We start from the raw sequence: 72,089 nt of genomic DNA, 5'->3' as shown, positions 1-72,089 counted from the left end.
CATCCGATCGTCTGCCTCTTCCAGTTGTTCCCTTCCTTCCCCGAGCCCACGGGGGCAAAGTTCCTGCCTTAGTTCTAAACTCGCATCTTTCTCTAGTTTCTCTCTGATCTCCCCTCTTGACCTCTCCACGCTCATCTTGTCCATGAGACCCACTTCCTGCTCCCTTGACCCCATTCCCAATAAACTGCTGCCCACACAACTTCCTTTTCTAGCTCCCATGTTATCTGACATTGTTAACGGTTCTCTCACCTCAGGTACTGTCCCCTTCATGGTCGACAGAGCAGTAGTGAAAGCCATCCTCCTATATGCTTTAGAGACAGACAGCAGCACCTCAAGGCACTGGAGAAATACCAACGTTGCCTGCGCAAGATCCTGCAAATCCATTGGCAGGAAAGACGCACTAACGTCAGTGTTCTCACTCAGGCCAACATCCCCAGCATCGAGGCATTGACCACACTCAATCAGCTCCGATGGATGAGCCACATTGTCCGCATGGCCGATACTGGACTCCGAAACAAGCGCTCTACTCAGAGCTTCGACACGGCAAGCGAGCCCCAGGTGGGCAGAGGAAACACTGCAAGGGCACCCTCAAAACTTCCTTGAAAAAGTGCAACATCCCCACTGACAACTGGGAATCCCTAGCCGAAGACCGCTCAAAGTGGAGGAGAAGCATCCGGGAAGGCGCCGAACACAGAGTCTCTTCTCCCAGAGCACACAGAAGACAAGCGCAAACAGCAGAAGGAGCGCACGGCAACCCAAGCAATCCACCCACCCGTCCCTTTAGCCAACGTCCATTCAACCACCATCTGTCCCACCTGTGACAGAGACTGTAGGTCCCGCATTGGACTATCAGTCACCCGAGAACTCATTAATGTGGAAGCAAGTCATCCTCGACTCCGAGGGACTGCCAAAGAACTGTCCACCTCTCCTTCAAATCTGCAGTCATCACCCCTCTCTTCAAAAACAACCTGACTCCACTGTGCTGGTTAGCTACCGCCCCATCTCTAACTCCCTTTCTTCAAAGTCGTTGAATGTGTTGTCTCCTCCCAAATTCATGCCCATCTTTCCCAGAACTCCTCGTTTGAATCCCTTCAATCTGATTTCCGCCCTTGCCACAGTACTGAAACTGCTCTAATCAAAGTCACAAATGACAGTCTTTGTGACTGTGACAAAGGTAAATTATCCCTCCTCATCCTGTCTGCAGCCTTTGACACAGTTGACCACTCCATCCTCCTCCAACATCGTCCAGCTGGGTGTGACTGCACTCGACTGGTTCTATTCCTATCTATCTAATCATAACCAGAAAATCTCCTGCAATGGCTTCTCTTCCCGCCCCCGCATCAGTACCTCTGGTGTCCCCCAAGGATCTATCCTTGGTCCCTCCTATTTCTCATCTATATGCTGCCCCTTGGTGATGTCATCCGAAAACAGAGTCAGGTTCCACGTGTACGCTGATGACACCCAGCTCTACCTCTCCACCACTTCTCTCGACCCCTCCATGGTCTCTAAATTGTCAGACTGCTTGTCCAACATCCAGTACTGGATGAGCAGAAATGTTCTTCAATTAAATATTGTGAAGACCGAAGCCATTGTCTATGGTCCACACCATAAACTGCGTTCCCCAGCCACCGACACCATCCCTCTCCCTAGCATCTGCCTGAGGCTAAACCAGACTGTTCGCATCCTAGGCATCATATTTGACCTTGAAATTAGCTTCTGGCAACATATCTGCAGCATATTTAAATCCATCTATTTCCACCTCTAATATTGCCTGCATCTGCCCCGGTCTCAGCTCATCTGCTGCTGAAACCCTCATCCATGCCTTCGTTACCTCTAGACTGGACTACTCCAACGCACTCCTGAATGGTCTCCCACATTCTACCCTACGTAATCTTGAGGTAATCCACAACTCGACTGCCCGTGTTTTAATTTGTATCAAGTCTCCGATCACTCATCACCTCTTTGCTCATGACCGACATTGGTTAAGCAATGTCTCGATTTCAAAATTCTCATCCTTGTTTAAAAATCCCTCCATGGCCTCATCCTTCCCTATCTCTAATCTCTTTCAGCCTCACAACACCATTCCTCAAAATCTGCCCTCTTGAGCATTCCTGATTAGAACTGTTCAACCATCGGCGGACATGCCTTCAGCTGCCTGGGCCCTAAGTTCTGGAACTCCCTCCCTAAACCTCTCCATCTCTGGACATTGCTTATCTCCTTTAAGACTCTCCATAAAACCTCCCTCTTTGACCAAGCTTTTAGTCATCTGCTGTAATTTGTTGTTATGTGGCTCAGTGCCAAATTAATTTTTGTCTTATATCACAATTGTGAAGCACCTTGGGACATTTTACTACATTAAAAGCACTATATAAATAAAAGTTGTTGTTGTTGATAGCAATGGGAGCTCGTACAACCGGAGCTCCAATTATTATCAATGCGAATACTAGATGTTCATTGATGGTCCAGGCCCACATGATCCCAGGATACGAATACATACCTGGAAGAAATGTTCCTGTACGCTGCACTGCGAAACTAGGACTCCGACCACAATCCTATGTTCCTCCAGGACCACCAGGTAATTTTGTTAAAAAAATTCCTGTCGGGGGCGTTCACCCGAAGGAAGCCTCCAACCACAATTTACGCCCCAAAGAATGTGTTTAATTTCTCTGCCATTTCTTTATTCCCCAATATAATTTCTTCTGCCTCAGCCTGTAGGGGACCCACATTTACTTTTGTTAATCTTTTCCTTTTAAACATACGTATAGAAGCTTTTACAGTCTGTTTTTATGTCTGTCGCTAGTTTACTCTTATATTCTATTTTCCCTTTATCAGTTTCTTGGTCCTCCTTTGCTGAATTCTAAAATGCTCCCAATCCCCAGGCTTACTACTCTTTTGGCAACATTATAACCCTGTTCCTTTGATCTAAAACTATCTTTAACTTCTCTCGTTAGCCACGATTGACCACCTTTCCTGTGGGGTTTGTGTGCCTCAAAGAAATGAATGTTTGTTGTAAATTATGTATTAATTCTTTAATGCGCACCATTGCTTATCTACCTTCATGCCTTTTAATGTAGTTTCCCAATCTACCTTAACCAACTCGCCACTCATACCTAAAAAGATTGTTTGCTTAAATTTAAGATCCCAGTTTTGGATTTAACGAAATCACTTTCAAACTTAATGTAACATTCCATCATATTATGGTCATTCTTCCGTTACCAGCACGTCCCATGTACAAATAAACAAAATAAACAAGACTCACTGTTAAAAGTTGTTGCTGTTAATAATCACAAATCACTTTTTACAAATCACTCCAGGGCCTCGCCCCTCCCGATCTCTGGAATCTGTTGCAGCCCACAAGATGTCTGCACTCCTCAAATTCTGCCCTTCTGACCATCCCTGATTATAATCGCTCCACCATCGGTGTCCGGCCCTTCAGCTGCCTGGGCCCCGAGCTCTGGAACTCCCTCCCTAAACCTCTCCGCCTCTTTCCTACTTTCAGACCCTCCTTAAAACCTACCTCTTTGACGCAGCTTTTGGTCATCTGCCGCAATTTCTGCTTCTGTGGCTCGGTGACAAATGTATGTGTTGTGTCCTGTAACACTGCTGTGAAGCGCCTTGGGACGTTTAAGACGCTCTATAAAGAAAAATTATTAATAATACTGTCGGAGTGAGGGATTGACTGAGCTGCGAGTCCGGCACAGGCGCACTGCGAGCAGTCCCGCCCCTCAGCACCGACGCAATTTGTGACGTCACAGGCGATGTGGGCGGGGCTATGACGTTTCCTGGTAACGGTTGAACGGCCGGAATTTTTGAAATCAGGAGCCACGTGACCCACGAGCTGCCCAGCGCTCCTTCATCACAGTGGGCGGGGCTCTGCGGTGCTGCCGGCTCCTATTAGTGAGAGTGGTTGGCAATCCGTTTCGTGCAGCCAATAGACGGCCGGGAATTCGCTGAAGGTCATTAATTTATGCAGGAAGTCGCCCTGTCGCCGCAGTGCGCATGCTCGGTGCAGTCCTCCCCACCCCCAATCTCCGGATGCCGCGCAGTTTGCTGGAACCAGCAGTTGGACAATGTAAGGAACCGGGGGCAGAAGGGAACCGGACTGATGGTGGGCGGCTGGGGCTGGGGAGCGTGCGGTGAATCTATGAGGGAAAACACCGAACTGAACACACAGCCCCGGAGCTCAGGGTTTGGGGACATGCGGGAGATAGACTGAAACTTCCAGTGAGCTCAGACAGTGTGTAACCCGGGGGCCCAGTGAGATCAGACACTGTGTAACCCGGGGGCCCGGTGAGATCAGACAGTGTGTAACCCGGGGGCCCAGTGAGCTCAGACAGTGTGTAACCCGGGGGCCCAGTGAGCTCAGACAGTGTGTAACCCGGGGCGTGGGCCCAGTGAGATCAGACAGTGTGTAACCCGGGGGCCCAGTGAGATCAGACAGTGTGTAACCCGGTGGCCCAGTGAGATCAGACAGTGTGTAACCCGGGGGCCCAGTGAGATCAGACAGTGTGTAACCCGGGGGCCCAGTGAGATCAGACAGTGTGTAACCCGGGGGGCCAGTGAGATCAGACACTGTGTAACCCGGGGGCCCAGTGAGATCAGACAGTGTGTAACCCGGGGGGCCAGTGAGATCAGACAGTGTGTAACCCGGGGGCCCAGTGAGATCAGACAGTGTGTAACCCGGGGGCCCAGTGAGATCAGACAGTGTGTAACCCGGGGGCCCAGTGAGATCAGACAGTGTGTAACGTGGGGGCCCAGTGAGATCAGACAGCGTATAACCCGGGGGCCCAGTGAGATCAGACAGTGTGTAACCCGGGGAAAATTCTGTAAGTACAGATGGGCGGGACAGGAATCTTGAGGAATAGGATAAAATCAAACAGAAATACTGGACATATACTTTTCTGAAACATTGGAAAAACACTTTACATTCCACTTCACAACATTAATATTCTTCTAATTTTCTGCCCTGCCATAATTAGATCTCCCGGTGAATGGCGGAGTGATTGAGAAAGTTCCACAGCTGGAAGGAAACAGGGATTGTGGACTGAGGAACAACAGCAGGTGAACCAGCACAGGATTGTGAGATCACCAACCAGTGAGCCCCTTCCGATTGAAAGTGCTTCAATAGATCGACTGGGGAGAAAGGTAAGAGAAATGCCATTTACTCAGATACACACCGGTCCTGTAGACAGTACACACAGGTTATAAGGTTGTGAATGTTTAAAAATGTATAGAGACATTGAAGTTGAGAACGTGGGAATTGTATAGGGACAGTATAAGCTAACAAACAATTCATGGAGGAATAGCCATGACATCTCACACTCGAGACTGCGAAATGTTACAACACTAACACATATTGAAACAAAACCCACAGCTTGCAGAAAAACCTCAAAGTCTTATTAAATCATGTTATTAACCCCTGAAACATTGACAGAAGGTCTTTGTTTAAAATCGGACCATGCTTGGGTCGGCTTATGAGTGGACAAAGGGAAGGAGGGATCAAAAGAGATGGGCTGAGCTGGGATGTCACTCTAGCCCTATCTTGTTATCTTTTGCCGAAAATGTATAACCATCGTGCCTTGACAATGTAACGTCACTTATCCGTAGGGAGTGTGTACGCTCGATCGAGAATGTATATCCTCTGTCTGATAAGTCTTGCCGGCCGGTAAAATAAAGACTGCTTTGTTCAAAGCACAAGAGGTATTCGACTCAGTAATTTTACTGAACCAGATTGAGAGAAAAGAATCTACATTTACATTTGGTGTCAGAAGTGGGATCTCAACGGATGACTGCCGAAAACTTGCGAATTAAGAGCCAGACTAGCCTTGGACGAGACGAGGGGAAAGTGGCCACTGGAGTGAGTATGATTTCAATACTGCTCCAGTTTCCCCCGGTTTCAAAAGTCTGAGGAAAGTTTAGCCACTCGCTGGTTCTCAGGTAGTGTCTGAACGAGATCCAGGACAATCTGGTGAATACCTTTCAAACTTAGAATAGGGATAGAGATAGGGAAATTGCGCGATGACGCAAACCAAGCGGCAATTTGGAAAGATAGGTTATAGTTAGAGCTAGATAGGGATAGATGATCAATCATGGATCCAAAAATTAATAGGAAAGAAAAGAGACTCTTGTGAACGTCTGTTTAAATGAGAAATGCTTCTGTGATTTTTACTGTGTAAAAAAAAAGCCGGGGAGTTGCGGTTTGTTTTATCTCAAACAGAATGAAAGTTTTGTTAACCCTTCGTAGTGTTGTCCTGTATGTGGGAAGTTTAAGAGTGTGAACCTTATTGCATTACGTATATTCGGATGATAAGTTACGGAGCCAGGAAATGCACAAAGGATAGCTTTGTTAAAAAAAAAGAAAAAATTACATGGTCCCGGTGGTTTAAAAAAAAAAGGATTTAACATGCTCACTTACTTGTCGAAAGAAAACATTCAGAGAAGGCACAGCAAAACAACTGAGATGGATTCAAAAGGATTAAAAAATATATATTATATTAAATAACACGACCTTGAGGCTGGAACAATTGAGATAACGAAAAGCAGTTCACAGCCTACGTGCCAGACTTCTCTCTAGTTATGGAAAAGAAAAAAAAGTAACGTACTAAATAGGTGCTAAAAAAAAAATGTTCTGAGATTTTAAATTATGAGAAAAATTCCACTGCAGTCTAAAAGAAAATAAATCACTCCTGTCCAGTTGGCAGAAAAACTCCATTAAATTAGGGCTTTCATTGACTGATTGGATTTAAACTGCGCAGTGACGCGAAAGGATAGGGAAATTTGGAGATTAAAAGAAATTAAATAAGGCTCATAAGAAATCAAATTTAGAAAATTAGGCTCACAGGGAATTAAATAGAGGATAGGTGTTCAATTCAGGTATGACGTCGACCTTGTATATCACTTGGCCGTCTAGGCACTGATTGAATTTAATCACGCAGCAACTCGGAAGGTAGGGCCGACGCGCAGCGACGCGAGACGTGCAGCGGCGCGAGCGTGCGGCCGAGTGGAGGGCTGACGCTAACGCGTGGTGACGCAGACGCGCAGCGGCGCTAACGCGTGGTGACGCGAGACGTGCAGCGGCGCGAGCGTGCGTCCGAGTGGAGGGCTGACGCAGACGCGCAGCGGCGTTAACGCGTGGTGACGCGAGACGTGGACCGACGCGAACGCGCAGCAACGCGAACCACGAAATATCAAGTCAGTGCTGATTTTCTAAGTCCATTTATTGTAAGTTTGTTAAGTCTGTTTACTTTAAGTTGGAATCGCGCGGCGACGCGGCTTTGTGTTAGTTTAGTAAGTTTGTTAAGTCTGTTTCAAGTTGGAATTGCGGGGCGACGCGGCTTTGTGTTAGTTTAGTAAGTTTATTAAGTCTGTTTCAAGTTGGAATCGCGCGGCGACGCGAGCCGTGGGGCGACGCGGCTTTGTGTTAGTTTAGTAAGTTTGTTAAGTCTGTTTCAAGTTGGAATCGCGCGGCAACGCGAGCCGTGGGGCGACACGGCTTTGTGTTAGTTTAGTAAGTTTGTTAAGTCTGTTTACTTCAAGTTTGAATCGCGTGACGACGCGAGCCGCGGGGCGACATGGCTTTGCGTTAGTTTTGGTAAAGTCTGTTTGTTTTAAGTTTGTTTAAATCGCACGACTACGTGAACGCGTAACGACACGGTAATACGAGGGACAGCGTGAAAATGGGTGATCAGCTGGATAAAACAACGGATGTGGGTAGTCTGCTACAAAAGTTATGTGAGGAATTCCCTGAAAGAGCTGAAGACTTTAGAAAATTATCAGGAGCCCTGAACAAATTATTAGGAGATGACCAGTGGTCTCTAGGTGGCACTAGAAGCGTAGAGGTAGTAAAAAAAAAGCACAGGGATTGTAAAAAAAAATTTAAAAGATGCATCACTTCTGTCAAGTTGGCAAATAAATGCTATTAAATTAGGACTTTCATTGACAGAGGGAACACATGTTAAAACTGTAGACGTCTTAAAAAAGAATGTGCACACGAGAAATTACTAAGTGATCCTCTGGGACCTCTGAGAAAGGTATTGACCGACTACGTAGTAAAATGGCTGGCTTTGTGTTAACCGAGGCTGATGATGAAATTGATGAGTGGTCACTGACTCAGCGCCCAACGGCGCCTCCCGCACCCCCTGGCCCCTTGCTCCAGTCCTCTTCCCAATACCCTCCACCTTACACTCCGGCGAGAGGAGTTAAAAATAACCCCATACCACCAAAGCAACAAACCCAAACTGACTCCTCATCCTCTGATAGCGATTCGGATCCCCAGTTCACAAGCAATATAGCCGAAAGGACCAGATCTCACACTCGAAAGGGCAGAACTATATCTCACTCACAGACAGTCCCGTAAATCTTCTAGTCACTCTACCAGTCCAAGTTGTGAAAGACATAGCAAACACCCCCGCCGATCGAGACGCAGAACTGTCAAGCAGTCAGACAGCTCCGAAACATCCTCCGACCTAGGAATGATTTCCAAGATCCCAAAGTCCCAACACCAATTCCCTGTCAGACCAATGCCAAACCCTGATGCACAACAAGCTGCAGACCACCCACTATAGACAAATGGAAAGGGCAGTTAGATATTATTGGCAGGAAAAGAAAAGGAGGGGGGAGGTGCGCCCCCAACCCGGGTCAAGACTGAATATGTGACTAGAAAGGAAGAGCCATCTCGGGAGGAAGGATCAATAGAACCGCAGTGTTGCATACAGGATTGGATGGATAAGCAAGGATACGGTTATACTAAACAACCAAACGGCCCGAGCCCTGCTAATAAACTTCCCTATTGTCCCCGGCATGGTATGGGAAGAGGCCGGGACTGGGTAAGAGGAATTGACTGTTTTAATTGTGGGCAGGAAGGACATTGGAATAAAAATTGCCCCTACCGTCAGCATGGAAAAGGAAGAGGAGGAAGAGGAGGGGGGCGAGGAGGATCTTACACTAACTTCTCCCAGAACAACCCCTTTGGTCAATTGTCCCCCGATTGACTACGCAGCTTGATTGTGCAGGGATCCTCCCCGGACGACAAACCAATGATATTGTTAAAAATTCTGAATGAGTGGCAACCCTTTTTGATAGATACGGGAGCCTTCATGTCTTCTGTACAATCAAAGCTTAAACACCCTGCCTCTACTGAAACACAGGAACTTTCAGGATTCCTGGGACAAATCTCGACATTCCCAGTGTCAGAACCGGTTAAAATGGGTTACCAGGAAGAATCGGTGGAACATCGAGTTGTTATCACAACCAATCTGGACTGTAACTTGATGGCTAGAGACCTCCTCTGCAAATTCCAGTTGCATTTGGGGTGTGGAGATGATGGGATTATTGTAAAACAGGGAACCCTTAAGCGGCAGTATTATACCACTAGAACCCCTCAGTGGTGGTCTCAGGGTGACTGCGGCAGGTCCAATCACGTGACCCTAGCATACGATCCCAATGGAAAGAATCAGGACCTGCAGAACTTTTATCAGGATCACGAAGGGGAAGTGAAGGAAATTCTATTAAGGGCTAGAGTGACTGGACCGGAAGGGAAGGCAGATTTTGTGGAAATGGACAGCCCCCAACGGTGGCACCACATATTACTCGTGAAGTCTTACCTCCCCAACACGCTAAAGATTTGGGAGTTATGGTGCGCCAGGCTATAGACGAGGCTGACCCTACCAGCCGGGATGTGCAAATTCCACGGGGACCTCGAGAAGGTCTTAACGACTCTGCAGCATCATACTGGCTCTGACATACCTGACTATGTGGATCCTCATGTGTGGACAGAGGACCCCTCCCAAGTGGGTTATCACAGGCAATACCGAGTATCCACCGAACTTTGGAGGCTAGCCGAGTCGAACCAATTTGCCAGTTTCCAGTCCCTAGCACGGCTAAACAAATGCAACAGTGTTTGCAGATGATCAAATACTGCAGATCCTGGATCCCTAATGTTGCCCTGATGACTAAGCACCTCACCCCGTATACAAATAAGTAAGGCAGCTTTGAAATAGAAACCGTAGACGTCCAAGCCTTTAAGGAACTAAAGACAGCCTTGCTGCAAGCTCCGGCTTTGGGCCGGCCCCTCTATGACCGGCCCTTTCAACTGTATTGTACAATTCTGAAAGACTGTGCTATCGTTGTCTTAACACATCTCACTCCGTAGCTGCCCTCCTGGGCCAACTGCAGACTCAACACCTTACCATGGCCAGGCAAAGCAGATATGAGATCTACTTACTAAACAATCCTAAGCTGACCTTTCGGCACTGTACTGCAATTAATCCGGCCTGTTTTCTTACTGAGCCACCCCAAGATGAGGAAGAACCCAGTCATGATTGTTTATCTTTAATTTAAGAGGCCACATCAGTCAGGGAAGATTTTGTTGATGTACCAATTGAAGATCCAGACTGTATTATGTATGTTGACGGAATTAATCCAGAAGGTACACGAATCTCAGGATACGCCATAGTAAACCAGGAGAATCAGGTCTTGGAATCTGCCGCTTTTGAAACTGCCTATACCGACTCTAGGTATGCCTTTGGGGTGGCCCATGATCTCGGACAATTATAGAAAAATAGGGGATTCCTAACCTCACAGGGGAATGAGATATCTCATAAACAGCTAGTATCTGATTTGTTGCAAGCCCTCATGTTCCCCAAACGCACTGCCATTGTCAAATGTACCGCCCACACTACCGGAAATTCTCTGGTTGATATAGGGAATCGTTGTGCTGACCAAGAGGCCAAACAGGCCTCTCGTGACCAACAGATGGTAGTGCCCAAAATTATGAGTCAGACTAAAAATCCTGCGAAGGATAAGTTAGCCTCGGAAAAAACCAATGCCAACCATCCAAGATGTTATAAAAGCACAGGAGGACGCTCCTGAAAAAGATAAACTGTTGTGGAAATATTATGCATGTACTTATGACAATGTTTCGAAACTCTGGACCACTCCCGCGGAACAGACTTGCATGTCTGACAAGTTGGCTCTATGGGTTATTGAATGTATGCATTTTGCTACTCATTGTGGAGCAAGGACCACGAGTGACACACTTTTGGCTACTTGGTGGCACCCTAGACTCCAGGCGCTCACCCAGAACATCAGTAGTCGTCGCCTGGTTTGCCAGCAACATAATCCAGGGAAGGGAGTCCCCTGTGATTGGGGTAAAACGCCCCTACCCGAAGGTCCCTTTGAGACATTTCAGTTGGACTACATTGAGTTGCAAAAAGTTCAGTGTTACAAATATGTGTTAGCAATAGTAGATGTGTTTAGCAGATGAATTGAAGCCTACCCTACCCTGGACAATAAGGCTCAAACTGTTGTTAAGGTGTTAATGAGGGAAATTGTTCCTAGATAAGGTATCTCAGCTCGACTGATGACCACCTATGTTCTTTCTCTGACTCAGGCTCTGCGACTAGTTCACAACCAGGTTCAAGATGCTCACCTCGACCTCCCAGTTTTACCCGAATTGTCCCTCATGGCACCAGGGAAGTATGGATTCGGAAGGGATTAGAGCCACAATGGGAGAGGCCTTTTCAGGTGTTACTCACTACCCCCACTGCAGCCAAGGTTGAGGGGAAAAGTGCCTGGGTTCACCTGCACCACTACAAGCTCACCACCCCCTAACGAACCTATTTTGCTGGTTATTCTAATTCCTGTTCTATTTTGCTGGTTATTCTAATTCCTGTTTCTGTTCCAGACTTCCTCTTCTCCATAGCTGAACAAGGCCGTTGGCATCCTAATTGGAACGTGGACCAGTTTGAACTTTTACCCGTAGTGATAGACAGCCAGCTACACCGACGGTGACCTGAGAAGAGAGACGGGAAAACTGAACTCTTTTAATCAGCAAAATAATTGGACTATTTATCTGAATCCTGAGCCATAAGATGAAACTGTCTGTATGCCACAGTCTGTATAATAGTGTTGATATATGACAGTTTCGGCGCATGGGAGGGGAGACAGAGACGAGAGCTACATGTCTTATGTTTATGCGCAAAATGGGAACTTTTCTGGATGTTGGGTGTGTTCACATTCCCTATACATTTTACTCCTAGAATGATCCTAAGTGTTATCATGGAATGATAAAAGGGGGGAATGTGAATGTTTAAAAATGTATAGAGACATTGAAGTTGAGAACGTGGGAATTGTATAGGGACAGTATAAGCTAACAAACAATTCATGGAGGAATAGCCATGACATCTCAGATTCGAGACTGCGAAATGTTACAACACTAACACATATTGAAACAAAACCCACAGCTTGCAGAAAAACCTCAAGGTCTTATTAAATCATGTTATTAACCTGAAACATTGACAGAAGGTCTTTGTTTAAAATCGGAACATGCTTGGGTCGGCTTATGAGTGGACAAAGGGAAGGAGGGATCAAAAGAGATGGGCTGAGCTGGGATGTCACTCTAGCCCTATCTTGTTATCTTTTGCCGAAAATGTATAACCATCGTGCCTTGACAATGTAACGTCACTTATCCGTAGGGAGTGTGTACGCTCGATCGAGAATGTATATCCTCTGTCTGATAAGTCTTGCCGGCCGGTAAAATAAAGACTGCTTTGTTCAAAGCACAAGAGGTATTTGACTCAGTAATTTTTCTGAACCAGATTGAGAGAAAAGAATCTACATTTACAGGAAATGAGACTGGGAGAGTCTGATCACCGAGCACAATTATCCAGCATGAGGCCGTGCAATGGGATGTGAAGTGAGATCACTTTCTGTCTCTAAACACAGTCACAGTGAATCTTGTGTGTGTTTTAGAGTAAAGGGCTTTGATCTAAGAGGTGACTCCAGTTTGAGGCAGAGCCCAGCAAATGGACCTGTCTCTGTACATTCGGTGGGGCTGAACTCACACCGACACCATCAGATCTCAATGTTCAAATATTTCCCATCTGGTGAGAAAGCCAATGGAAAGATTGAACCGGAAGCATCATAGTCAATTCATTGATCACGATGCACAAACCAATCTGAAATACCAGCACGGCTTAATATCGACAGAATCAATTATTCAATCATGAATATTTGGAATTAACAGAAAATATATTGATAAGTACTACTCTTGAAGCATTGATCACTCGAGATATGTAGTATTCGAATAAACAAACACAGATATGGAGAGTTGCAATTTATTGATTGGCATCGTACTTGACCCTGAGATGAGCTTCCGAACCCATATTCCCTCAATCACCAAGTACGTTTACTTCCAGCTCCATAACATCACCGGTCTCTGCCCCTTCCTCAGCTCATCTGCTCAAACCCTCATCCATGTCTCTGTTACCACTACATTGGACTAATCCATTGCTCTCCTGATCGGCCTCACACCTCGCAAGCTTAAGCTTATCAAAAACAATCCTTACTCAAGAACACAAATAGCAGCAGGTGTAGGCTATAAGATCTCTATTTGATAGAGAATTTCAAAGATTCACAACTCTTAAGTGAAGAAATATCTCATTTCAGTCTTAAATGGCCAATCTCTTATCCTAATACTAGGACCCCTAGCTCTAGACTATCCAGCCTGTGTCAATTCTATGTTTCAATGATATCACCTTCCATTCTTCGAAACTCCAGAGAATATAGGCCTATTCGAATCAATCTGTCCTCAGCCCCCTCATCCCAACTTGTACCAATTTCCATTCACCCATCACCCCTGTGCTCACTGAACTACATTGGCTCCTGCTCCATCGATTTCAAAATGCTCATCCTTGTTTTGAAATCCGTCCAGGACCTTGCCCCTCCCAATTGCTGTAACCTCCTCTAGCCCTACAACCCTCAGAGATCTTTGCATTCCTCCAACTCTGGCCTCTTGAGCAGCCCCAATTTTCATCCCTCCAATATTGGTGGCCATACCTTCAGCTGCTGAGACCATAAGCTCTGGAATTCCCTCCTTAAACTTCTCCAGCTTCAAAATGCTCCTTAATACCTATCCTTTTGAACAAGCTTTTAATCCTGTGCTAATATTTCGTTACGTGACTGGGTGTCAAATTCTGTTTGCTAACAGTCCTGTGAAGTGCCTTGGGACATTTTACTATGTTTAAGATGTGATATAAATGCAATTTGTTGCTGATAACTGAAGATATTTTAAATTGTAATATAACGAAACTACAGGCATGGGAAATTGCAATAGATTGATAACTGCAGAGGAAGAGGATTGTTTTGTATTGCTAACAGCGTAAATTATTTTAACGTGAGGTGGCCCTTGCACATTAGCTACCACACGGTCTTGGCAAAGCAAGGTCTTGGTCCAATGGCAAGGGGATCCAAGACGACTGGACACCAGGCTCTGCTTCATGATTCCTCTGGCACTGACTCTCACTGGGGTACAGTTTCCTCTGGCACTGACTCTCACTGGGGTACAGTTTCCTCTGGCACTGACTCTCACTGGGGTACAGTTTCCTCTGGCACTGATTCTCACTGGAATACAGTTTCCTCTGGCACTGACTCTCAATGGGATACAGTTTCCTCTGGCACTGACTCTCACTGGGGTACAGTTTCCTCTGGCACTGACTCTCACTGGGATACAGTTTCCTCTGGCACTGACTCTCACTGGGATGCAGTTTCCTCTGACACAGATTACTGTGTATCTAATTCGTGCTGTCACTGCCCTGGGAGTGCTTGATGGGACAGTATAAAGGGAGCTTCGCTCTTTACTGAACCCGTGTTGTACCTGTCCTGTGATTGTTTGTTGGGACAGTATAGAGGGAGCTTTGCTCTATCTAACCCGTGCTTTGCCTGCCCTGTGAGCTTTGATGGGTCGCTGTAGGGGAAGCTTTTCTCTGAATCTAACCTGTATTCTACCTGCCCGAGTTGTATCTGATGGGACAGTGTAGAGAGAGGTTTACTCTGTATCTCATCATAATCATTGGCAGGCCCTTGAAACATAGAAAATAGGTGCAGGAGTAGGCCATTCGGCCCTTCGAGCCTGCACCACCATTCAATATGATCATGGCTGATCATGCAACTTCAGTACCCCATTCCTGCTTTCTCTCCATGCCCCTTGATCTCTGTAGCCATAAGGGTCACATCTAACTCCCTTTTGAATATATCTAACGAACTGGCTTCAACAACTTTTTGTGGTGGAGAATTCCACAGGTTCACAATTCACTGAGTGAAGACGTTCCTCCTCATCTCGGTCCTAAATGGCTTATCCTTCGACTGTGACCCCTGGTTCTGGACTTCTCCAACATCGGGAACATTCTTCTTGCATCTAATCTGTCCAATCCTATTAGAATGTTATATTTTTCTGTGAGATCCCCTCTCATTCTTCTAAATTCCAGTGAATATAAGCCTAGTCGATCCCGTCTTTCTTCATATGTCAGTCCTGCCATCCCGGGAATCAGTCTGGTGAACCTTCACTGCACTCCCTCAAGAGCAAGAATGTCTTTCCTCAGATTAGGATACCAAAACTGTACACAATATTCAAGGTGTTGCCTCACCAAAGCCCTGTACAACTGCAATAAGGCCTCCCTGCTTCTATACTCAAATCCTCTCGCTATGAAGGCCAACATGCCATTTACCTTTTTCACCGCCTGCTGTGCTTGTATGCCACCTTTCAATGACTGATGTACCATGACACCCAGGTCTCGTTGCACCTTCCCTTTTCCTAATCTGTTACCATTCAGATAATATTCTGCCTTCCTGTTTTTGCCACCAAAGTGGATAACCTCACATTTGTCTACATTATACTGCAATCTGCCATGCATTTGCCCACTCACCTAACCTGTCCAAGTCACCCTGCAGCCTCTTAGCGTCCTCCTCACAGCTCACACTGCCACCCAGCTTAGTGTCATCTGCAAACGAGGATGGCTTGCTTCCATGACAAAAAAGGATGAGTTCACAGGTTTTTCAATGAAGGACCTAATATTCCAGGTCCTGAACTACATCCTGAAGGGTGGAAGATGCCTGTGTGTGGCTTTTTTTAACGTATGGTGGCCGTTGCACGCCAGCCACCACATGGGAAACTCTGTATCTAATCTGCTGTGCCTGTCCTGGCATTGTTTGATGGGATAATATAGAGGGAGTTTTACTCTGTATTTAACCCAAGCTGTACCTGCCCTGGGAGTGTCTGATAGGACAGTGTAGATGGAGGTTTACTCTGTATCTAACCTGTACTGTAACTGCCTTGGGAGTGTTTGACGGGACAGTATAAATTGGGCTTTATGCTGTATCTAATGTGTACTGTACCCGCCTTGGAAGTTTTTGATGGGACAGTGTAGAAGGAACTTTACGCTGTATCCAATCTGTGCTATACCAGTCCTGTGAGTGTTTGATGGGACAGTGTAGAGGGAGCTTTACTCTGTATCTAACCCGTGCTGTACCTGCCCTGCGAGTGTTTGAATAGACAGTGTAGAGGGAGCTTTGCTGTATATCTAACCATTACTGTACCTGCTCTGGGAGTGTTTTTGGGACAGTGAAGAGAGAGCTTTACTCTGCACCTAACCCATGCTGTACCTGCACTGGGAGTGTTTGATGGGATAATGTAGAGAGAGGTTTACTGTGTATCTAACCTGTGCTAACCTAGCAAGTTGTGAGGAGGACGCAAAGAATCTACAAATGAATATAGATAGGCTAAGTGAGTGGGCAAAGCTTTGGCAGATGGAGTATAATGTGGGAAAATGTGAGGGTATCCATGTTAGTAGGAGTAATGAAAAAGCAAATTATTATTTAAATTGTGAGAGATTACAAAATGCGGTGGTACAGAGGGATCTGGGGGTCCTTGTACATGAAACACAAACATTTAGCATGCAGTTACTGCAATTAATTAGGAAGGCAAATGGAATGTTGGTCTTTATTGCAAGGGGGATGGAGTATAAAAGTAGGGAAGTCCTGCTGCAACTGTACATGGCGTTGGTAAGACCACAACTGGAGTACTGCGTACAGTTTTGGTCTCCTTATTTCAGGAAGGATATACTTGCACTGGAGGCAGTTCAGAGAAGGTTCACGAGGTTGATTGCTGAGATGAAGGGGTTGTCATTATGAGAAAGGTTGAGCAGGTTGGGACTGTACTCATTGGAGTTTAGAAAACGTAGAGGTGATCTTATTGAAACGTATAAGATTGTGAGGGGGCTTGATAGGGTAGATACAGAGAGGATGTTTCCCCACGTGGGGGAATCTAACACTAGGGGGCATAGTTTCAGAATAAGGGGTCGGTCATTTAAAAGGGAAATGAGGAGGGATTTCTTCTCTGAGGGTTGTGAATCTTTGGAATTCGTTACCTTAGAGAGCTGTGGGGGCTGGGTCATTGAATGTATTTAACATGGGGATAGACAGATTTTTGAAAGATAAGGATAATGGGGAGTGGGCAGGGAAGTGGAGTTAAGGCCTGGATTTGATCAGCCATGATCTTATTGAATGGCGGAGCAGGCTCGAGGGGCCAAATGGCCTACTCTGCTCCTATTTCTTATGTTCCATACCTGCCCTTGGAGTATTTGATGGGATAGTGTAGAGGGAGACTTACTCTGTATCTAACCCATGCTGTACCTTCCCTGGGAATGTTTAATTGGACAATGTACAAAGAGCTTTATGCTGTATCTAATCAGTGCTGTACCTGCCCTGGTAGTGTCTGATGGGACAGTGTAAAGAGAACTTTACTCTCTGCATAACCCGTGCTGTACCTGCCTTGTAAGTGATTGATGGGACACTGCAGAGGGAGCTTTGCTCTGTATCTAACCCATGCTCTACCTACCCTGTGAGCTTTGACGGGTTGGTGTAGGGGGAGCTTTCCTCTGTGTCTAACTCGTACTCTACCTGCCCTAGTTGTGTTTGATGGGACAGTGTAGAGGGAGCTTTAGGCTGTATATAATCCGTGCTGTACCTATCCTGGGAGTGTTTGTTGGGACAGTGTAGAATGAGGTTTACTCTGTATCTAACCCGTGCTTTATCTGCCCTGTGAGTGTTTGATGGGACATTGTAGAGGGAGATTTACTCTGTATCCAACCAGTACTGTACCTGCCCTTGGGAGTGTCTGACGGGACAATATAGAGGGAGGTTTATTCTATTTAATCCGTGCTGTACCTGCCCTGCAAATTTTTGGTGGGACAGTGTAGACGAAGCCTTACTCTGTTTCTGACCTGTGCTGTACCTGCTCTGGGAGTGTTTGATGGGACAGTGTAGAGGGAACTATACTCTGTATCTGACCCATGCTATACATGCCCTGCGAGTGTTTGATGGGACAGTGTAGATAGAGGTTTATTCTGTATCTAACACAGGCTTTACCTGCCTGGCATTGTTTAATGGGACAGTGTAGAGGGAGCTTTAATCGGTACCTAACCCGTGCTGTAGCCGCCCTGAGAGTATTTGATGTGACAGTGTAGAGGCAACTTTACAATGTATCTAATCCATGCTGTACCTGTCCTGGGCGTGTTTGATGGGCTAATGTAGACAGAGATTTGCCGTGTACTGAACCTGTGCTAACCTAGGAAGTTGTGAGAAGGACACAAAGAATCTACAAAGGGATATAGATGGGCTAAGTGAGTGGGCAAAAAATTGGCAGATGGAGTATAATGTGGGAAAATGTGAGGTTATCCACTTTGGTAGGAAAAATAAAAAAGCAAATTATTATTTAAATGGGGAGAGATTACAAAATGCGGTGGTACAGAGGGATCTGGGGTCCTTGTACATTAAACACAAAAAGTTAGCATGCAGGTACAGCAAGTAATTAGGAACGCAAATGGAATGCTGTCCTTTAATGCAAGGGGGATGGAGTATAAAAGTAAGAAAGTCCTTCTACAACTGTACAGGTCGTTGGTAAGACCACACCTGGAGAACTGCGTGCAGTTTTGGTCTCCATATTTAAGGAGGGGTATACCTGCACTGGAGGCAGTTCAGAGAGGTTCACGAGGGGTTGATTACTGAGATGAAGGGATTGTCATATGAAGGAAGGTAAAGCAGGTTGGGCCTATACACATTGGAGTTTAGAAGACTTAGAGGTGATCTAATTGAAATGTATAACATTTTAAGGGGGCTTGACATTGTAGATGCAGAGAGGATGTTTCCCCTCTTGGGGGAATGTGGAACTAGGGGGCATAGTTTCAGAATAAGAGGTCACCTGTTTAAAACTGAAATGAGGAGGAATTTCTTATCTGAGTGTCATGAATTTTTGGAATTCTCTACCTCAGAGAGCTGTGGAGGCTGGGTCATTGAATGTACTTAAGGCGGGGATAGAGACATTTTTGAATGATAAGAGAGTCAAGGGTTATGGAGAGCGGGAGGGGAAGTGGAGTTGAGGCCAGGATCAGATCAGCCATGAGCTTATTGAATGGCGGAGCAGGCTCGAGGGGCCAAATGGCCTACTCCTGCTCCTATTTCTTATGTTCTGTATCCATCCTTTGAGGTTTTGATGGGACAGTGGAGAGAGAGATTTGCTATGTATCTAATCTGTGCTGTACCTGCCCTGGGAGTGTTTGATGGGACAGTGTCGAGGGAGCTTGACTCTCTGCCTAACCCATTGCTGTACCTGCCTTGTGAGTGTTTGATGGGACAGTGTAGTGGGAGCTTTCCGCTATATCTAATCCGCACTGTACCTGCCCTAGGAATGTTTGATGAGGCAGTTTAGAGGGAGATTTGTTCTGCATCTAACCCGTGCTGTACCTGCCCTGCCATTGTTTGATAGGGAAGTATAGAGGAAGCTTTACCCTCTGCCTAACCCATGCTTTACCTGCTCTTGGAATGTTTGTTGGCCGGTGTAGAGGGATTTTTACTTTGCATCTAACCTGTGCTGTGCCAGCCCTGGGAGTATTTGATAGGACAGTGTAGAGGGATTTTTACTTTGCATCTAACCTGTGCTGTGCCGGCCCTGGGAGTATTTGATAGGACAGTGTAGAGGGAGCTTTACTGTGTATTAAGACCTGAGGTTGCAAGCCATCAGGTCCAAGGGACTTTTCCACCTTTCGTCCCATTATTTTACTGAGCACTTTTTCTTTAGTGATTGCTTTAAGTTTCCCCCTCGCTATAGCCCCTTGATTATCTATTATTGGGGTGATTTTAGTGTCTTCTACCGTGAAGACTGATACAAAATATTTGTTCAAAGTCTCTGCCATTTCTGTGTTCCCCATTATTAATTCCCCAGTCTCATCCTCTAAGGACCAACATTTACTTTAGCTACCCTATCCTTTTTACATACCTGTAGAAGCTCTTTTTATATTGCTTGCTAGTTTACTCTCATAATCTATCTTCCCTTTCTTTATTATTTCTTAAGTCATCATTTGCTGTTTTTAAAAACATTTGCCAATGCTCTGGCCTCCCACTAACCTTGGCCACTTTGTATGCCATTGTTTTCAATTTGATCCCATCCTTTACTTCCTTCATTAACCGCGGATAGTTCCCTCATCGCTTAAAGTCTTTCCTTCTCACCAAAATATATTTGCTTGTGGCTCGGGTCGTAATCCAGAGATTATTGCCTTTGTGATTCTGCTTTTTAATTTAGACCCTAGCTGCTCAAAATCCTCAGCAGAACCCCTTTCTTGTTCTGCCTATGTCATTGGTACCTACGTGGACCACGACAACTGGATCTTCCCCCTCCCACTCCAATCCCTCTCCAGCCCAGAGGAGATGTCCTTAACCTTGGCACTTCGCAGGCATCACAGCCTTCAGGACTCACGCACTCGGCTGCAGAGAACAGTATCTATCTCTGAAACTATACTGTTCCTAACACTGCAACATTTCTTTTTACTCCCCCCACTTGAATGTCCTCCTGTACCACGGTGCTGTGGTCAGTTTGCTCATCCTCCCTGCAGTCCCTGCCCTCATCCAAACAGGGAGCAAAAATCTCGTACCTGTTGGACAATTGCAAGGACTGAGGCTCCTCCATCACTACCTCCTGGGTCCCCACAGCTGCCTCGCTCGTTGTCACACCCTCCTGTCCCTGACCATGGGCCAAAGTTGAATTGATGAATCTAAGGGGTGTGATGCCTCCTGGAACACAGAGTCCAGGTAACTCTCCCCCTCCCTGATGTGTCGCAGTGTCTGCAGCTCGGACTCCAGCTCATCAACGTGGAGCCGAAGTTCCTCGAGCAGCCAACACTTACTGCAGATGTGGTCACGTTGGACCTCAATGGGGTCAAACAGCTCCCACATGCAGCAGCAGTAACACATCGCCTGCCCTGCCATCTCGAATGTATTCAATTAATTACGTTTTTACATTTTGAAAGTTTAGATTTTTAATCCCAGCTCTTAATTTAAACCAATGCCCAAGAAAAGAGAGAAAAACTGACCAACCAATCACTTGCCTGCTTTTCTGTGATGTCACACTTTGAATCTTTTTACTTCTTATCCTCCCAGGTCACTTGGTGCTGTTTCGGCTGTCTGCTCGGCTGACTCACGCCCTTTGTAGGCTTGCCGCTGCTCCCACTCTCGTGCCCTTTCCGAAGGGATGGGCGCAAGTAGGGTTTTCCCCTCATATTGGTTCTCTCAGCACCTGCTGCAGGCCCAGTCTCGTAGCTATGTCCTTCAGCACTCGGCCAGCTCGGTCAGTAGTGGTGCTACCGAGCCAGTCTTGATGGACATTGAAGTCCCCCACCCAGAGTACATTCGGTGCACCTTGCTACTCTCAGTGCTTCTTCTGAGTGTTCAACATGGAGGAGCACTGATTCATCAGCTGAGGGAGGGCAGTAGGTAGTCATCAGCAGGAGGTTTCCTTATCCATGCTTGACCTGAAGCTTCGAGACTTCATGGGGTCCGGAGTCGGTGTTGAGGACTCCCAGGGTCACACCCTCCCGACTGTATACTACTGTACCACCACCGGTGGGACAGGACATACCCAGGGATGGTGATGGAGGAGTCTCGGACATTGGCTGAAAGGTATGATTCTGTGAGTATGACTATGTCAGGCTGTTGCTTGACTAGTCTGGGACATCTCTTCCAATTTTGGAACAAGACCCCAGATGTTGATGAGAAAGACTGGGCTGGGTGGGCCGTTGTCGGGTCCGTAGCCGGTGCGGAGGTCGATGCCAGGTGGTACGTCCGGTTTTATTCTTATTATTGTTTTTCGTAGCGGTGGATCAATTGATGAATCAATATGATCTTATTGAATGGTGGAGCAGGCTCGAGGGGCCAAAGGGCCTACTCCTGCTTCTAATTCTTATGTGCTTATTCCCTAGCCCAGATCCTGTCTCTATATTAAGAGCAATGGTCCCCACACTGACCCTGGGGGACACCACTGTTTACATCCCTCCAGTCTGAAGAACATCCATTAACCACTACTCTCTGTTTTCTGCCCTTTACCCAACTTCCTCTCCACACTGCCCCACTCCCTTTAATACCATGAGCCTTAATTTGATCAACAAGCCTCCTGTCCGGCACCTTATCAAACACCTTTTGACAATCCATCTGCACAACATCCACTGCATTTCCTTTCTCACTGCACTGTGTTATTTCCTGCAATAATCCCTGCTGTCTATCCTGAATCAATCCATTTCACTACCAAATGTTGAGACGTTTACTTCTGTAACCAGAATCCCCCGCGCAGGGGTAAAGCGCTCTACCAATGACACCAGGAGCCCAGACACGGGACCGGTGTGTGCTCTGAGCAGGCGCAGTGCCAGTGGTGGAGGTGGTCTGAGGCGGAAGAGACGTTCCGCGAGTCAGTAGGAGCTTGTGGGCTCAGCGGAGGAATTGGACCCCTGGGTGGGATGGGCAGCTTCATAAACACCTGGTGTAGGCCTCAGGCACCTAATATGAACCGGCAGGACACATGTTTGACCCGCGGTGATGGACCCGACCGCTCGGGGTAACTAGCCGAATTCTTAGACACGATCAGCGTGCCTGAGCGGCCATCTTGGTACAGGAGCAGAGGGCGGGCGGGGCTTTAGGGTCCCAGTGATCTGGAGAGACAATCATTTCCTCATTTATTCTCAGTCTGCACAGTCAGGATGTAGAACTGAACCCAACCAGAGAAGAGGGAGTGAGAAAACTGCAGACGGAAGAAAGAAATGATGGAGGTGGTGCGATGAGTTTGGATTTCAGCACAGGGTGGAGGGAGAGTGTGTGGGACGGGAATTTACAGCTTTGGAGAACAAGAGAGGAAAGAATGTTCCATAAAAAGTAGGATTGTCTGTCCTCAATTTCTATCCTGCACTTCCAGTGCTGACTTTTGTAAACACCTTTTACAGGATATTAGAAAAGGAGGATTTACAGACGGGAAACTAGAACTATTCATATCAAGATCTGACAGAGACACTCGATTCACTTGAATATCATCAGCCTTTGAATGTGAAAGGAGAAATGTTTGTCTGTTCTGTCTGTGGGAAAATATTTCAAACATCAGTGTGACTGGAAAAGCACCGAGACACACACCCGAGTGAGAGTGTTCCAGTGCACTGACTGTGGAAAGAGCTTTAACCAGTTACACAGCCTGAAAAAACATCACACCATTCACAGCGGGGAGAAACCGTTCACGTGTTCTGTGTGTGGACGAGGCTTCAACTGATCGTCCAAACTGGAGAGGCACAAGGACACCCGCACCATGGAGAAACCGTGGGAATGTGGGGACTGTGGGAAGGGATTCAATTGCCCCTCTGCGCTGGAAATTCATCGACGCAGTCACACCGGGGAGAGGCCATTCACCTGCCCCGGGTGTGGGAAGGGATTCACTCGTACATCCAACCTCACTGAACACCAGCGAGTTCACACTGGTGAGAGGCCGTTCACCTGCTCCGTGTGTGAGAAAGGATTCACTTGTTCATCCAGCCTGGTGAGACACCAGCGTGTTCACACTGGGGAGAGGCCGTTTACCTGTCCCGTATGTGGGAAGGAATTCACTGCATCTTCACACCTCATTAAACACAAGCGAGTTCACACTGGGGAGAGACTGTCCGTCTGTCTCGTATGTGGGAAACGGTTTGCTAAATCATCTCATCATCTGAGTCACCAGCAAGCTCACACAGGAGAGAGGCCGTTCATCTGCTCTGTGTGTGGAAAGGGATTCACTAATTCATTCGAGCTTCATGCTCACCAGCGTATTCATACCGGGGAGAGACCTTTTACCTGTTCTGTGTGTGGGAAGGCATTCACTCATTCATCCCACTTCACTGAACACCAACTTGTTCACACCAGTAAGAGACCATTTAAATGTTCTGACTGTGAAAGGAGCTATAAAAGCAGAAATGATCTGATGAAACACCAACGCACTCACACTGGGGAGAGACCGTTCATCTGCTCCGAGTGTGGGAAGGGCTTCACTCGTTTATCCAACCTGCTGACACACCAACGCACTCACACTGGGGAGAGGCCATTCATCTGCTCCGAGTGTGGGAAGGGCTTCACTCGTTTATCCAACCTTCAGTTACACCAGCGAGTTCACAAGTGACTGCAGGGGTTGGATTCTGCTTTTATTGTTGTCGTTAATCACATCCAGGACTGAACCCTGTTCACTTGGACAGTTGGAGTTTGTTGCTGTTGGTGTAATTAATCCCTCTAACTGGGCTGGAGTTTAATTTTCTGGATATCATAGAATCATAGAATAGTTACAGCACAGAAGGAGGCCTTTCGGACCGTCGAGTCCGTGCTGGCTCTCTGCAAGTCCCACTCCCCGCCCTTTCGCTGTGGCCCTGCAAATGTTTTATTTCTGGTACTTATCCAATGCCCTTTTTGAAAGCCACGATTGAATCTGCCTCCACCACCCTTTCAGGCAGTGCATTCCAGATCCTAATCACTCGCTGCTTAAAACAAAGTTTTTTCTCATGTCGCCTTTGGTTCTTTTGCCAATCACCTTGAATCTGTGTCCTCTGGTTCTCGACCCTTCCGCCAATGGGAATATTTTCTCTCTACTCTGTCTAGACCCCTCATGATTTTCGAGCACCTCTATCAAATCTCCTCTCAACCTTCTCTGATCTAAGAAGAACAACCCCAGCTTCACCAGTCTATCCATGTAACTGAAGTCCCTCATCCCTGGAATCATTCTTGTAAATCTTTTCTGCACCCTCTGTCAAACAACGATCAAATAAATCAGCTTTGTTTCCAACAGACAGTGAGTCGATTCCTTGGTTTCTCCACGAGGAGACTAATTGATGTCCTGTTACCGACTCTTCCTTTTCTCCTTTGTATTTATAAAGTGCCTTTCATGGCCTCTGTTTTAGTGATGTTGGTTGAGGGATAAATGTTAGCCAGGACACCAGAGATATTTCTTCGAAATAACGTCATGGAATCTTTTATGCCTACTTGAGAGGTCAGATGGTTCTGATTCTCAGAAGATCAAGATGTAGAATCAGTTTGGGTGGAGATAAGAAATAATAAGGGAAAGAAGTCACTGGTGGGAGTAGCCTATCAGGACAGCATATAAATCAAGAAATAATGGAGGCTTATAAGAAAGGTACTGCAATAAGCATAGACGATTTAAATCTTTATATTGATAGGATATATCAATATAAAGATTAGGTAGCCTTGAGGAAGAGTTCATAGAGTGTATTCGGGATGTTTTCTTAGAACAATGCGCTGTGGAACCAACCAGGGAGCAGACTATTTTAGAATTGGTAATGTGTAATGCGACTGGGATTAATTCATGATCTCATAGTAAAGGATCCTCTTGGGAAGAGTGATCATAGTATGGTAGAATTCCAAATTCGGTTTGAGGGTGAGAAACTTGGGTCTCAAAATAGAGCCCTGAAAAATAAAGGCAATTACAAAGGAAGGGTAAGACAGTAGATAAGGAGTGGCAGACATTTAAGGAGCTATATCATAACTCAGCAAAGATATATTCCAATGAGAAAGAAAGACTCTAAGAAGGATGAACCATCCATGGCTAACTAAGAAGTAAAGGGTGGTATCAAATTGAAAACAAAGGCATACAATGTTGCGAAGATTAATGAAAGGCCAGAAGATTGGGAACTTTTTAGAAAATAGCAAAGGACAACGAAAAAAAAAGTGAATAGATTGAGAGTAAACTAGCAAGAAATATAAAAACAGACAGTAAGAGCTTCTACAGATATATAAAAAGGAAGAGAGTAGCTAAGTTGGTCCCTTAGAAGATGAGACTGGGGAATTAATAATGGGAAACAAGGAAATGGCAGAGAATTTAAATAAATATTTTGTATCGGTCTTCACTGTAAAAGACACTGAAAGCATCTCAATAATTGATAATCAAGGGGCTATTGGGAGGGGAGAACTTAAAACAATCACTATTGCTAGGGAAAAAAGGTACGAGGCAAACTAATGGGACTAAAGGTGGACAAGTCCCCTGGTCCTAATAGCCTGAATCCTCGGGTCTTAAAAGAAATGGCTGCAGAGATGGTGGCCACATTGGTTGTAATCTACCAAAAATCCCTGGATTCTGGAGAGGTCCCAGCAGATTGGAAAATAGCAAATGTAATTCCCCTATTTAAGAATGGAGGGAGACAGAAAGCGGGAAACTGTAGACCAGTTAGACTAACATGTCATTGGGAAAATGCTGGAGTCCATTATTTAGAAAATCATAATGCAGTCAAGCAGAGTCAGCATGGTTTTATGAAAGGGAAATCATGTTTGACAAATTTGCTGGAGTTCTTTGAGGATGTAACGAACAGGGTGGATAAAGGGGAACCAGTAGATGTCGTGTATTTGGATTTTCAGAAGGCATTCGATAAGGTGTCACGTAAAAGATTACTGCACAAGATAAAATCTCACGGGATTGGGGGTAATATATTAGCATGGATAGAGGATTGGCTAACAAACAGAAAACAGAGAGTAGGGATAAATGGGTCATTTTCAGGCTGGCAAACTGTAACAAGTGGGGTGCCACAGTGATCAGTGCTGGGGCCTCAACTATTTACAATCTATAATTAATGACTTGGATGAAGGGACCGATTGAATGTAGCTAAACATGCTGATGATACAAAGATAAGTGGGAAAGCAAGTTGTGAGGAAGACGCAAATAATCTACAAAGGGACATAGATCAGCTCAGTGAGTGGGCAAAAGTTTGGCAGATGGAGTATAATGTGGGAAAATGTGAGGAAAAATAAAAAAGCAAATTATTATTTAAATGGGGAGAGATTAGAAAATGCTGCAATACAGAGGGGTCCTTGTACATGATACACAAAAAGTTAGCATGCAGGTACAGCGTAATTAAGAAGGCAAATGGAATGTTGGCCTTTATTGCAAGGGAGATGCAGTATAAAAGTAGGGAAGTCCTGCTACAACGACACTGTTGGTGAGACCACACCTGGAGTACTGCGTACAGTTTTGATCTTCTTATTTAAGGAGGGATACACTTCAGAGGAGGTTCACGAGGTTGATTCCTGAGATGAAAGGGTTGTCATGAAGAAAGATTGAGCAGGTAGGGCCTATATTCATTGGAGTTTAGAAGAATGAGAGGTGATCTTATTGAAACATATAAGATTCTGAGAGGGCTTGACAGGATAGACGCAGAGAGGATGTTTCCCCCTGTGGAGGAATCTAACACTAGGGGGCATAGTTTCAGAATAAGGGGTCGCTCATTTAAAAGGGAAATCAGGAGCAATTTCTTCTGAATCTTTGGAATTCGCTACCTCAGAGAGCTGTAGAAGCTGGGTCATTAAATATGTTTAAGGTGGAGATAGACAGATTTTTGAACGATAAGGGAGTCGAGGGTTATGAGGAGTGGGCAGAGAAGTGGAGTTGAAGGCAAGATCAGATCAGATCAGCCATGATCATTAAATGATGGAGCAGATTCGAGGGGCCAAATGGCCTACTCCTGCTCCTATTTCTTATGCTCTTATGGGGCCTCATGTGAAAGACGGCACCCCTGACAGTGCAGCGCTCCCTCTGCACTGCATTGGAATGTCGGCTTTGATTTTATGCTCCATGCTCTGGGAGTGGACTTGAACCCACAACCTACTGACTCAGAGACTACCACTGAGCCACGACTAACACCGCATTGCTCGGGATTATTTGAGTTCTCTTGCTGTCTGTTACTCCCACGGACAAGTCCGAGCTCCCCATACCTTCAAGAGCGTCTCTCCTAGCCTTGCGATCAGAGAATCATAGAAATTTACAGCACAGAAGGAGGCCATTCAGCCCATCATGTCCGTGCTTGCTGACAAAGAGCTTTCCAGCCTGATCCCACTTTCCAGCTCTTGGATCGTAGCCTTGGAGGTTACGGCACTTCAAGTGCATATCCAAGTACTTTTTAAATGCTATGAGGGTTTCTGCCTCTACCACTCTTTCAGGCAGTGAGTTTCAGACCCCCACCAACCTTGGTGAAAATATTTCTCCTCAAATCCCCACTAAACCTCCTACCACTTACTTTAAATCTATGCCCCCTGGTTATTCAACCATCTGCTGAGGGAAATAGGTCCTTCCTATCTGCTCTATCTAGGCCCCTCATAATTTTATACACCTCAATTAGGTTGCCTAAGCCTCCTCTGTTCCAAAGAAAACAACCCCAGCCTATCCAATCTTTCCTCATAGCTAAAATTCTCCAGTCCAGGCAACATCCTCGTAAATTTCCTCTATCCTCTCTGGGGCAGTCACATCTTTCCTGTACTCTGGTGACCAGAACTGCACGCAGTACTCTAACTGTGGCCTAAGTAGTTTTTTATACAGTTCAAGCATAACCTCCCTAATCTTCTATTCTATGCCTCGGCTAAGAAAGGCAAGTATCCCGTATGCCTTCTTAACCACCTTATCTACCTGTCCTGCTACCTTCTAGAATCTGTGGACATGCACTCCAAGGTCCCTTTGTCCCTCTACACTTCTCAGTGTCCTACCATTTATTGTGTATTCGATTTCCTTGATAGCCCTCCCCAAATGCATTACCTCACTTCTCCGGATTGAGTTCCATTTGACACTGTTCTGCCCACCTGACCAGTCCATTGATACCTTCCTGCAGTCTACCGCTTCTTCATTATCAAGCACAGGGCCAATTTTTGTATCATCTGCAAACTTCTTAATCATACCTCCTACATTCAAGTCCAAATCATTGATTTTATATATATATGACAAAAAGCAGGAAACCAAGTACTGAGCCCTGCGGAAGCCCACTGGAAACTGCCCTGGGAGGGTGTAGAAGGACATTTACTCTGTATCTAAATCAAGCTGTAGTTGGCCTGGGAGTGTTTGATGGGGAGTATAGATGGAGCTTTACTCTCTATGTGTCGAGGGAACTTAACTCTGTACCTTGCCCGTGCTATATATGACCTGGAAATGTTTGATGGGACAGTGCAGAGGGAGCATTACTTTGTCACTAACCCGTGTTGTCTATGCCCTGGGAGTGTTTGAAGGGTCAGTGTGGAGGGAGCTTTACTCTGTATCTAATCCGTGCTGTACTACATGTCTTATTACATTATTATACTTGCAGAATTGGCATATAATGAATTTCAACACTGATAAATGTGAGGTATTGCATTTTGGTAACAGAAATAAGGAGGTCACATATTAGTTGGAAAACCAGAATCTAAATGGGGCAGAAGAGCAAAGTGATCTCGGAATACAAATGCAAAAATCACCAAAAGTAGCGACGTAGGTTAATAAGGCCGTTAAAAAGAGTAAACCAAGCACTCGGGTTTATTTCCAGGGGGATTGAATTGAAAAGTAGCTAAGGTATGCTGAACTTGTATCGAACCTTGGTTAGACCATATTTGGAGTACTGTGTACATTTGTGACCTCCATATTATAAAAAGGATATAGAGGAATTGGCGAGATTGGAAATTAGATTTACAATTATGATACCAGAAATGCGAGGTTATGCCTATTAGGAAAGGATGAACAGGCTGGGTCTCTTCCTCTTGAAAAGAGAAGGTGACTTTAAAAAAAAAAAAATTTGTTCATGGGATGTGGGCTTCGCTGGCAAGGCCAGCATTTATTATCCATCTCTAATTGCCCTTGAGAAGATGGTTGTGAGCCACCTTCTTGAACCGCTGCAGTCCGTGTGATGGAGCGGCGAGGTCAGGGCGAAGGAGCGGTGAGAGATTGTAGAGGGATATGACCGGGGCCCAGGAGAGGCGTGAGTTTGGGGACCAGAAGAGGCGCGAGCCCAGGGGCAGCACGGGCCGTCCACACTGCGATATATGTGCGCATTAGGTCCGTGCAGCAGAGCTGGTCTCCAGTCGTTTTGGTTAATCCTTGCCACTGGACCAAGACCTAGCTCTGTCAAGCCCGTGTGGTGGCTGGTGTGCAACGGTCTCCACACGCTAAAAGAAATCTACGCACAGGCATCTTCCACCCTTCAACATGTAGTACGGGACCTGGTATTTTAGGTCCTTCATTGAAACACCTGTGAACTTTTTGACGTGGAAGCAAGTCATCCTCGATTCGAGGGACTGCCTATGATGATGATGAGGGAGGGAGTGCCAGGATTTTGACCCAGCGACGAAGGAACGGTGATATTCTTACATATCAGGATGGTGTGTGACTTGGAGGGGAACGTGCTGGTGGTGGTGTTCCCATGTGCTTGCTGCCCTTGTCCTTCTAGATGGTAGAGGTCGCGGGTTTGGGAGGGGCTGCCGAAGAAGCACTCTCATATCTCCACCTGTTTCTTTCTCAATTTCTCTCTCTCCCCCCACCTTGTTGTCTCTCTCTAATTCACATTTGCTCTATTAAGAACATAAGAAATAGGAGCAGGAGTAGGCCATTTTGCCCCTTGAGCCTGCTCCGCCATTCAATAAGATCTCTACCTCTCTCATTTCTCTCTGTCTCACTGTCTCTCACTCTTTCCACCTTTCTCTTCTCTGCTTCTCTGTTCCTCTTTCTGCTATGCTCTCAGTCTACCTCTCTCCGCCTCTTTCGCCCCTCTCTTTTCTCTCTGCCCCATTCTCTTCTCCCTTGCCATCCCGGCCAATATCTTCTCTTCCTTTCCTTTCTTTCTCTGCCTCATTCTGTCTCTCCCACTTCCCCTTTTGGATTTAAGTCTCACTCTGTCTTACTTACTTTGCTGTCTGTTTGATCTCACTCTGTCCAGCTCTCTCTCCCTTCCGTGCCAATCTTCATCTCACTCATTCGCTCTCTCTCCCTTCGTGCGGATTGGAAGGTACCAAATATAACCCCACTATTTAAGAAAGGAGGGAGAGAGAAAACAAAGAACCACAGAACAGTTAGCCTGACATCAGTAGTAAGGAAAATGCTAGATTCTATTATAACGATGTGGTAACAGGGCACTATTTAAAAATAATAACAGGATTGGGCAGAGTCAATACGGATTTATAAAACTGAAATCATGTTTGACAAATCTGTTAGCGTTTTTTGAGGTGGTAACTAGCAGAACAGATAAGGGGGGAACCAGTGGATGTGGTGTATTTGGATTTTCAGAAGGCATTCGACAAGAGATAATTAAACAAAATTAGAGCTCATAAGATTGGGGGTAATATACTCACATGGATTGAGGATTGGTTATAAAATCATAAAATAGTACAGGACAATATAAGCTTAAACCAAAGTGAGTAATAGAATAGGTTAGATTATAATGTGTGATGTTTATACCTATAATTATGAAACTATAAGAAATAACTAACAGCAGGCAGGGGAGTTTGGGGATAATCAGAAAATTGCTGAAGAAAAGTAACTGCTGGGAACCAGGGAAAGTGTCCTTGTAAATCACAGATTAGAGAAGTTCCAGCTGTCTTTTCCCAGCTTCCTGCCAAAACCCAGCAGAGAAGACAAAGAAGAGTCAGGTGCCAGAGATGGATCACTGCAGGGTATAAAAGTGAGGGGAGACTGATGTAAGGGGGCAGTCGGGACTGGAGACACCGGAGATCATGCTCCGGGTGCCCGAGGTTCCATCCAGCGGGCTGACCTTGTGTCATTTACTGTGGACACGAGCATGGATTGAGGATTGGTTAATGGACAGAAAACAGAGTCGGAATAAACGGGTAATTTTCGGGTTGGCAGGCTGTAACTAGTGGAGTGGTACCGTAGGGATCAGGGCTTGGGCCCCAGCTATTAACAATCTATATCAATGATTTGGATGATATCCAAGTTTGCTGATGATACAAAGCTAGGTGGGAATGTAATTGTGAGGATGATGCAAAATGCAAAGAAACTTCAAAGGGCTATAGATGGGCTAAGTGAGTGGGCAAGAAGATGGAAAATGGAATTTAATGTGAAGTTATCCACTTTGGTAGGAAAAATAGAAAAGCAGAGTAGTTTGTAAATGCTGAAAGATTGGAAAATGCTGTTGTTCAGAGGGTCCTGGGTGTCCATGTATATGAATCACTGAAAGTTAACATGCAGGTACAGGAAGCAAATGGCATGTTGACCTTCATTATAAAAGGATTTGAGTATAAGAGGAAAGATGTCTTACTGCAATTACATACTGCCCTGGTGAGACCACATTTGAAGTATTGTGTACAGTTTTGATCTCCTTGCCTAAGAAAGGATATACTTGCCATTGAGGAATGGAGGTTCACCAGACTGATTCCTGGGATGGGGGATTGTCCTATGAAGAGAGATTGAGTAGATTAGGCCTATATTCTCTGTAGTTTAGAATAATGAGAGGTGATCTAATTGAAACATACACAATTCTTAAAGGGCTTGACAGGGTAGATGCAGGAAGGATATTTCCTCTGGCTGGGAGTCTGGAACCAGGAGTCACAATCTCAGAATAAGTGTCGGCCATTTAGGACTGAGATGAAGATAAATTTCTTCACTCAGAGGATGGTGAATCTTTGGAAGTCTCTCCCCCAAAGAGCTATGGATGCTCAGTGTTTGAGTATATTCAAGGCAGCTTGATACATTTTTGAATATTAAGGGGTGAAGGGATATGAGGAAAGTGGAGTTGAGGTAGAAGATCAGCTATGATATTATTGAATGGTGGATCAGGCTTGAGGGGCCGAATGGCCTGCTCCTATTTTTTGTGTTCTTATAACATAAGTGAATTGGAGTCACTGTTAATCTAGTGGAAAACTTGCTTTAGGTTCTAACCTCTGCTGCACCTCTGACACAGTTGACTACTCCATCCTCCTCCAACGCCTTTCCATCAATGTCCAGCTAGGTGGGACTGCACTCGCCTGGTTCCATTCTTGCCTATCTAATCGTAGCCAGAAAATATTGTGCAATGGCTTCTCTTCCCACTTCTACATTGTTACCTCTGGTGTCCCCCAAAGATCTGTCCTTGTTTCCCTCTTATTTCTCATCTATATGCTGCCCCTTGGAGATATCATCTGAAAACACCGAGTCAGTTTCTACATATACGCTGACGATACCCAGCTCTACCTCTCCACCACTTGTCTTGATCCATGCTTGGTATCTAAATTGTCAGATTGCTTGTCCGACATCCAGTACTGGATGAGCAGAAATTTTCTCCAATTAACTATTGGGAAGACCGAAGCCATTATCTTTGGTCCCCGCCACAAACTGCGTTCCCTAACCACTGACTCCATCCCTCTCCTTAGCATCAATCTGAGGGTGAACAAAACTGTTCACAATCTAGGTGTCATATTTGACCCTGAAATGAGTTTCCAGCCACATATCCATGGCATAACTAAAACCACCTTTTTCCACCTCCATAACATTACCCACCTCCGCTCCTGCCTCAGCTCTTGTGCTGCTGAAACCCTCATCCATGCCTTTGTTACCTCTAGACTTGACTACTCCAACTCACTCCTGGCCGGTCTCCCACATTCCTCACTACATAAACTTGAGGTCATCCAAATCTCAGCCCCCCATGTACTAACCCACCGCATCAAGTCAAGATCACCCATCACTCCTGTGCTTTCTGACCTACATTGGCTCCCAGTTAAACAAAGCCTCGATTTCAAAATTCTCATCCTTGTTTACAAATCATTCCATGGTCTCGCTCCTCCCTATCTCTCTAATCTTTTTCAGCCTCACAACCCCACAAGATGTCTTGCTCCTCAAATTCTGACCTCTTGAACATCCCTCATTATAACTGCTCAACCACCATTTTCCAATCCTCTCTGGCTTTAGATATGGTGCTGGAGGACTACTAATGTGGTACTTTTGTTTAAGAAGGGAGAAAGGGATAGACCGAGTAATTACAAACCAGTCAGCCTAACCTCAGTGGTGGGAAAATTATTGGAAAAATTCCTGAAGGACAGGATAAATCTTCACTTAGAAAGACACGGCTTAATTAAGGACAGTCAGCACGGATTTGTGAAGGAAAGGTCGTGTCCAACTAATTTGATTGAATTTTTCGAGGAGGTAACCAGGAGGGTGGATGAGGGCCAAGCGTATGATGTAGTGTATATGGATTTTACAAAGCTTTTGATAAAGTCCCACATGGCAGTTTGGTCACAAAAGTAAAAGCCCATGAGATCCAGGGCAAAGTGGCAAGTTGGATCCAAAATTGGCTCAGAGGCAGAACGCAAAGGGTAATGGTTGATGGATGTTTTTGTGACTGGAAGGATGTTTCCAGTGGGGTTCCGCAGGGCTCAGTACTAGGTCCCTTGCTTTTTGTGATATACTTGAATATAGACTTGAATATAGGGGATATGATTAGGAATTTTGCAGATGATACTAAAATCGGCTGTGTGGTTGATAATGAAGAAAGCTGAGGACTGCAAAAAAATATTAATCAACTGGTCAAAACAGTGGCAAATGGAATTTAATCCAGAGAAGTGTGAGGTAATGCATATGGGGAGGGCTAACAAGGAAAGGGAATACACATTAAATGGTAGGACACTGAGAAGTGTAGAGGAACAAAGGGACCTTGGAGTGCATGTCCACAGATCCCTGAAAGTAGCAGTACAGGTAGATAAGGTGGTTAAGAATGCATACGGAATGCTTGCCTTTATTAGCCGAGGCACAGAATACAAGAGCAGGGGGTTATGCTTGAACTGTTTTTTTTTTAAAAAAAGCTGAGTACTGCGTGCAGTTCTGGTCACCACATTACAGGCAGGACATGATTGCACTGGAGAGGGTACAGAGGAGATTTATGAGGCTGTTGCCGGGAGTGGAGAATCTTGGCTATGAGGACAGATTGGATAGGCTGGATTTGTTTTCCTTGGAACAGGGGAGGCTGAGAGGAGACCTCATTGAGGTGTATAAAATTATGGGGGCCTAGATATAGAGGATAGAAAGGACCTATTTCCCTTAGCAGAGGGTTCAACAACCAGTGGGCATAAATTAAAATAATTGGTAGAAAATTTAGAAGGGATTTGAGGGGAAATTTATTCATGCAGAGGGTTGTGGGATTCTGGAACTCACTGCCTGAAAGGGTGGTAGAGGCAGAAACCCTCACCCACATCAAAAAAATACTTGGATGTGCACTTGAAGTGTCGTAACCTGCAGAGTTACAGCTGGATAGCCTCTTGTTGGCCGGCATAATGTGCCAAAATGGCGGCCTCCTGTGCTGTCAACTTTTATGATTCTACTTCCAATATAAATAGCTGTGACATGGTGCATTTTGGTAGGTGGAATAAGGAGGCCAGGTACTCAGCTGTGGCTCAGTGAGTAGCACTCTCACCTCTGAGTTATAAGATTGTGGGTAAAATTCCCACACCAGGGATTTGAGCACAAAAATCTCGGCTGACAATCCAGTGCAGTGCTGAGGGAGTGCTGCACTATCAGGTGCCGTCTTTCAGAAGCGACGTTAAACCACAGCACCGCCTGCTCCCTCAGGTGCATGTGAAAGGTCCCATGACACTATTTCGAGGAAGCGCAGAGCAGTTATTCCCGGTCTCCTGGCCAGTATTTATCCTTCAACATTACAAAAACAGATTGTCTGGTCGTTATCCCCTGGAGGATGAGATGGGGAATTAATAATGAAGAACAGGGAAATCACAGAGACGCTGAACAAATATTTTGCATCGGTCTTCACGGTAGAAGGCATTAAAAACATCCCAATATTGGATAATCAAAGGACTGTATGGAGGGAGGAACTTAACACTATCACTAATGAAATAGTACTCGGTAAAATAACACTATCACTAATGAAATAGTACTCGGTAAAATAATGGGACTAAAGGCAGACAAGTCCCCAGGACCTGATGGCTTACATCTTTGGGTCTTAAAAGAGGTGGCTGCAGAGATAGTGGATGCATTGGTTGTAATCTACCTAAATTCCCTGGATTCTGGGGCGGTCCCAGTGGATTGGAAAACCGCAAATGTAATGCCCCTATTTAAAAGAAAAAGGAGGCAGACAAAAAGCAGGAAACTATAGACCAGTTAGCCTAACATCTGTCGTTGGGAAAATGCTAGAGTCCATTATTAAGGAAGCAGTAGCAGGACATTTGGAAAAGCACAATTCAATCAAGCAGAGTCAGCATGGTTTTATGAAAGGGAAATCATGTTTGACAAATTTGCTGGAGCTCTTTGAGGATGTAACGAGCAGGGTGGATAAGGGGGAACCAGTGGATGTGGTTTAATTGGATTTCCAGAAGGCATTCGATAAGGTGCCACATAAAAGGTTACTGCACAAGATAAAAGTTCACGGGATAGGGGGCAATATATTTGCATGGGTAGAGGATTGGCTAACTAACAGAAAACAGAGAGTCGGGATAAATGGGTCATTTTCCGGTTGGCCAACAGTGAATGGTGGGGTGTCGCAGGGTGCTAGCTCCTCAACTATTTACAATCTATATTAATGACTTGGATGAAGGGACCGAGTGTAATGTAGCCAAGTTTGCTGATGATACAAAGATGGGTGGGAAAGCAAGTTGTGAGGAGGACACACAAAATCTGCAGGGGATATAGATAGACTAAGTGAGTGGGCAAACATTTAGCAGATGGAGTATAATGTGGGAAAGTGTGAGGTTGTCCACTTTCGCAGAAAGAATTAAAAAGCAAATTATTATTTAAATGGAGCAAAATTGCAAAGTGCTACAGTACCGAGGGACCTGGGCATCCTTGTGCATGAAACACAAAAAGTTAGTATGGGGTACAGCACATAATCAGGAAGGCAAATGGAATGTTGGCCTTTATTGCAAGGGGGATAGAGTATAAAAGCAGAGAAGTTCTGCTACAACTGTACAGGGTATTGGTGAGGCCACACCTGGAGTACTGCCTACAGTTTTGGTCTCTGTATTTAAGGTACGATATACTTGCATTAGAGGCTGTTCAGAGAAGGTTCATTAGGTTGACTTATGAAGATGGGTTGAGTAGATTGGGCCTATACACATTGGAGTTCAGAAGAATGAGAGGTGATCATATCGAAACATACAAGATAATGAGGGGGCTCGACAAGGTGGATGCACAAAGGATATTTCCACTCAAAGGGGAACTAAAACTAGGGGGCATCGTCTCAGAATAAGGGGCCCATTTAAAACTGAGATGAGGAGGAACTTCTTCTCTGAGGGTTGTAAATCTGTGGCATTCTCTGCCCCAGAGAGCTGTGGAGGCTGGGTCTTTGAATATTTTTAAGGTGGAGATAGACAGATTTTTGAGTGATAAGGGAATACAGGGTTACAGGGAGCGGGCAGGGAATTGGAGCTGAGTCCATGATCAGAACAGCCATGATCTTATTGAATGGCGGAGCAGGCTCAATGGGCCGAATGGCCTACTCCTGCTCCTATTTCTTCTGTTCTCACCACATTGCTGTTTGTGGGAGCTTGCTGTGTGCAAATTGGTGCTGCGTTTCCCACATTACAACAATGACTACGCTCCATAAGTACTTCATTTGCTTTAAAGCTTTGTTTTGAAATGTGTGGTGGTGGTGAAAGGTGCAATATAAATGCAAGTACTCCATTTTCAGGAAAAACGTATCTAAATGGTGTTGAGGAACAAAGAGATCTAGGGCAGGGTGGACAATTATTTGGGCTGGAGGGCCACTTAACAAAGTTTTGGTGAGCTGTTGAGTGCCGCCCACCAATATTCCACCAATCGCTGGGTCCCGCACAGACCAATCCCCAGCTCCTGCCACTGGAAGAGACACTGCGCATGTGCAGCTGCATCGTGCCCAGCTGTGCAGCAAATTTAAAGGGACCGTGCGCAAAAAAATTAAAACATTGCATAAACATAATTTCATGTAGTAGTCAGATGCTATCTTACATACATAACTTGTATCCGGTACTGCTTATAAATGAAACATAGAAACATAGAAAATAGGTGCAGGAGTAGGCTGTTCGGCCCTTTGAGCCTGCACCACCATTCAATATGATCATGGTTGATCATGCACTTCAGTACCCCATTCCTGCTTTCTCTCCATACCCCTTGATCCCTTTAGCCATAAGGGCCACATCTCACTCCCTTTTGAATATATCTAACGAGCTGGCCTCAACAACTTTCTGTGGTAGAGAATTCCACATGCTCACAACTCTTAGAGTGAAGAAGTTTCTTCTCATCTCGGTCCTAAATGGCTTACCCCTTATCCTTAGACTATGACCCCTGGTTCTGGACTTCCCTAACATCGGGAACATTCTTCCTGCATCTAACCTGTCCAATCCCGTCAGAATGTTATATGTTTCTATGAGATCCCCTATCATTCTTCTAAATTTCATTGAATATAAGCCTAGTCGATCCAGTCTTTCTTCATATGTCAGTCCTGTCAGCCCAGGAATCAGTCTGTTGAACCTTCGCTGCACTCCCTCAATAGCAAGAATGTCTTTCCTCAGATTAGGAGAACAAAACTGTATACAATATTCAAGGTGTGGCCTCACCAAGGCCCTGAACAACTATAGTAAGACCTCCCTGCTCCTATACACAAATCCTCTCGCTATGAAGGCCAACATGCCATTTGCCGCCTTCACCGCCTGCTGTATGTGTATGCCAACTTTCAGTGACTGATGTACCATGAAACCCAGGTCTCGTTGCACCTCCCCTTTTACTAACCTGTCATAATTCAGATAATCTGCCTTCCTGTTTTTACCACCAAACATTTATCTACATTATATCACATCTGCCATGCATTTGCCCTCTCACCTTGTTGATACGGATTCTTTTCTCTTCAATCTGTTTCAGCGAATTCACTGACACACGAACACTTTTAGTCTTCGCAACATAAGACCTTTATTAGAGATTCTCCGGCCGGGACCTGTTAAGATAAAGGGAACACCCTCGATTTGAGCCTGTTCACCTCTCTCTTGACAAGTCTCGTAACAGTACAAAAGCTCAATATTTATACATTGTTACAGCAGAACATATTTGAGTGACACTCAGTTTATACAATCATTGGTCGGCTTCCCCCATAGCATACCCAATTGCAGGCTAACAACTCTCCAAATAGGGTGGGCTCCAGGGATGTGTTTACAGTTTCGTTTTACATTGCATTTCCCTATTTTACGGCTGGTTATAGCAGTCTCTCGTCTGACTCATGCCTGACTTTGCTTTTTCGCGTAACTCGTGTTTGACCACAACACTGAGTAACCCCTTTTTGTGTCGACATTGTAAATATCGCAGCTTGACATTTTCTTTTAGCTATCTTCCCATGATCCTCTTCAACTGACACATTCACAACTTCTTCATGCACATTCACAACCTAACCTGTCCAAGTCACCCTGCAGCCTCTTAGCATCCTCCTCATAGCTCACACTGCCACCCAGCTTAGTGTCATCTGCAAACTTGGAGATGTTACATTTAATTCCTTTGTCTAAATCATTAATGTATATTGTAAATAGCTGGAGTCCCAGCACTGAACCTTGCGGTACCCCACCAGTCACTGCCTGCCATCCTGAAAAGGACCAATTTATTCCTACTCTTTGCTTCCTGTCTGCCAACCACGTCAGTACATTACCCCCAATACCATGTGCTTTAATTTTGCACACTAATCTCTTGAGTGGGACCTTGTCAAAAGCCTTTTGAAAGTCTAAATACACTACATCCACTGGCTCCCTCTTGTCCACTCTACTAGTTACATCCTCAAACAATTCTAGAAGATTTGTCAAGCATGATTTCCCTTTCATAAATCCATGCTGACTTGGACCGAATCAAAGATAAAAGTTGAAAATGTTGTGGTATCTTCTGGTCTCTGTAAATCAGTGCTGTGAAATAGAACTGTACCCCCTTTAGAGCCTGTGTCAGCATCATTTTCCCACCTCAGTCATCATTATGTCCCTCTGCAAAGATTACTAATGCCGTCCCAATTGGTGCCAGATGAGAACTCCCCTGCCATTGTACCGGGAGAAGAGAGATGCAGTGCCAGTCACTTTCTTCGGTAAAAGATTTGTGGAGATGAGCAGCCATGACTCCACTCTAAATTGGATAGGGCATATTCTAGTACACAGTGCATTCTGGGTACTGATGTCTGCCATTGGCGCCGAGAATTACTCAACGGATCCTTTTAAGATCAGGCCAGAGAGAATCGCTTTGGTGAATTATTAATTTAAATGAAGTATTACTATGTTTTTTCCTTGGCTGCAGTTCAGGTCTGTCTCTGACTCATGAGAAGTGAAAGTGGATAGACGAATGTGCAGCTCGAGATCTGGCTTGCGTTCTATTTCTGTCCCATCCAGCGGGACGGATAGAATGTCTTGGCGGGCCAGATATGGCCCATGGGCTGTATTTTGCCCACCAGTGATCTAGGGGAACAGATGCACAAATCATTAAAAGCAGGTTAACAAGGCAATGGAAATGTAAATAAAGCACTGGGTTTCATTTCTAGGGTAAGAGAATTGCAAAGCAGAGAAGTTTTGTTAAATGTATATAGAACCTTGGTTGGACGACACTTGGAATACTGTGTTCAGTTTTGGTCTCCATATTATGAAAAAGTTATACAGGCACTGTGGCTGTTGCAAAAAAGATTTCCAAGGATGACACCAGAAGTGAGAGGTTATAAGTATCCAGAATGGCTGAACATGCTGGGGCTCTTTCTCTAGAAAAGAGAAGGCTCATAGAGATCTTTATAATTAAGAAGCTGTTTGTTAGGGTAGATGTAGAGAAGATGTTACCACTTGTGAGGAGTCCAAAACTAGGAACTAAATATAAGATAGTCACTAATAAATCCAATAAGGAATTCAGGAGAAACCTCTTTACCCAGAGAGTGGTTAGAATGTAGAGCTTGCTAGCATGTGGAGTTAAGGTGAATAGCTGAGCGCCTTTAAGGGGAAGCTAGATACGTACATGAGAGAGAAAGGAATCGAGGATATGATAGGGTGAGGTGAACTAAGGTGAGAGAATGCTCGTGTGGAGCATAAACACCATCATGGACATGTTGGGCAGAATGGCCTGTTTCTCTGAAGTGAATACTATGTAATTCTATAGTGAATTCTGAAAAGACATGGTACAGCACTCGAAACAATCTTCAGCAATGGGCTGGGTGTCACAGAGGGTCAAAATACTGACCTTTCACCCCTACCAATCTGAAGGACTTGTGTAAAATGAATGTGGTGAGTTCAAACAGAGTCCTTGGTGAGAGGTCAGATTTGTACCAAACCAGGCCCAAAATCGGCAGACGGACTGACGAACAAGTGCCTTTAAAAGTCTGCTTAATCCCTTTCAGTCCACCTACACCCTTAACCCATGTGTGTGTTTCAGCATGTCTGTGTGTGTGTGTGTTTGTCTTTGTGTGTCAATATACAGACACAGAACCCAACCTAACAAAAATCAGTTAGTCTGAGTCTTGAATGTTTCAGTTGAGCTCCAGCTTTTTGGGGGAGAGATTTCCAGATTGCGACTGACCTTTGTGTGAAGAAGTGCATTCTGGCCTCACTCCTGAACGGCCTAGCTTTAACTTTTAAGTTTATTCCCCTTGTTCTGGACTCTCCCACCAGATGAAATAGTATCTCTCTATCATCTTAAACATGTCAATGATATCATCCTTAATTTTCTATCTTCAAGGAAGTAAAAGACTTGTCTATGCCACCTGTCCTCATAATTTAATCCTTTTTAGCCCCGGTAGCAATCTGCTGAATCTGTGCTGCACCCCCGCTAAAGCTAATACATCATTCGTGAGGTCCAGAACTGAACACAATTCTCTCGATGGGCTCTTCCTTTGCATAGTTTAGTTTGCGCGGATGCAATTCATCCAGTCCCGAGGATTTATCGTTTCTACATTTTCCTAGTTTATAAATTCAGGAACAGAAATGGTCTGGAGTAGGGCTGGGGACAGAGTGACAGTAGTAATGACAAGGTAATGTCGAGGGTGCTCAGTATTGTATGTGCCCTGGGAGTGCTTGATAGTGACACTGGAGATAAAGTGGAGGAAGGAACATCGGAACAGGAACAGGCCATTCAGCTCCTCGAGCCTGTTCCCCCATTCAGTGAGATCAGGGCTGATCTGTCTCTTAACTCCTTCCACCTGCTTTACCTCCGTATTCTTTTATACCCCTGCCCCAAAAAATCTCTGCTCATCCACAGCTCCGAGCTACTCGCCAATTAGAGAAGTGTATGTGTGTCAATCTTTGTGGCTGTGTATGTGTTTATGTATATATTTTGATATATGAATGTGTACGTGCTTGTGTATGTGCTTCTGTGGGTATGTGTCTGTGTGAGATTGTCTCTTCCTCCTTGTTCTGTTGCTCACTAAATACAGTTCAGTATCAATGTGTCTCGGCCATTCACCTCCCCAGAAAGTGCTGAATTTTCTGTTTCAATTGGTGCATTCTGATCAATTTGATTCTGGTATTTAACAGCAGAAAACAACTGCTGCAGAGTCTCGGCAAATGAATCTTTATTTGGATTATTTCACCAGTCCTGGCAACTGCTCCATAGGAATAGGAGTAGGCCATTGAGCCCCTCGAGCCTGTTCCCCCATTCAATGAGATCCTGGCTGATCTGCGACCTTACTCCATATACCCACCTTTGACCAGATCCTTTAATACCTTTAGTTAACAAACAGCTATCAATCTCCGATTTAAAATTAACAACTGATCTAGCATCAATTGGTGTTTGAGGAAGCAAGTTCCAAACTTCTACCACCCATTATGTATAAATGTGTTTCCTCATTTCACTGCTAAAAGTTCTGGCTCTAATTTTTAGACTATGCCCCGAGTCCTAGAATCCCCAACCAGCGGAAATAGTTTCTCTCGATCTACCCCATCTGTTCCGCTTAATATCTTAAACTTCGATCAGATCAGCCCTTAACCTAAATTCTAGGGGATACAGCCCTAATTTGTGTAATTTTTCCTCATACCTTAAATCTTGGAGTCCGAGTATCATTGTGGTAAATCTATGCTGCACTCGCTCCAAGGCCAATATAACCTTCCTAAGGCATGATGCGCAGAACTGCTCACAGTGCTCCAGGTGTTGGCTAACCAGGGCTTTGTATAGCTGCAGCATAACCTCTACCCCCTAGTATTCTAGTGCTCTAGATGTAAAAACCAGCATTCCATCAGCTTTTCTGATTATTTTCTGTACTTGTTCATGACATTTTAATGATCTCTGTACCTGGACTCCCAAGTCTCTGTGGACTGCCACTGTTTTTAGCTTTTTACCATTTAGAAAGTACCCTCTTGTATCCTTTTTAGGTCCAAAGTGGATGACCTCACATTTGTCTACATTGAAATCGATTTGACGCAGCTTTGCTCATGAACTTAATCTATCGCTATCCCTTTGTAATTTGATGCTTTCAACTACACTGCCTGCAATGCCATCTTTCTTTTGTGTTCAGCGGCAAATTTAGATATATGACTTTCTATGCCATCAACTAAGTCATTAATAAATACTAGGGATAGTTGAATCCCCAACACAGATCCCTGTGGGACACCACATCCTGTCAACTTGAGAACCAACCTTTATCGCTACCCTCTGTCTCCTGCAGCTCAGTCAATTTCCTAACCAGGTCAATAATTTGCAATGAATTCCTACTATCACCAAATTCCTCCACCCTGCTTGCGATCCACTTTTCTGTGATGTTACAAGAAAAAGATAAATTCCAATCTGGTGATTATTTACCTTACTCATCAAATACCTACCAGTGAATTCGTACTATCACCAAATTAATCCACTCGGCTTGTGTGAACGATCCAGTGATGGATTCCCACCAGCCCGAGCTCTCTCTCTAAATCTACTGGGCCTTGTTTTCCATTATTTTTGACAGCTTGTGTCTGTTTTTGAAGCAGTTTGGTCATTTTCTGTATTTATCTGAAACTTTTGAATAATCGGCAAGCGATTCGTACTGATCTGCTGAGTTTATTTCCAGAGGACACCTATGCCGCGAGGGAGCAGGTTTCATAGCCAGGTTAAAATAGAATAAACCCAAACTCACATTCCAGAGATTGACAGGTACAAATAAAACCTACACTCACATACTAGAAACTGACAGGTACAGAGTAAAATGCACACTTTCACAACATAGACTGACAGCTACAGAATAAAACCCACACTCTCCCACCATAAACTGAGGATAAAAACCCACACTCGCATACTAGAAGCTGACAGGTAGAGTAAAACCCATTTTTGCATATCAGAGACTGACGAGTCCAGAATGAAACCGACATTCCCATAGCATAAACTGATAGGAACAGAATTAAACCCACACTCACATAGCAGAAACTAAGAGATACAGAATAAAACACACACTCACATAGCAGAGACTGACAGGTACAGAATAAAACCCACATTCCCATAGCAGAGACTGACAGGTACAGAATAAAACCCATCAGAACAATAATATGCAGCAAGTAAAACCCATAGTCCCCTATCAGAAATGACAGGGACACACTCACACACAAGAGACTGACGGAAAGAGTAAAACTCTCTAGGAAATCCCACTCCAGTGTCCGGCTCACCGAATCATTTTGTTGGTAATTCGGATTATAATTAAAATTCTCTCAATGTGGCCCATTTAATTAGTGATAAAAGCAACTTGTGAAACAATCCCATTTTTGCTGATTTAAATAGTGACAAAAAGATGGTCTGAGCATGCACTAAATGCATGCTGCTCCCCGCTCTCACCGCCCAGTGTTTAAACCGACGGGAAGGGCCCATGTGAGCTCCCCTCCCCCAGCTCTGTCAGCGGCTGCCGTTTCCTCTGTGCTGGGCTGATGATCATTGAACACATCAGGGAGCGGAGATATCCCGGGCCCGAGTAAGGGAGCAAACAGCAGCCTCCTTACAGCAGCTCATCACATTAGCACTGTGTCCACAGATGGGCTTTGAGTCGGGGTAAGTTCAGCGGCAGTCGGGGCTGTCTGTAAGAGGTGGAGTGGAGCAGGAATTAGTTCTGGAACATGGAGTGAGTGGGGGAAGGGAGAAGCCATTCTCGGGCTGTGTGTGTACGGTGTAAGGTAACAGAGAAAGTAAATCACCTCGCTCTTTCAAATCAGTGCTGCTTTCTTTCCCCAAATCAGTAGTGAATGTTCCTGATTCAATTCCAATCTCACAGTGTCTGTTGTTCTTGGACATTGAACAGTCGAAACACAGCCTGACTGAGAAGTGTCACGAAGTGCATCTATTGCAGGCACCAGGAGAGGAGTGTGACAGGAGACATTTCAATAATCGGTTATTTTGTTTCGGTGTGTTGAATTCTCTAGAACCGTGTTGCTGGTGATCGAGAGATACATTGTCGCTCCCTCAGATACATCTGGGACATTCTGTTAACTGTACAGGCTCTCAACTCTGTTTCATTAGACTGAAAACAATTGTTGTACAGCCCAGATACCTGTGCTTATAATCCAGGAAGCGATTCAGAACTTTACAGATTGTCCCATGTGAGTGGGAGATATAAACCTGGACTCTGCCAATCGGGTGTTCCCATTCATGGACCAGTGCTGGGTTTGGGTTGTGTCTGGATGCTGATAACTTACTATAGAACCGTCTGACACAGCTGGTGTGGTGAATCTGATCACTCACCACACCTCCGCCACGACCGTCCCGCTCCTCTGCTCATGGTCGTGGCGGAGGTGTGGTGAGTGATTGAGGCGGAGGGGCATTGAGGGATCGTGGCTGAGATTCGGTGGGTGATCGTGGCGGAGGTTCGGCGAATGTTTGTAATGGATGTGCGGTGGGAAATCATGGCGGAGGTGCGGCGAATGTTTGTGGCGGAGGAGCGACGAGAGATTGTGACGGAGATGCGGCGAATGAGGGTACAGGGCCCAGAAGAGCCGATGGCCCAGGGGCAGCACAGGCCAGCCCACACTGGGTCTGTGCGCACTAGGTCTGTGCAGCCGAGCAGGTCTCCAGTCCTGGTCTACCCTTGCCACTGGATAAAGTCCTAGCTCTGTCAAGCCTGTGTGGTGGCTGATGTGCAACGGTCACCACACGTTAAAAAAATCCACGCACAGGCATCTTCCACCCTTTCAATTGGAGTCAGGATTGGAATATCAGGTCCTTCATTGAAACATCTGTCAGCTCACGTGGAAGCAAGTCATCCTGGTTCGAGGGACCGCCTATGATGATGATGATGATGAGAGAATCTGAGTGCCGCTGTACTGCAGTGAGGTCAGACAATGTCACTGTTTGTATCGCGCATTCCTCTCTCCAGATACTTTACTTTATTATAAAGAAACACATTAATTATAACTTCATTGTTATAGTCTATGGGCACCTGTCCATGACTTGTACCTAATATTTTACTCATATTATTATTCTCAGAGCAAAATACTTCACCCCCAGAATAAATGTGATCTTTCTGCCACCTGGAACACAAGGAACAGTGCAGGCAGCTCCTTCTCACACACAGTAAGTACATTATCACTCACAGCGCGCAGAGACACAGAATCATATTGTCACAGGTAGCAGAAGCTGTCAGTCCCACAGTGATCCGAATCCCAGAGTTACATTATGAATCCCACAGTCACTTGGAACAGTACAATAAGATGTTGTTTCAAAGTCCAAACATATCGCTCTGAGAGGCAGATCCATTTTCACTCCCTTGCTCACACACAAGGACTGACTGACACGGTGTCAATCCACACTGGTGTCGGTACACTGACTCTCAAACCCAGCAACTAACATACAAGAGCAGAGAAACGGAGGTAATGGACTGAACCAAACCTCCTCCTGAGACAATCACGGATAATCTCAAACTAGCATAGGCCTAAAGAAGGAACAGAATCCAACAGTCACACAGCAAGAATAGCTGACAACAAGAGACTGTCAATTACATAATAACTCTCGCACTCACACACATCACCATTCTAACAGAGACATAGTGAACCCCACACCCACAAACAGTGCCGGGGACTGAGAGACACAGAATGGATCCCACACCCACAAACTGTGCCAGGGATTGAGAGACACAGAATGGACCCCACACCTACAAACAGTGTCAGGGACTGAGAGACACAGAATGGACCCCACACCTACAAACAGTGCCAGGGACTGAGAGACACAGAATGGACCCCACACCTACACACAGTGCCAGGGACTGAGAGACACAGAATGGATCCCAATCTACAAACAGTACCAGGGACAGAGAGACAGAATGAACCCCACACCTACACACAGTGCCAGGGACTGAGAGACGCAGAATGGATCCCAATCTACAAACAGTACCAGGGACTGAGAGAGACAGAATGATACATACTCTCGGGCACAGTGAATGACGGATTGTGATTGAATCACAATCACATATGGTAACACACTGACTGACTGGCAGATATAGGTTAAAATCCACACTCACATATCGGAAAGTGACTGGTGCAGAGTAAAATGGATATTCACATAACTTTTATTCTGTACCTCTCAGTTTTTGTTAATACATTCTGTAAACCAGCAGATACAGAATAAAATACACTTGCATCCCAGAGTCAGACAGTTATAAAGTAAAACACACACTCACATACCAGAGACTGGAAGATATGACTAATATCCACACTCCGGTACAAGAAACTGGCAGGTACTGATTAAAATACACAATCACATCCTGGAAACTAACAATTGGAGAGTAACAACAACAGACAAATACCAGAAATTGACAGATAAAGATTAAAACCATACTCACATTCCAAAGACTGACAGATACAGAGTAAAGCCCACACTCACACCACAGAGAATGACACATACAGTCTATAACACACTCACACATGAGAAAATGACACCTACAGAGTCAAACCCACATTCACATCCCAGAGAGTGACAGCTACAGAGCAAAATCAACAGCCACATAAAAGATACTGATCGATGCAGAGTCAAACACATGCTCACATCCCACAGCCTAACAGGTATAGATTAAAACAGACTCACACATCAGAAACTGACAGATACAGCACAAAAGCAGCACTATCACAGCAGAAACTGACAGGTACAGATTAAAACCCCTATTCATATACTAGAAACTGACAGGTACAAAATAAAACCCAACTCAAATTTGAGAAAATGAAAGTTGCAGAGTACAACCCAGACTCACATCACAGATATTAACATACAGAGTAAAACTCTCACTTTCATCCCAGAGCCTGAATGATAGAGGAAAACCACACTTGCATACCAAAAACTGACAGATACAGAGTAAAACTCACACACTCACATCAGAGACTAACAGATACAGAGTAAAACTCACACTCTCACATCAGAGACTAATAGATACAGAGTAAAACTCTCACTCTCACATCAGAGACTAACAGATACAGAGTAAAATCCACACTTGCATCACACACACACAGCTATAGAGTAAATTCTGCACTCCCATATCCGAGACTAAGCTATACAGAGTAAAACTTACACTTACATAAAAGACAATGAGAGATACCCACTCTCAGATATCATAAACTGACAGATACAGGCTAAAATCCACTCTCGCATATCAGAAACTGTCAGGTACTGATTGAAGCCCACGTTAACAAATGAGAAAATGACAGGTACAGAATAAAACCCCACTCACATACCAGAGTCTGAATGATAAAGTGTAAAATCACACTCGCATAGCAGAGAAAGACAGCTATAGAATAAAACCCACTCACATACCAAAGACGTGACTGATACAGAGTAAAACGCACACTCACATCCCAGAGACTGAGAACTACATAGTTTTACCTACATTCCGATACCGGAAACAGACAGGTACAGACAAAAAATTACACTCACATCCCAGAAACTGGCAGGTACAGAGGAAAACCCATGTTACAAATTCAGAAAATAACAGGTACAGAATAAAACTCACATAACAGAAACTGACAAGTACAGAATAAATTCCCAATCACATATGAGAAACTGACAGGTACAGGGTAATACCCACATTGACATACCAGAGACCGACAGGTACGGAGTAAAATCCACACTCACATCCCGGAGACAGGCAAAAACAGAGTGGAACTCGCAGTCACATTCCAGAAGCTGACATGGTGTATAATAAAACCCACTTTTGCCCACCAAAAACTGAAGAAAGAACAACACTCATGTACCAGATACTGACAGCTATAAGAGAATAAGAAATAGCAGGCGGTAAGGCCGCTCGAGCCTGCTCCGCAATTCATTACATTCATGGCTGAACTTCACCCTGAACTCCTGCCTGATACCCATTTCCCTTGATCCCCTTTGTTCTCTGTCTTGAATATACTCAATGACTGAGTGTCTCAGACCTATGTGTATAGAATTCCAAAGATTCACATCCCTCTGAGTGAACACATTGCTCCTCATCTCAGTCCTAAGTGTCCGATCCCTTATCCTGAGACTATGACCCCTAGATCTAGACTATCCAGCAAAGGGAAACATCCTCACAGCATCTACCCTGCCAAGACTTCTAAGATTTTTTTTTAGATTTCAATGAGCTCAGCTCTCATTCTTCTAAACTCCAGAGTGTATAGGTGCACTTCACTCAATCTCCCTATCCCAGGATTCAATGTTGCACCCCCTCTAATATCCTTCATTAGGCAATGAGACCAAAACTGTGCCCAGTAATCCAGGTGTGGTCTCACCAAAGCCCTACATAATTGCAGCCACATTTCTTTACTCTTATACTCCAAACGCCTTGTAATAAAGGCCAACATATCCTTTACCTTCCTAATTGCTTGCAGTAGCTGCAAGTTAACGATATGTGATTCGTGCACAATGACACTCAAATCCCCCTGAATAACGACATTTACAAGTCTCTCCTCTTTTAAACATTCTGCTTTTTGATTCATATAAAATTTAACACACACTCACATCCCATAGTCTGAACTATACAGTGTAAAACCCACACTCACATCCCATAGTCTGAACTATACAGTGTAAAACCCACACTCACATCCCATAGTCTGAACTATACAGTGTAAAACACACACTCACATCCCATAGTCTGAACTATACAGTGTAAAACACACACTCACATCCCATAGTCTGAACTATACAGTGTAAAACACACATTCACATCCCATAGTCTGAACTATACAGTGTAAAACACACACTCACATCCCATAGTCTGAACATTACAGTGTAAAACACTCACTCACATCCCATAGTCTGAACTATACAGTGTAAAACACACACTCACATCCCATAGTCTGAACTATACAGTGTAAAACACACACTCACATCCCATAGTCTGAACTATACAGTGTAAAACAAACACTCACATCCCATAGTCTGAACTATACAGTGTAAAACCCACACTCACATCCCATAGTCTGAACTATACAGTGTAAAACACACACTCACATCCCATAGTCTGAACTATACAGTGTAAAACCCACACTCACATCCCATAGTCTGAACGATACAGTGTAAAACACACACTCACATCCCATAGTCTGAATAATACAGTGTAAAACACACACTCAAATCCCATAGTCTGAACTATACAGTGTAAAACACACACTCACATCCCATAGTCTGAACGAAACAGTGTAAAACACACACTCACATCCCATAGTCTGAACTATACAGTGTAAAACACACACTCACATCCCATAGTCTGAACTATATAGTGTAAAACCCACACTCCCATCCCATAGTCTGAACAATACAGTGTAAAACACACACTCACATCCCATAGTCTGAACAATACAGTGTAAAACACACACTCAAATCCCATAGTCTGAACTATACAGTGTAAAACACACACTCACATCCCATAGTCTGAACAAAACAGTGTAAAACACACACTCACATCCCATAGTCTGAACTATACAGTGTAAAACACACACTCACATCCCATCGTCTGAACTATATAGTGTAAAACCCACACTCTCATCCCATAGTCTGAATAATACAGTGTAAAACACACACTCACATCCCATAGTCTGAACTATACAGTGTAAAACACACACTCACATCCCATAGTCTGAACGAAACAGTGTAAAACACACACTCATATCCCATAGTCTGAACTATACAGTGTAAAACACACACTCACATCCCATAGTCTGAACTATACAGTGTAAAACACACACTCACAGCCCATAGTCTGAACTATACAGTGTAAAACACACACTCACATCCCATAGTCTGAACAATACAGGGTGACAGATTGAGCAGAGACAGCGGCCTCTGAGCTTCCAGATTCACCTCCAAGCTTCACGCTCCAGCATTGAAATACTTGCCTGCTCCCCCCCAACACCGCCCCCCCCCCCGACTTGTCTCCCGCCCAGTATTTAAACTGACAGGAAGGACACATGCGAGCTCCCCTTCCCCAGCTCTGCCAGTGGCTGCCATTTCCTCTGTGCTGGGCTGATGATCGTTGAACACATCAGGGAGCGGAGATATCCCGGGCCAGAGTAAGGGAGCAAACAGCAGACTCTTTACAGCAGCTCATCGCATTGAGACTGTTTCCGCAAATGGGCTTTGTGTCGGGGAATCGGGGGCTGTTTGTAAGAGGCAGAATGGAGCAGGAAGTAGTTTGGGAACATGGAGTGAGTGGGGGAAGGGAGCGGATATATCCCGGGCTGTGTGTGTACAGTGTAAGGTAACAGAGAAAGTTAATCACCACACTCTTTCAAATCATTGCTGGTTTCTGTCACCAAACCAGTCGTGAATGTTCCTGATTCAGTCCCAATCTCACCGTGTCTGCCCTTCTTGGACATTGAACAGTGGAAACACAGCCTGACAGTGAGGATGTGAGGAGTGTCACAAAGTGTATCTATTGCAGGCACCAGGACAGAAAGTAGACATTTCAAATTTGGTAATTTTGTTTCGGTGCATTGAGTTCTCCAGATCCGTGTTGAAGGTGATCGAGAGATACATTGTCGCTCCCTCAGATACATCATGATCCAGGCTCTGTGACATTCTGTTGACTGCACAGGCACTTAACTCGGTTCCAATAGACTGAGAACAATTGTTGTACAGCCCAGGTACCTGTGGTTATAATCCAGAAAGCGATTCAGAATTTTACAGGTAGTCCTATGGGAGTGGAGGATATAAACCTCGATTGTATTAATCGGGTGATCCCATTCATGGACCATTGCTGGGTTTGAGTTGTGTCTAGATGCTGATAACTTTCTATAGAACAGTCCTACACACCTGGTGTGGAAAATCTGAGTGCTGCTGTACTGCAGTGAGGTCAGACAAGAACACTGTTTGTATCACGGTTTCCTCTCTCCAGATACTTTACTTTATTATAAACATATACATTCATTACAACTTTATTTTATATTTTCCCCATCAGTTGTCCATATCATAACTAATATTTTTCTGGTATTATTATTCTCAAAGCAAAATACTTCATTGAGCCAGTATAAATATGATATTTCTTCCACCCAGAACACAAGACAAAGTGCAGGCAGCTCCTTCTCGCATACAGTAAGTACATTATCACTCACAGAGCGCAGAGACACAGAACTGACCTCAATCCTGTTATCACAGGCAGCAGAAGCTGTCAGTCCAACAGTGATCCGAAGTGGCTGAGTTTCATTGTGAATCTTACAGCCACACAGAGCGGTAGGATCAAATGCAGTTTCACTATTGAAACATATCACATTCATATACCAGATACTGAAATATACAGAATAAAACCCACACTTGCACACCAGAAACTGATGGGTATAGATTAAACCCACACTCATAGATCAGAAACTGACAGATACAGATTAAACCACACACTTTTTACCAGAAACTGATGGTTACAGATTAAACCCCACACATAGACCAGAAACTGACAGCTATGGGATAAAACCAACACTCAAATACCAGAAACTGACAGGTACAGATTAATCCCCACTTTCACATATCAAAGACTGAAAGGTACATCTTAAAACCACTCTCTCATACCAGAAACAGACAGGTATAGAATATCACCCACACTCACATACCAGAAACTAATAGGTACAGATTAAAGCCCACAATAATAGACCAGAAATTGATAGGTACAGATTAACCACACACTCATATACCAGAAACTGATACGTACAGATTAAACCCACACTCACATACCAGAAACTGACAGGTACAGGTTAAACCCCACATTCGCATACCAGGGATTGAAATGTATAGAATAAAATACACACTCACATATAAACTGACAGTTACAGAAAAAATACACAGTCACATACCAGAGACTGACAGGTACAGATTAAAGACCACACTCACATACCAGAAACTGACAGGTACAGATTAACCCCACAGTCATATACCAGAACCGAGAGGTACAGAATAAACCCACACTCACATAGCAAGCTGACAGGTGCAGATTAACCCACACTAACATACCAGAGACAAATGGATACAGAATAAACACCACACTCAAATACTAGAGAGTGACAGGTACAGATTAAAACCCACAATCACATAACCGAAACTGAGAGGTAGAGAGTAACCCCAACAATCATATACCAGTAACTGACAGGTACAGACTAAACGCCACATTCATATACCAGAGATAGACAAGTACAGAATAAAATACACACTCTCATACCATAATCTGACACCACCAGTTCCGGTGAGATCCAGACCGCCGTGCGCCTGCTGCTGCCCGGGGAGCTGGCCAAGCACGCCGTGTCGGAAGGGACAAAGGCGGTGACCAAGTACACCAGCTCCAAGTAAAACTCCACACTGTCCTGAGGGAACACCCCAAACACAATGGCTCTTTTAAGAGCCAACCACAACCTCTCTGAAAGACCGAAAGCGCATCACCCTTTAGACTCAATTTACTGTAATTATTTCCTGAACAAGTGTGTTTGGGAACCTTTGCAGTTCCAGCTGTGGAATTAGTTTTGAATTCTCATAAGCAGCTTCACTGTCTGGTTCGACGTTGGGGCCGCTGTTGAATTTCCCGCCATTCATGCTAAAAACACGATTCCTTGTCGCTCGTTCCCATTTACAGCGCCTGCCGAGGAATTAAGAGCTTGTTTAGGGAATGAGGCTCAGATTTCATAGAAACATAGCCTGCACCGCCATTCAATGAGTTCATGGCTGAACATTCAACTTCAGTACCACATTCCTGCTTTCTCACCATACCCCTTGATCCCCCTAATAGTAAGGACCTCATCTAACTCCTTTTTGAATATATTTAGTGAATTGGCCTCAACAACTTTCTGTGGTAGAGAATTCCACAGGTTCACCACTCTCTGGGTGAAGAAGTTCCTCCGCATCTCGGTCCTAAATGGCTTACCCCTTATCCTTAGACTGTGACCTCTGGTTCTGGACTTCCCCAACATTGGGAACATTCTTCCTGCATCTAACCTGTCTAACCCCGTCAGAATTTTAAATGTTTCTATGAGGTCCCCTCTCATTCTTCTGAACTCCAGTGAATACAAGCCCAGTTGATCCAGTCTTTCTTGATAGGTCAGTCCCGCCATCCCGGGAATCAGTCTGGTGAACCTTCGCTGCACTCCCTCAATAGCAAGAATGTCCTTCCTCGGGTTAGGAGACCAAAACTGTACACAATACTCCAGGTGTGGCCTCACCAAGGCCCTGTACAACTGTAGCAACACCTCCCTGCCCCTGTACTCAAATCCCCTTGCTATGAAGGCCAACATGCCATTTGCTTTCTTAACCGCCTGCTGCACCTGCATGCCAACCTTCAATGACTGATGTACCATGACACCCAGGTCTCTTTGCACCTCCCCTTTTCCTAATCTGTCACCATTCAGATAATAGTCTGTATCTCTGTTTTTACCACCAAAGTGGATAACCTCACATTTATCCACATTATACTTCATCTGCCATGTATTTGCCCACTCACCTAACCTATCCAAGTCGCTCTGCAGCCTCACAGCATCCTCCTCGCAGCTCACACTGCCACCCAACTTAGTGTCATCCGCAAATTTGGAGATACTACATTTAATCCCCTCATCTAAATCATTAATGTACAGTGTAAACAGCTGGGGCCCCAGCACAGAACCTTGCGGTACCCCACTAGTCACTGCCTGCCATTCTGAAAAGTACCCATTTACTCCTACTCTTTGCTTCCTGTCTGACAACCAGTTCTCAATCCATGTCAGCACACTACCCCCAATCCCATGTGCTTTAACTTTGCACATCAATCTCTTGTGTGGGACCTTGTCGAAAGCCTTCTGAAAGTCCAAATATACCACATCAACTGGTTCTCCCTTGACCACTCTACTGGAAACATCCTCAAAAAATTCCAGAAGATTTGTCAAGCATGATTTCCCTTTCACAAATCCATGCTGACTTGGACCTATCATGTCACCTCTTTCCAAATGCACTGCTATGACATCCTTAATAATTGATTCCATCATTTTACCCACTACCGATGTCAGGCTGACCGGTCTATAATTCCCTGTATTCTCTCTCCCTCCTTTTTTAAAAAGTGGGGTTACATTGGCTACTCTCCACTCTATAGGAACTGATCCAGAGTCAATGGAATGTTGGAAAATGACTGTCAATGCATCCACTATTTCCAAGGCCACCTCCTTAAGTACTCTGGGATGCAGTCCATCAGGCCCTGGGGATTTATCGGCCTTCAATCCCATCAATTTCCTCAACACATTTCCCGGCTAATAAGGATTTCCCTCAGTTCCTCCTCCTTACTCGACCCCCCGACCCCTTTTATAACCGGAAGGTTGTTTGTGTCCTCCTTCGTGAATACCGAACCAAAGTACTTGTTCAATTGGTCTGCCATTTCTTTGTTTCCCGTGATGACTTCCCCTGATTCTGACTGCAGGGGACCTACGTTTGTCTTTACTAACCTTTTTCTCTTTACATATCTATAGAAGCTTTTGCAGTCCGTTTCAATGTTCCCTGCAAGCTTCCTCTCGTACTCTATTTTCCCTGCCCTCATCAAACCCTTTGTCCTCCTCTGCTGAGTTCTAAATTTCTCCCAGTCCCCAGGTTCGCTGCTATTTCTGGCCAATTTGTATGCCACTTCCTTGGCTTTAATACTATCTCTGATTTCCCTTGATAGCCACGGTTGAGCCACCTTCCCTTTTTTATTTTTATGCCAGACAGGAATGTACAATTGTTGTAGTTCATCCATGCGGTCTCTAAATGTCTGCCATTGCCCATCCACAGTCAACCCCTTAAGTATCATTCGCCAATCCATCCCAGCCAATTCACGCCTCATACCTTCAAAGTTAGCCTTCTTTAAGTTCTGGACCATGGTCTCTGAATTAACTGTTTCATTCTCCATCCTAATGCAGAATTCCACCATATTATGGTCACTCTTCCCCAAGGGGCCTCGCACAACGAGATTGCTAATTAATCCTCTCTCATTACATAACACCCAGTCTAAGATGGCCTCCCCCCTAGTTGGTTCCTCGACATATTGTTCTAAAAAACCATCCCTTATGCACTCCAGGAAATCCTCCTCCACCGTATTGCTTCCAGTTTGGTTAGCCCAATCTATGTGCATATTAAAGTCACCCATTATAACTGCTGCACCTTTATTGCATGCACCCCTAACTACTGTTTGGAGGTCTATACACAACTCCCACTAACGTTTTTTGCCCTTTGGTGTTCTGTAGCTCTACCCATATAGATTCCATATCATCCAAGCTAATGTCCTTCCTAACTATTGCCTTAATCTCCTCCTTAACCAGCAATGCTACCCCACCTCCTTTTCCTTTTATTCTATCCTTCCTGAATGTTGAATACCCCTGGATGTTGAGTTCCCAGCCCTGATCATCCTGGAGCCACGTCTCTGTAATCCCAATCACATCATATTTGTTAACATCTATTTGCACAATTAATTCATCCACCTTATTGCGGATACTCCTTGCATTAAGACACAAAGCCTTTAGGCTTGTTTTTTTAACACCCTCTGTCCTTTTAGAATTTTGCTGTACAATGGTCCTTTTTGTTCTTAGCCTTGGGTTTCTCTGCCTTCCACTTTTCCTCATCTCCTTTCTGTCTTTTGCTTTTGCCTCCTTTATGTTTCCCTCTATCTCCCTGCATTGGTTCCCATCCCCCTGCCATATTAGTTTAACTCCTCCCCAACAGCACTAGCAAACACTCCCCCGAGGACATTGGTTCCGATTCTGCCCAGGTGCAAACCGTCCGGATTGTACTGGTCCCACCTCCCCCAGAACCGGTTCCAATCCCCCAGGAATTTGAATCCCTCCCTGCTGCACCATTGCTCAAGCCACGTATTCATCTGAGCTATCCTGCGATTCCTACTCTGACTAGCACGTGGCACTGGTAGCAATCCCGAGATTACTACTTTTGAGGTCCTACTTTTTAATTTAGCTCCTAGCTCCTTAAATTCATTTCGTAGGACCTCATCCCTTTTTTTTACCTATGTCGTTGGTACCAATGTGCACCACGACAACTGGCTGTTCTCCCTCCCTTTTTAGAATGTCCTGCACCTCATTCTCTCGCAAGCCCTTTATAAGTTTATTTTTCAATTCCTGTTACGGTCAATCCGTTTATTAACCCGGGACTCCCTGCAGTGTAAAAACCCAGAATGGGAGTTTGTACAGAGACCAGAATGGGAAGCAGTGTGAACACTCTATCCCTCTTCCCTTTTCACAGAAGGGCTCCCAGTTCTGGTCTCACTCCCGCCTGTGCGGAAGATCAATCCATGATTTGTGATTCCCAACTTTTACACAGTTTGAGCTGGAATGTGTCCTGTTACAGAATCAGTGGGGATTGATTGCCGTCCGTTACAGACAGATTGACAGTGAACGCAAATTTAATTTTGATTGTAACAGCCTGGAATTAGTAAGGGAAATATGGAATAAAATAAAAGGAAGTAAAACCTGTTTGTAAACCTTTGGCTAATGGTGCATTTATTAACATAATCCGCACTTTAAAAAATTATTGGCGGTATTTTTGAAATTAAAAATCTTTCGAGGTGTGACTGTTGAGGACAGGAATTTCCACCCTCGTTTCATTGGTGGTCTCAACAGACAATGGGTAAGGCGAGAGATTAACATTCAGCGGCGATTTCAGTAAAGAATCATCATGACTGGAGGAGGTAAAGGAGGCAAAGGACTGGGTAAAGGCAGAGCCAAATGGCACCATAAAGTGCTCCGTAATAACATCCAGGGCATCACCAAACCAGCCATCCGCCGCCTGGCTCGCCATGGCCGTGTCAAGCGGATCTCGGGCCTGATCTACGAGGAGGCCCGCGGGGTGCTGAAGATTTTCCTGGAGAATGTGATCAGGGATGCGGTCATCTACACTGAACACGCCAAGCGCAAGACGGTCACTGCCATGGATCTGGTGTACGCTCTGAAACAGCAGAGCCGCACTCTCTATGGATTCGGCGGCTGAATAACGTGACCCTTTCCCCCAAACACAACACAAAGGCTCTTCTCAGAGCCACCCACCTCCTCACAGAGAGAGCAGTGACCTGGGGAACGGGGGCGAGATAGTTGCTTTACACTTTGTTCTGTATAGATATGTTTTTTGCCAAGATCTATATTGTGGTGTTAGGTGTTTTAAATCAGCATATACACGATGGACAGAATGTCCTTTTAGTCTTCAAATCATAGACATTTACGGGGCATTCCAGATGAAGGTAATACTGAAAAAACTAATGTAGTTAGAACATAAGAACATAAAAACATAAGAAATAGGAGCAAATGTAGGCCATACGGCCCCTCGAGCCTGCTCCGCCATTTAATACGATCATGGACTCGGGTCTACTTCCCTGCCCCATATTCCCTTATTCCCTTATCATTAAGAAACTGTCTGTTTCTGTCTTAAATTTATTCAATGTCCCAGCTCTCTGAGGCAGCGAATTCCACAGATTCACAATCCTCAGAGAAGAAATTTCTCCTCATCTCAGTTTTAAATGGGCGGCCTCTTATTCTAAGATTAAGCCCTCTAGTTCTAGTTTCCCCTAGCAGTGGAAACATCCTCTCTGCATCCACCTTGTTAAGCCCCCTCATAATCTTAGTTTCGATAAGATCACCTCTCATTCTTCTGAATTCCAATGAGTAAAGGCCCAACCTACTCAACCTTTCCTCAAGTCAACTCCCTCATTCCGGAATCAACCTTGTGAAACTTCTCTGAACTGCCTCCAAAGCAAGTATATCCTTTTGTAAATATGGAAACCAAAACTGCATGCAGTATTCCAGGTGTGGCCTCACCAATACCCTGTACAACTGTAGCAAGACTTCCCTGCTTTTATACTCCATCCCCTTTGCAATAAAGGCCAGATTCCATTGGCCTTCCTGATCACTTGCTGTAGCTGCATACTAACCTTTTGTGTTTCATGCACAAGTACCCCCAGGTCCCGCTGCATTGCAGCACTTTGAAATCTTTCACCATTGAAATAATAACTTGCTCTTTGATTTTTTTCTGCCAAAGTGCATGACCTCACACTTTCCAATATTATACTCCATCTGCCAAATCCTTGCTCACTCACTTAGCCTGTCTATATCCTTTTGCAGAATTTTAGTGTCCTCCTCACCCATTGCTTTTCCTCCCATCTTTGTATCGTCAGCAAACTTGGCTGCATTACACTCGGTCCCTTCTTCCAAGTCGTTAATATAGATCATAAATAGTTGGGGTCCTAGCACTGATCCCTGTGGCATCCCATTGGTTACTGATTGCCAACCCGGGAATGAACCATTTATCCCCACTCTCTGGTTTCTGTTTGTTTGCCAATCTGCTATCCATGCTAATATATTAACCCCAACCCCGTGAACTTTTATCTTGTGCAGTCAGTAACCTTTTATGTGGCACTTTGTCAAATGCGTTCTGGAAGTCCAAATATACCACATCCACGGCTTCCCCATTATCCACCCTGTTCATGACATCCTCAAAGAATTCCAGCAAATTTGTCAAACATGACTCCCCTTCATAAATCCATGCTGTTACATCCATGTTACAGCAGTGACAGATAAGAAAGGTGTTGAATTAAACGATGGGATGAAGGCAGCATCAGGGCGGAAGGACAGTGAGGGTCCCTTGCCCTCATAGAAGGACTCCCAAGTCCTGATCAGAAGTGACCCTCAGGCAATCTCAGTTATAAACCGGTCAATGTCTCGAACATGTAGAAATCTAGATCGACATACACAGCAGCGAGTTTGCTGTTCAGATTATTGAATGTATATATAGGAAAAAACGTGAATTAACCTTCCTTATAAGTTTGGCCGTCATTAACCATTTTTGCCTGAGAGCAGAACAGAAACATAAAGAACGGAGTATAAATCGGGAGGGGATGTCATTGATGACTCAATTCAAGAATTTGAGATTGTGGCGAGCAATAAATCTGATTGGTCCCTTTAAACATCGAATCAGAGAGATACAGAACAATGGAAATTGACAACGCAGCTAATGAACCAATCACAATCGTTACCTTTACCCATCCCTTATTAGCATAGGGATGTGGGCGGAGTGTGGGGCTGCCTATATAATACGAGCCCGGAGCAGACTTTCCTTCATATCTGTAACTGACTGAACAAGACGATGCCTGAGGAAAAGAAACCAGCTTCGAAAAAGGGTGCCAAGAAAGTCATCAAGAAAACACCACCGAAGGGCGGCAAGAAGCGCAGAAAATCGAGGAAGGAAAGTTACTCCATCTACATCTACAAAGTGATGAAGCAGGTTCACCCCGACACCGGCATCTCCTCCAAGGCAATGGGCATCATGAACTCGTTTGTGAACGATATTTTCGAGCGCATCGCGGGTGAGGCTTCCCGCCTGGCCCATTACAACAAGCGCCGCACCATCAGCTCCCGGGAGATCCAGACCGCCGTGCGCCTGCTGCTGCCCGGAGAGCTGGCCAAGCACGCCGTGTCGGAAGGGACAAAGGCGGTGACCAAGTACACCAGCTCCAAGTAAAACTCCACGCTGTCCTGACAACAAACCCACAAACACAACGGCTCTTTTAAGAGCCACCCACAACATCATTGAAAGACCTCCACAAACACATTACCCTTTAGACTGAATTTACTGTAATTATTTCCCGAACAAGTGTGTGTGAGAACCTTTGTAGTTCCAGCTGCAGATTTAGTTTTGAATTCTCATTAAAAAGCTTCACTGACCGGCGTGACCTTGGTGTCTCTGGAATTTGCTGCAGTGAGTAAACTACAAACACGGGCCCTGGTCGCTTTCCCTTTGTTCTCACACTCGTTCATTCACAGCGCCTGCCACGAATTTATTTTGGGGGGTGGGGAAACTCCGATTTCAGTCGCATTCTCACTCAAGCCCTTTTTACATGTTTTTTTTATTCCGTTGCGCTCAGTCCGTTTATTAACCCGAGACTCCCCGCAGTGTTAACAACCCAGAATGGGAGTTCTTCGAGACTAGAACAGGGGCAGTTTGAACACTCTGTCCCTTTTCAATTTTTACAGAAGGACTCTCAGTTCTGGTCTCACTCCCACAGCAGCTCCTGTGAAAAGAAGTTCACTTTTACAAAGATGGAGCTGGAATGTGTCCCGTTACAGAATCAGTGGGGACTGAGTCCCGCCCGTTGCAGACAGTTTGAAACTGAAGCCGAATTTAATCCTGATTGTAACAGGCTGGAATTTGCAAGGGGAACATGGAATAAGACAAAAGGAAACAAAGTGTTTTAAAGTATTTGGCTAATGGTGAAGTTGCTAACATAATCCGCAATTTTAACAATTATTGGCGGGATTTTTGAATTTAAAAAATCGTTCGGTTCTGGCTGTTGAGAACCAGTAATTTCCGCCCTCCTTTCATTGGTGGACTAGACAGACTGTGATTGGTCATCGGAAACAGCCAATGAAATCCATGATAGAGTGACCAATCACAAGTTCGCTCCCTGCATCCCTCCAGAAGGTATAAGAAGGGCAGATGTGGGAGGAGTTTCTCATTCCTTGTCTGAACCTGTGGATTGTGAAAATGTCTGGAAGAGGAAAAACCAGCGGTAAAGCTCGGGCCAAGGCCAAGTCTCGCTCCTCCCGGGCCGGACTGCAGTTCCCTGTGGGCCGTGTTCACAGGCTCCTGCGAAAGGGGAACTACGCTCAGCGTGTGGGTGCCGGAGCCCCGGTCTACATGGCTGCTGTGTTCGAGTATCTGACCGCTGAAATCCTGGAGCTGGCCGGCAATGCGGCCCGCGACAACAAAAAGACCCGCATCATCCCCAGACACCTGCAGCTGGCCATCCGCAACGACGAGGAGCTCAATAAGCTGCTGGGAAAGGTGACCATCGCTCAGGGCGGGGTGCTGCCTAATATCCAGGCTGTGTTGCTGCCCAAGAAAACCACCACTTCGTCCAAGACCAAGTAAAGCGGACAAGATTTAAACTTATAACCCAAAGGCTCTTTTCAGAGCCACTCACAATATATGTGAAAGGGCTGCTTACTGTATTAATGGAGACCTTGTTTTCAGGTACCAATAAATTGGTCTATTTCAGACCTGTATGCGGGAGTTTTCAGTTCCTGGTATCTGCATTATGGTTTTCTGCTCACAAACTGTTCTAGTTAGCAACTAATAATTAATCTACAGTTGTCAGAGACTCAAAAATTGTATAAATACCGCAACCGGTTCCCTAAATATTATTTAATCTATCAATGAAAGCTGTATGAAGAAAGTCGGCGGTTATTAAAAGGGCCTAGTTTAATTCTGGTCTGGTTTGAGAGTTTGAATGCTGGTTCTGTTCCCGGGATCTCCGGTCGTTCCGGGCTGTGTATTTCTCTCCTAAGCCGGTCAGTTTAGGCCGACACTAAGCAGCCAAGCACAAGACAGTCACTGTCATGGATGTGCTGTACACTCTGAAACGGCAGGGCCGCACTTTCTATGGATTCAACGCGACCCTCTCCCCCAAGCAGAAAGCAAAGGCTCGTCTAAGTGCCACCCACCGCCTCACGGGGGGAGAGGAGGGGAGGGAGGGAGATACAGTTCATTTACATTTTGTTCGGTATAGATATATATTTTTCGCCAAGGTCTATATGTTTTAAATCAGCATATGCACGATGGACGGAATATCCTTTTAGTTTCAGAATTATAGACATTTATCATAGAAGCTTACAACACGGAATGAGGCCACTTCGGCCCATCGTGTCCGTGCCGGCCAACAAAAGGCTATCCAGCCGAATCCCACTTTCCAGCTCTCGGTCCGTAACCCTGCAGGTTACGGCACTTCAAGTGCACGTCCAAGTAGTTTTAAATGTGGTGAGGGTTTCTGCCTCTACCACCCTTTCAGGCAGTGAGTTTCAGACCGCAGCCTGCGTGAAGATATTTCCCCTCTAAATCCTCTACCAATTACTTTACATTTATGCCTCCTGTGCTAAGGGAAATAGACCCTTTACGGCACAGAAGGTACGGCATATTCCAGGTGAAGGTAACACTGAAACAACTAATGTAGTTACAGCAGTGACAGATAAGAAAGGTGTTGAATTAAACGGTGGGAGGAGAGCGGAAGGACAGTGAGGGCCTTTTGCCTCATAGAAGGACTCCCAAGTCCTGACCAGAAGTGACCCTCAGGCAATCTCGGTTACAAACCGGTCAATGTCTGTCGAACATGTAGACATCTAGATCGATAAAGAACAGAATATGGCTCGGGAGGGGATGTAACTGATGACCTAATTCAAGAATTTGAGATTGTGGCGAGCAGTAAATCTGATTGGATGTTTAAAGAGACCAATCAGAGAATTACAGAACAATAGAAATTGACAACGCAGCGAGTGAACCAATCACAATCGTTGCCTTCACCCATCCCTCATTAGCATAGGGCTGTAGGCGGAGTGTGGGGCTGCCTATATAATGAGAGCTCCGAGCTAAGTTTACGTCATGTCTGGGTCGGATTGAACAAGACGATGCCTGAAGAGAAGAAATCAGTTACTGCCAAGAAAGGCGCCAAGAAAGTGATCAAGAAAACACCACCGAAGGGCGGTAAGAAGCGCAGGAAGTCGAGGAAGGAGAGTTACTCCATCTACATCTACAAAGTGATGAAGCAGGTTCACCCCGACACCGGCATCTCCTCCAAGGCCATGGGCATCATGAACTCTTTTGTGAACGATATTTTTGAGCGCATCGCGGGTGAGGCTTCCCGCCTGGCCCATTACAACAAGCGATCCACCATCAGCTCCCGGGAGATCCAGACCGCCGTGCGCCTGCTGCTGCCCGGGGAGCTGGCCAAGCACGCCGTGTCGGAAGGGACAAAGGCGGTGACCAAGTACACCAGCTCCAAGTAAAACTCCACTCTGTCCTGATACAACAAACCAGAAACACAACGGCTCTTTTAAGAGCCACCCACAACGTCTCTGAAAGAGCTGCACAAACACATCACCCTTTAAACTCAATTTACTGTAGTTATTTCCTGAGCAAGTGTTTGACAACATTTAAAGTTCCAGCTGTAGATTTAGATTTGAATTCTCAGATAAACGGTTTTACTGTCCGGTTCAACCTTAGCTTCTCTGATGAATTTCCCTCCCAGTAAAGTGGACACACTGTCCCTGGCCGCCTGCCAATGAATTATGATCTTGTTTTAGGAGGTGAAATTCAGACTTTAGTCACCTCATTCTCTCTCAAGCCCTTTACAATATAAAAAAAATTCTAGTTCGGGTCAACCCGCTTATTAATCCGAGATTCCGAGTGCAACGGCCCAGACTGGGAGTTCTTACAGAGACCAGAACAGGGAGTTTGAATCCTGTGTCCCTCTTCTCTTTTCACAGAAGAACTCCCAGTTCTGGTCTCAATCCCGCCTGTGCGGAGGATCGATCCATGATCTGTGATTCCCAAATTGTACAACGATTGAGCGGGAATATGTCCCGTTACAGAACGTATGAAACTGAACCCGAATTTAAACCTGATTGTAACATCCTGGAATTTGGAAGGTAATATGGAATACGGCAAAAGGAAATAAAAAGTGTTTGGAAATCTTTGGCTAATGGTGAATTTATTAACATAATCCTCATTGTAAAAATTATTGGCGGGGTTTTTGAAATTGAAGATTCGTTGGAAGTCGAACAGTAATTTTCGCCCTCTTTTCATTGGCGGGCTAAACAGACGGTGATTGGTCAGCGGAAAAGACCAATGAAATCCACCTCAGAGCGACCAATCACAAGTTCGCTCCCTGCATCCCTCCAGAAGCTATAAGAAGGGCAGATATGGGAGGAGTTTCTCATTCTTTTTTCTGAACTTGTGGATCGTGGAAATGTCTGGAAGAGGAAAAACCGGCGGTAAAGCTCGCGCCAAGGCCAAGTCTCGTTCCTCCCGGGCCGGACTGCAGTTCCCTGTGGGCCGTGTTCACAGGCTCCTGCGAAAGGGGAACTACGCTGAGCGTGTGGGTGCCGGAGCCCCGGTTTACATGGCTGCTGTGCTCGAGTATCTGACCGCTGAAATCCTGGAGCTGGCCGGCAACGCGGCCCGCGACAACAAGAAGACCCGCATCATCCCCAGACACCTGCAGCTGGCCATCCGCAACGACGAGGAACTCAACAAGCTGCTGGGAAAGGTGACCATTGCTCAGGGCGGGGTGCTGCCGAATATCCAGGCTGTGCTGCTGCCCAAGAAAACCACCACTTCGTCCAAGACCAAGTAAAGCGGACAAGATTTAATCTAATAACCCAAAGGCTCTTTTCAGAGCCACCCACAGTATCTGTGAAAGGGCTGGTTACTGTCTTAATGGAGTCAGAGACCTTTAGTTCATGTACCGATAGATTGGCCTGTTTTAGACCTGTAAACATAGAAAATAGGTGCAGGAGGCGGCCATTCGAGCCTGCACCACCATTCAAGATCATGGCTGATTATTCCCTCAGTACCCCTTTTCTGCTTTCTTTCAATATCCCTTTAGCCATAAGGGCCACATCTAACTCCCTCTTGAATATATCTAACGAACTGGCATCAACAACTTTCTGCGGTAGGGAATTCCACAGGTTAACAACTCTCTCCTCATCTCAGTCCTAAATGGCTTACCCTTTATCCGTATGCGGGAGTTTTCAGTTCACGGTCTCTGCAGTACGGTTCTCTGCTCATAGATACACTCTTCCCGTTAACAGCGAATAATTGAACTACAGTTGTCACTCAACAATTGTATAAATACCGCCACCGGTTCTTTAAATATTCTTTAATCTGTCTGAAAACGAGAGAGTCGGCGATGATGAATTAATGTAGTAATAAAAGGGCCTAGTTTAATTCTGGTCTGTTTGAGATAGTTTGAATGCTGGTTTCGTTCTCGGGAGCTCCGGCCGTTCCCGGGCTTTGTATTTCTCTGCTAAGCCGGTCAGTTTAGACCGCACTGCACAACACATACAGAACCCGGGTCCATTGCAGTGCTTCCCAGATCTGCCTGCCCCCATTCTCCGGCAACACCGAATGGGGAAATCTGTGCTCTGCCCCGGGGAACTTGGGGTCAGAGCGACGTAAAGCCGATGTCAGTTTCCGAAAATATTAAAGGGCTCATTAGTTAATCGTCAATAACTCCCATGTGAACCGAGCTGGTATATGAACACACGATCAGTAATCAGTCCCACACCCTCTGCCCGTCCCTACAATGGGTTAATGAACAACACGAAGCTCTGGTTACAGGAGATCGCAGCTCTTTCCTTTGCTGATTTGGTGGCTCTGAAAAGAGCCGTTGTTGCACTTGGTGCTGAAGCTTCGAGCCGAGGCAGGGGGAGTCTAGGCGCGCTCCCCGCGGATGCGGCGGGCCAACTGGATGTCTTTGGGCATGATGGTGACTCGCTTGGCGTGGATGGCGCACAGGTTGGTGTCCTCAAAGAGCCCCACCAAGTAAGCCTCGCTGGCCTCCTGCAGGGCCATGACGGCCGAGCTCTGGAAGCGCAGGTCGGTCTTGAAGTCCTGAGCGATCTCCCGCACCAGGCGCTGGAAGGGCAGTTTGCGAATCAGCAGCTCGGTGGATTTCTGGTAGCGGCGGATCTCCCTCAGAGCCACGGTGCCGGGTCGGTAGCGATGAGGCTTCTTCACTCCGCCCGTGGCCGGAGCACTCTTCCGGGCCGCTTTGGTCGCCAACTGTTTGCGAGGAGCTTTCCCTCCGGTGGATTTGCGCGCTGTCTGCTTGGTCCTGGCCATTTTCTGAACGGATCTCAACACAATCTGGGACACAGGGACTGGTAATGCAGAGCCTCCTCTTGTGCCTCCTTTTAAAGTGTGTGAGGGTCGGCCCCGGGGCTGTGATTGGCTGCAGCCTGACCGCCAATCAAGTTTGAACCAAGCACCGAGTGAAAATGAAAGGTGGGGATTACTGGATCCTGATTGGCTGAACTGAAACTGACAGTTGGTCAATTTCAAAAAGCCCGCCAATTTCAGAATATCAACCAACAGAGATTAAATAAAATCTAATTTCCCGCCAGCAATTTAAGAATCCCGCTCTTTATAACGGCGATTGTGCCCCATTATAAGTCACCAATCCCATTCTGTCACATTCCGGTTTGAATTCTGTTCCATTCCGTGATCCGTCTGTACCGGGCGGGAATAAATCCCCGGTCACTGCTTCCTGTAAACATAAAGTCCCGCATCAATCCCGCCAGTGCCGTCCCATTTAACCGATTCTCACACAGAAACCGCACATGACAGGAATTATCTGTGAGGGGAGACTGTAATGTCTGGGACTGTGTATCCTGCTCGGTAGTTGTGACTGTCTGCCGGAGTTTTTGATCTCTCATATTTACAACAGTTGTAAAATATTTAATAATTCCCATATTCCTACAGCGAAAGTACTTCATTGGTCTTGTTCATTGGATGTGTTCGGGAGGGAGTTGGATGTGGTCCTTGCGGCTGAGGGGGGGCGGGGGTGGGGGAGTGGAGGTGCTGGAGTGGGTAATCAGCTGTGATCTTGTTGAATGGCGGTGCAGGCTCGAAGGGCCGAATGGCCTATTCTACTCCTGCACATATTTTCTGTTTCTATGTCTTGAGACGTTCGGTGGTCGTGAAAGGCGCTATATAAATCCAAACCTTTATTTCCATTAATTAAACAGCCGAAACCATTTCCCAACCCAACTGTCCGCACTCCGATCCCCAGGTCGCTGCTCTCTCTGTGAACCGGTGGGTGGCTCTTAGAAGAGCCTTTGTGTTGTGATTGGGGGAAAAGGGTCGAGTTATTCAGCCGCCGAATCCATAGAGAGTGCGGCCCTGCCTTTTCAGAGCGTACACCACATCCATGGCAGTGACCGTCTTGCGTTTGGCGTGCTCAGTGTAGGTGACTGCATCCCTGATCACATTCTCCAGGAAAACTTTCAGCACCCCGCGGGTCTCCTCGTAGATCAGGCCCGAGATCCGCTTGACACCGCCACGGCGAGCCAGGCGGCGAATGGCTGGTTTGGTGATGCCCTGGATGTTATCACGGAGCACTTTACGGTGCCGCTTGGCTCCGCCTTTACCCAATCCTTTGCCTCCTTTCCCTCGACCAGACATGATAACGACTCTTCACTCAAACAGCTGCTGAATGAGAAGTGAACTGCTGCCGGCTCCTTTTTATCGAGCCGGAGCCGACCTGACTGAGAAAGCGCAGTGTGGGAGAGGCGGGAAGGGGAGGAGACAGTCAAGATTGACAGACAGAGCAGTGAGCGGCCTCTGATCTTCCAGCTCCGCCTCCAGCTTTCTGCAGCCGCCAATTTCAAACCGTTTTCCGACAATAGAACCGAAACAGACTCGGAATTTATATTCAAAGCTTCCAGGAACCAGAAGCTTTTAAATAAGGTCCCGTTACAATTAACAATCGCGAATATTCCCGCCTATATACAGCCCTTTCCCTGTCAATCTCAGACCTTGTTCCATCTCCCCACATTTTCTCTCACAGACGGGTTCAACAGTTTACAAACACCTTATTCCAGCTGATTTGGAGAATGTGGTGTTTGGGGTTTGAGTTGTGAGGCGGGGCCCCGGGACAGGGATCATTTGATTCGGGGATCAACTCTTTTCTGAGAGGCGTGGGTGGCTCTGAGAAGAGCCTTTGGGTTCAGATGCTTACAAGTTGCACTTTTTATTTACTTTTTGAGCGCTGCTTTCTTGGGTTTTGCTGATTTGGCCTTGGCCCTCGGTTTTTCCACCTTTTTGGCCACCTTCACCTTTGCGCCCGAGGCCTTCTTGGGGCTCTTGGGCTTCGCCGCTGCCGCCTTCTTCCCAGCCGCAGCTTTCGCTGTCTTTTTTACTGTTGGCGCCTTCTTGGTGTTCGTTTTCTTGGCCGGAGATTTCTTGGCTGCTGGTTTCTTGGCCGGAGATTTCTTGGCTGCTGGTTTCTTGGCCGGAGATTTCTTGGCTGCTGGTTTCTTGGCCGGAGATTTCTTGGCTGCTGGTTTCTTGGTCGGAGATTTCTTGGCTACTGGTTTTTTGCCTGGAGATTTCTTGGCTGCTGGTTTCTTCACGTTCCTTCCCACTTTCCCCTGGTTTTCCTTCTTAGCGACTCTGAAGGAGCCCGAGGCGCCCGTGCCCTTGGTCTGCACCAGGAAGCCATTTGTCACATTCCTCTTGATACTGAACCTGATCTGGGACCCGCGCTTGTCCACATCCACGCCTTTGGCCGCCAGAGCCTTCTTTATCGCGGACAGGGACATCCCCTTGCGATCGCCGCCATCGGCCACAACCTTGAGGATCTGTTCGCCCAACGTGGGACCGGCTGGCTTGGAGCGGGGAGCTGCCTTCTTCTTCTTGCTGGGAGCCTTGGTTTGAGCGGCGACGGCAGGAGGGGCCGTTTCGGCGGCTGCAGTGTCAGTCATGTCCGCGACTCTGTGGAAAATCTCTCTGACAGTCAGAGCTCGGTCAGAAATGAAACGGGAGGCGGCGGCACAGAGCAACTTAAAGGCAGCGAGCGGACGGGGCGGAGACATCCTGCTGTCAGCTCCCCGCCCCTCCAGCCTCTCTGTGTTTCTCTCTCCTCATTAACTGTCCGATTCCAATTCAACCCGGGCCCTCCAGATTCCCAGACTGGCCTCTTTCTGTCCCGAAGACCGGGATGTTTGTTGTCGAGAAAGCTTCCTCCGAATTGAAGGCAGCAATTTAGATTTAAACCCGTTTCATTGCTGCACTGATCGCGCTCTCTCACCCGATTGCGGACATTTTCTTCGTTTTTCGATTGAAATTTGAAATCACATCAAACTTAACGTTTAATTCCCACTTTAGACCTGAGCAGGGCAGCAGGGCGATCCTGTGACAGGGAAATCTTTGAATTTTACACAAGAGGGACTCTGGAATCCGGCGATGAGACGGACACACAAACACAGTGACGTTAGTCTCACCGGCCCGCCCCTTTAACACACTCTCGCTCACACAATGTTCACATCTGTACATTCACAGCACAAACTATCCCAGATTTACAGCTCCCAGCACAGGGTTACCTCTCCGCTCGGCCTGTGCTGCCGATTCTCGGGGTTAGTTGAAGTTTCCCAGCTCAGTCAGTGTTAAACACTCTGAGGTCGGCGCTCCTCAGTGTCTGTTCCCCAGATTCAGGGGCAGGAGCCAATCACAGCTGTGGCTGGCTTAACCCATATATGCTGTTAAGTTGTTACATTGTTTGTACGCAGAAATATGTTTGATTAACGTGAAAATAGAAATTATGAGTTCACCGCCCCTCCACCCTCTCTTTGTCTCTCTCTATCCTCCGAAAATGAGGGACATATCACAGTAACTGGTGAACTATCCATACCATGCTCACCACCCAGAGATGGCTATCAGAGGGAGCGACAGAGAGACAGACACAGAATCAGTCTTAAACTCCCTAACTGTGTCTCCATATTACGCTCAATAATAGTATCACACATTCATGTACAGCACCACCGAAAGAGAGGGAAACAGACACATTATTAGTCTTACACTTGGTATCAGTGTCTCCATATTACGCTCAGTAACAGTGCCACACCGTCATGTGTAGCAACAGAGAGAGAAACAGAAACAGTATCATAGAAACATAGAAAATAGGTGCAGGAGTAGGCCATTCGGCCCTTCAAGCCTGCACCACCATTCAATATGATCATAGCTGATCATGCAACTTCAGTACCCCATTCCTGCTTTCTCTCCATACCCCTTGATCCCTTTCATAGAAACATAGAAAATAGGTGCAGGAGTAGGCCATTCGGCCCTTCTAGCCTGCACCGCCATTCAATGAGTTCATGGTTGAACATGCAACTTCAGTACCCCATTCCTGCTTTCTCGCCATACCCCTTGATCCCCCTAGTAGTAAGGACTACATCTAACTCCTTTTTGAATATATTTAGTGAATTGGCCTCAACAACTTTCTGTGGTAGAGAATTCCACAGGTTCACCACTCTCTGGGTGAAGAAGTTTCTCCTCATCTCGGTCCTAAATGACTTACAACTTATCCTTAGACTGTGACCCCTAGTTCTGGATTTCCCCAACGTTGGGAACCTTCTTCCTGCATCTAACCTGTCTAAACCCATCAGAATTTTAAACGTTTCTATGAGGTCCCCTCTCATTCTTCTGAACTCCAGTGAATACAAGCCCAGTTGATCCAGTCTTTCTTGATAGGTCAGTCCCGCCATCCCGGGAATCAGTCTGGTGAACCTTCGCTGCACTCCCTCAATAGCAAAAATGTCCTTCCTCAGGTTAGGAGACCAAAACTGTACACAATACTCCAGGTGTGGCCTCACCAAGGCCCTGTACAACTGTAGCAACACCTCCCTGTCCCTGTACTCAAATCCCCTCGCTATGAAGGCCAACATGCCATTTGCTTTCTTAACCGCCTGCTGTTCCTGCATGCCAACCTTCAATGACTGGTGTACCATGACACCCAGGTCTCATTGCACCTCTCCTTTTCCTAATCTGTCACCATTCAGATAATGTCTCTCTGTTTTTACCACCAAAGTGGATAACCTCACATTTATCCACATTATACTTCATCTGCCATGCATTTGCCCACTCACCTAACCTATCCAAGTCGCTCTGCAGCCTCATAGCATCCTCCTCACAGCTCACACTGCCACCCAACTTAGTGTCATCCGCAAATTTGGAGATACTACATTTAATCCCCTCGTCCAAATCATTAATGTACAATGTAAATAGCTGGGGCCCCAGCACAGAACCCCACTAGTCACCGCCTGCCATTCTGAAAAGTACCCATTTACTCCTACTCTTTGCTTCCTGTCTATCAACCAGTTCTCAATCCATGTCAGCACACTACCCCCAATCCCATATGCTTTAACTTTGCACATTAATCTCTTGTGTGAGACCTTGTAGAAAGCCTTATGAAAGTCGAAATATACCACATCAACTGGTTCTCCCTTGTCCACTCTACTGGAAACATCCTCAAAAAATTCCAGAAGATTTGTCAAGCATGATTTCCCTTTCACAAATCCATGCTGACTTGGAC

The 72,089-nt window shown here is 45.5% G+C and overlaps 4 protein-coding genes and 1 long non-coding RNA gene across 6 annotated transcripts in view; 3 read left to right on the top strand and 2 right to left on the bottom strand.

Moving 5' to 3' along the window:
- The window catches only part of LOC139273644 (zinc finger protein 239-like), a 17,462-nt gene extending 13,737 nt beyond the window's left edge, over nt 1-3,725 (bottom strand). Inside the window, exon 1 of the mRNA XM_070890658.1 lies at nt 3,518-3,725. The gene's annotated coding sequence lies outside the window, so the exon portion shown is untranslated. The remainder of the gene's footprint in view (nt 1-3,517) is intronic.
- A 275-nt stretch (nt 3,726-4,000) lies between these two features.
- Nucleotides 4,001-12,561, top strand: LOC139273682 (uncharacterized). Of its 2 annotated transcripts, none has more exons than XR_011595286.1 (3): nt 4,001-4,072; nt 4,980-5,145; nt 11,684-12,561. It is a non-coding gene; the product is annotated as an uncharacterized lncRNA (long non-coding RNA). The 2 variants fall into 2 exon arrangements; XR_011595285.1 differs by having other exon boundaries at nt 4,023-4,108.
- A 10,894-nt stretch (nt 12,562-23,455) lies between these two features.
- Nucleotides 23,456-53,533, top strand: LOC139274125 (gastrula zinc finger protein XlCGF8.2DB-like; the record flags this gene model as incomplete). The annotated part of the gene is made up of 2 exons (XM_070891168.1): nt 23,456-24,001; nt 53,441-53,533. Coding segments are annotated over 2 exons (639 nt in total), but the record flags the coding sequence as incomplete, so codon positions are not given.
- Nucleotides 53,534-57,853: 4,320 nt separating this feature from the next.
- Nucleotides 57,854-58,165, top strand: LOC139273668 (histone H4-like). Its single transcript, XM_070890706.1, has one exon. It carries the CDS (start codon nt 57,854-57,856, stop codon nt 58,163-58,165), a length of 312 nt encoding a protein of 103 aa, XP_070746807.1.
- A 9,705-nt stretch (nt 58,166-67,870) lies between these two features.
- On the bottom strand, nt 67,871-68,182 carry LOC139273667 (histone H4). Its single transcript, XM_070890705.1, has one exon. It carries the CDS (start codon nt 68,180-68,182, stop codon nt 67,871-67,873), a length of 312 nt encoding a protein of 103 aa, XP_070746806.1.
- Nucleotides 68,183-72,089: the final 3,907 nt, after the last annotated feature.

Source organism: Pristiophorus japonicus, chromosome 9 (assembly GCF_044704955.1).
Source record: "Pristiophorus japonicus isolate sPriJap1 chromosome 9, sPriJap1.hap1, whole genome shotgun sequence".
Classification (NCBI taxonomy): Eukaryota; Metazoa; Chordata; class Chondrichthyes; family Pristiophoridae; genus Pristiophorus; species Pristiophorus japonicus.
The sequence above is the reverse complement of the archived record's forward strand: the minus strand, read 5'-3'. Positions and strand labels throughout refer to the sequence as shown.

Coding starts and splice junctions, on each gene's coding strand:
- LOC139273668 (XM_070890706.1), top strand. CDS start 57,854: ATGACTGGAGGAGGTAAAGGAGGCAAAGGACTGGGTAAAGGCAGAGCC.
- LOC139273667 (XM_070890705.1), bottom strand. CDS start 68,182: ATGTCTGGTCGAGGGAAAGGAGGCAAAGGATTGGGTAAAGGCGGAGCC.